Consider the following 72,089-nt stretch of genomic DNA (forward strand, 5'->3'; position numbering starts at 1 on the left):
GCAACCACCCTCCGAATGGTTCCCATGGCAACGCACCCACCTGTTACGACGACGGCTACGACATACTACAGCACAGTATGTATTCCTTCCTTTGACCGGATGAGAATATTTACCTCTTTCCCTGTTTTCTTTTCTCGTTCCACTTGCCCTGCAACCTGCAACATATAATTACCGGCAACATATAATCACCCCTATGAAACTATGTCGCCCATTTTATTTGATACATTTGTTGTTATTAAGCTTATCGATAATCTCAATCTTCATTCTGCTTCAGGTTGTGATCTTATTAATGCCAAGTTTTTGATAGACACTTCAGCCTATGTTTCTGTTATGCTAACAAAAATTGGCAGAGGCTCAGCTTGGTTAAGCCCGGAAACTGCGAATGCAACTTCATCCGTTCCTTCAGCCCGCATCCGCCGTGTCTACCGCCGCTCTGCGCCGACGGTTGGTTGGTTGCGACTGAGAGAAGAATGAAAAGGAAAGTGCACGGGCCTGCCTACTGGCTCCAGCCGAGCCACCACCGCTGCCACGTGCAGATAGAAGAGAGTTGAAAGATATGAGGAAAGATAAACACCACTCATTAAACTTGGCCCTCCACTTGTAGATGCACCCGCATCAAGCGATGTTGACCGGCGTACTCGCCAGGCTGCTGCATACGCACGTTGTTTAGCTAGCCGTTCTTCCCGTTCTTCGTCTGTTTCTTCGGCGCGGCGCCGTCGCTTGGCCGCAGCAGATCGTTCCAGCCTCGCCTTGTACACATCATCCGACATAGCGCACTGAGAGGAGCGCAGCTGCAGCCCCCCCCCCCCCCCCGTTTTATCCCGCTCTAGCGAGCGCCCTCTCTCGGCAGCGGCGCAGCCGGCGTGTAATGCTGTACCTCCACCATCGATGGCGCGAGCTGGGGCCCCGGCTCTCGGTCTGTCGTGACGTCACATGGTCACGTGACACACCGCTGTGTAAGGAGGCGCCACGAGCATCGATGGCAGAAAAGTTCAAGAAGTATTGCTTTCGATATAAAAACTCTCCAACAATCTTATGACCAATCTATCCTACCGAAACAGTGGAGAATTGGGAAGGTGATTCCAGTGCACAAGTCGGGCACCAAAACATCTCCCCTCAACTATCGCCCCATCTCCCTAACTAGTACATGCTGTAAAAAGTTCGAACACATAATTTGTACAAATCTTGTTAATTTTCTGGAATCAAACGCCTTCTTCTCATCAGCACAACATGTTTTTCGGAAATCTTATTCATGCGAGACTCAACTAATATGTTTTACACATGCATTACACTGTATCCTTGACCAATCATCAATAGCTGACTGTATATTCTTAGATTTTAGTAAAGCTTTTGACAAGGTATGTCACAGACTCCTATTATTAAAATTAAACAACCTTAATATTGACCCTAATCTACTGAAATGGATTGAGTGTTTTCTTCTTTATCGCTCACAGTTTGTAACCGCCAATGGTTTTAATTCCGGTTTTACAGGAGTACAATCAGGCGTTCCCCAAGGCTCAGTCCTTGGGCCTCTTTTATTCTTAATCTACATCAACGACCTTCCATCTCTTGCTAACTCTCATATCCTCCTTTTTGCGGACGATTGCGTTATTTTCAGAGAAATAACCGATACTAACGACAGCTGACTACTTCAGACTGACCTTACCACTGTAGATAACTGGTGCAGTAAATGGTCAATGCAACTAAACAATAATAAATGCAAAGTCATGAGTGTTTCAAGAAAATCTACTGCCTCGCTTTTGTATTATATTAATAACGTGCCTTTAGAGTCTGTAACATCATATAAATACCTTGGCGTTCATATCACTTCTAATCTAAGCTGGTCTCTTCATATCGAGCACATAATCAACAACGCTAATCGCATGCTAGGTTACTTACGTCGCCGCTTTTTCAACGTTCCTTCTTCTTTGAAATTTTGTTATATAAAACACTAATTCGTTCCAAACTGGAGTATGCATCATCAGTCTGGGACCCTCCTTATGACAGTCATATTACTGCTCTTGAGATGGTTCAGAATAACTCTGCGTGTTTCATCCTCACTTATTACAATCGCACTGCAAGCATAACTACTATGAAGTCTAGCCTTTCTCTCCCATCGCTGTCACTTCGCCGAAAAGTGTCTCGTATCGCTTTATTTCACAAGTTGTACCATCATCCTGTACTGCGCGACGGCCTTATTCCGCAGCCATTTTATGTATCCCATCGTACTGACCGGAATCATAAAGTCGGTTCAGTTTCTTCTAATACCAAATATTTTTCCCAGTAATTTTTGCTGCGTACCTCGCGTGACTGCAATAACTGTTAGAACGGACGGTGGTAGCCGCACAGGGCATTACCCCCTTACCTTGAGACCAGAGGGCGCCGAATGCGCCGAACCTCCCCGCACGACGACCTCGGAGGGGATTATATGCCCTTTCTGGGAAAGGGTTGGTACGGTCGCGGTGGGGACAGAGACGGGTGGTCAGTCACTGTGTGTGTTGGGAGTGTGTGCTGTGTTGTGGACTTGCCGTGGTCGATGGTGGAATGTGCCGCCTTTTCTCATCCATGTAAATAAATGGTGGTTGTTGTGTTGTAGAAAAAGAATGTGTGTGGTGGCGAGTGATTAAAACGCCGAACGGATCACTCCGTTGCTACAATAACCTTCCCATAGGTATTGCCGACATCAATAATCATGACATTCCGCGCAGCTATAACTACCATTGTATACTCAGGTGTTATTTAAATTTGTCTCTTTGCTCTATTTTCTAATCTTATTCTTGTGTTTTGCCACTCCCCCTCTGTAATGCCTCTGGCCCTGAGGGGTGCAATAAATTAAAAAAAAAATGAATCTGTACATCTTCACAGGGGGACCTAGTCCCTTGGGGTTCCGCGTACTGTTTTAAACACCACAACACAATACGTCGCACTTCTTCTCCTTCGGCAGGGCCGCATCTTCGACGAAAATGCCACCTACATGCATTCTGAATATACTTGCTGCGGACAGTACCATTTTCTTCATAACCTCGTGGAACTTCGAAAACGAGCAATCTTGTGCTGTATTCGGGTGAGGCGCCCAGCCATCGTGCCGGTGCGAAGGAATCGACGTTAAACACCAATGATATAGCGCGTTGCTTTTCATCCCCGGTGAGCATGCGAAGCAGTCGCAGCGTGTCGTCGCTTTTTGTGCCCTGCGAGCATTGCGCTCTCCGAGATGCGCCACGTTCGGAGGCCGTTCTTACTAGCTTGCTAGGCGGGCGGCGACATGTTGGGATTTGTGCAATTAGTACCAAGAACCTCATTAATATTAGACCGATAAAAGGGAAACTAAGACGAATTGAGGCTGGCCAGTAATGGCAGATTTCCACGTTCTAACGCCACAGTGGCTGCTCTCGCCCTCTACATCCCTTAACTTAGCAACACAAGAAGGCTCACTTCCACCTCCACCTTAGTCGATCCGAGAGCGGTTCCTCCTTTCGCTACGGACGAGGCGGCAGCGACGTCACCGGACCACCACCAGCTAGCCTGGCACTCTTCCAACCCGGTAATTGCCACTTCGCCCCGCCTCCACTGCCACTATAGTCTACCTGAAGCAGCGCTCGTCCTCCCATGGCTCCTGTGACAACACCGGGAAGCCGACCTCGAACAATCACCGCATCTCTTCGGTTGAGCCGTACAGGCACCAGTAGGAGTTCTATTCTTGTTATAAAGCCTTGTGTCTCTTTTCTCCTCACTCTGCATGAAACACTTTCATGTTTGGAAACTGTGATCTCAACCCGCACAATTCACGTCGCGCTCGTCCGCATGTAGAAAGCGTTTGTTTCGCCATTTCTGCTTGTACTAGCACAACAAATTTCATCTTGCCCGCTACTCCCTGTTTCTAGTAACGGTGGTTTGTAGAGCGCATGAAGTTTTTCCACTTAATTAGTTTAGTTGGGACTTCGAATGCGCTAATATCGGCGTCAAACCGATACATTTTTTTTTGCGACTTCTTGGTTCTATTTTTTAAGGCTAAAGTTGCGTGGTATATTTCCTCATTATGCTTATGTATATGGTTTCAACTCTGAACGCCAATATGCACAGTTAGCTTGCGCCATTTAAAAAAAAAAGAAAACTTTCCGTAATCTGTGTCTCTAGAACTTCGCCATGGCGGTCCGACGCATGGCCCGATGACGGACGGCTCAGCTACCTTCTAAGTGACAGCGTTTCAGAAAGGAGAATATTGGTTGCCTTAGGCTTGTGTGTACGGGAAAAACTAACGAATATAGTGCAGTGCAGCATAGCCTTTTCTTCGTATTTTTAAGGAGAAAGCCTTTATCGGCGAGGAAACCCATCGAACGCATCTGCATTGGTGTGTCGACATCCGGGACTTGAGAATCAGAGCAGCCTGAAGACCGGGGACTATCAGGACGCTTTGAGGAAAGGCGCAGTAGGCCTATTTGTCTCACCCTTAGTGGACACCTCAATCGCATCATGACAGAAATAAAAAAAGCTTCAGGTATGAGGAAATGCGCATTAACCTCCACACTTCTCGGTGGACACCTGGTGGTGGCAAGAACTTTTATTGTCATTGATATAAAAGGTGAGGGCGGAGCCTCCTACATGGCATTTAGGTGGCCTCTCATCGTGAGGAGGCACGCGTAGGATAGCCCTTGAAGCGCAATCTTTCTCATAACACTGGAGATAGCCCGGTAGACACCTTGACCGCGCCGTGAAAGAAGTTATGAAGGAGGAAGTGAAAGATGAAAGAGAGAAAGATGCGGCACAGTGTAGGGCTGCAGAATGGTTTCGACCACCTTGAGTTCTTTAACATACACCGCCTTTGGACAGGATACGGGAGTCTTTTTCACTCCGCCTCCATCGAAACGCGGCCGCCGCGTGTAGGATGTATCACTCATCCCCTGGTTCAGCAGTTCAGGAAGTACTGAAGCCGGGAGCGAAAAAAATAAGAAAGCTACTCCATTGCGGAGGGGTACTAATAATCGTAACCATCTGGGACCATTGAACGTTCACTGATGTCCCGAGCCAGACTTTTCATTCAAGCCAGATTTCGCCTCCGTGAAAACACGAAAGCCGGGGCTCCGAATATTTCCTTGTCTTTATGGTCAGCACGCGAGAGCCACAGAAGGCGGAAGGCCGAATTTCGTCCCGTGTTCTTGTCCGCAGCAGTGGTAGTGAGCTTAGAGTGCTCATGCCCAACGCTGCCCGACCACCAACCCCGACAAATCGCGCAATGTTGGATTGTGTATTTGGAAACGACCACCGTATGTCGGCTGTCTAAATTTAGCCGCACAATTCAGTTATAATGTGGCTATAAGTGCAGAGATAATTTTTGCTAGTCCAGAAGTATCTTCAGTAATACTTCCTGCTGGGCGAGTTGGTTCATTCTGTCATTGGGAATGCATGTAGCGCGATAGAAATGCCAAACACAGAAGATGTGGGAAAGTGTACATTGGTCAACGCGGGCGTTGTCTAACAGCGCTTCCGTGAGCATGAAAAATGCTTAGAGAAAGGAACTGGAACGAATTTAATAGTTCATTGCAATTTCTGTGAATGGCCTGGAGAATGCTCATCATTTATAAAAAAAGACATAGGCAAGTGGAGCAGGTGACTACGTTCTATCGCGTGAATTGGTACAGGCTTTCTACATCCAAAAGAAAGGGTCGGATGGCGTCACCACTCTTTCGGTGAAGCTTTAATCTATTGAGAATAATTTTTTAGATTGACTTAGGTGAGGCGGGTGTTTGGTGTTTGCTCTGTTATTTGCACGAGTGCCTAAGGCACATCTTCGTGAAAGAAAAGCTATAATTGTGCGGGTTTCATCAATCAATAAAACCACTCGAGAGTAGCGCTTGTCCCGTTCATCTCCATCGTTCGTCTTTTGTGCCGCGCTACATGCATTCCCTGTATCCAGGAGTATGTGCTTGAGTGGTGTGGCTCTGTACAGTATGCGAGCAGGTGACAGTGCACTGTCCGGGCTGTGTCCGCTGCTCCTCTGCAGGATACAGCAGGAAACCAGGAATATTTTTCCTTATAGCTGCCGCACAGAAATATTCCTTCGGGAGGCTCGTACTGGTACCTCACCTTTGATCCTTCCGCTGCCCTTCCCATGACATGCCCGCACGGACGCACGCACCCCCCCCCCCCACACACACACACACACACACACACACGCACACATACGCACACACGCGCACACACACACGCACGCACGCACGCACGCGCGCACGCACGCGCACATGCTAGAGCGACGTGCCGCTGTTCTTCACAGGCTTCAAGATAACTATAAAATCAAAATATACTACCTTCAGAACATTTCAAGCCTCGCACACAACATGCCAGAAAATTTCAATAGTTCGCACCCAGACTAGCATCAAACGCAAACTTCTCCCAGAAATATGTATTACGCGTTTGCAGTCAAAAAGTTAGATTTTGCTGAGTAGCTTAACATCAGGGAGGTGTTTTGCTATTAAATTAAACACTATACATGCAGTTTTTTGCCACGGGTGGTGTTGTGACAGAGCTTTTGTAATGAAAGCTTGTTCCACTGGCATCCTGTTGAAGCCATGAGGTGTCGTGTTCTGCGCAGTGCAAGCTCATCTCGCCGCCCTACGAGCATCGCCGATACGTCTGGACGTGCCCGCCGCGAAGGAGTCTGACAAGCCAACTTCACGGAGGGCGCCCCGCCGCAGCGGAGGAGCTGCGATGCAGCCATCGGTCATCGTTGTGTCAGAGGTTGCTGAGGTGCCGGTCAGAGCTGCAGCATCCTAGGGCACCACCGAGAGTATAAAGAGAGTCCGGAGATCGGTGGAGGTACAGAAAGTGAGACGCAGCGACCGGGTTTTCGCCGTTCGTCAGGAAATGAGGCCCGTCTCGAGAAGCCGTGTTGCTGTCAGACCGGTACAGAACCTCTGTACTGTTTCGTTACAAATACTGCATGCAAAAGCTGGTTCCGATTACCTCGCCGTTATCTTTATTCGGCTGGCCTGCCGCTGCGTGTGAGCCCCGTAGACCGTCAGGAAACTCGGTCGCACTACCCAGATGACCCCAGCATCGCAACATTGGTGGCAGCTGTGGGATGCCAAGTCGCAACAGTGGGTTTGCAGAGGGAGGGGTGCTTAATTGCCCACTGAGAGGCTGCTTAGAGGAAAGTGAAAATGACATGCGTTTTTGAAAAATCAGAAATTTATTGCGTTTATGGTGCAAAGATTTCCTTCCCTCCATTGCCCTTTCATCCCCCCTCCCCCCTCCCCCAATTTTTTTGCGTTGCAAGACTTGCTCAATACTCTGTACAATTTTCATACTTCAACAAAAAACATAACATTGCGGCGACGATTAAATTCATTCTTGCGGGTACTGCGGAGAGTTACATGGGCTGGGCGCCATCCCCTCGGCTGTACTGCCCTCATCTCAAGCACGGCGAGCTTCCCACTCGTGGAACTCATGCTTGACCTGCGCCAGCAGTGCGGGGTCAGTGAGCAAGTCGAGCGCTGTGAGCGCGAGCACTTTGGCCGCGCGGCGGGTGGGCGCCTGGGCTTCGGGCGAGTTGGCAGCCTGGGCGTAAGCCCGGGTGTGGTTGGCGCCGGTGCTCGGGATGGCGTACGACGGGTGCAAGGTGGGCAGATCGTGCGACACGTTCCCCGCGTCTGTGGCCGCGCCCAGGAAAGCCACTCTTCCCATGTCGTCGTCGGTAAACGTGAGACCTGGGAACGCGCATTGTATTCACAGTGGTGTGCATTACTGAGAATGAAGGGAGTGATTTGTTGAACTCTATGGCGACTGCGAACAGTGGTTTCATGTGAAATTATTTGTATCTACTGCTTTTTCGCAAATGTTTATTCTCCGGGCAAAAAGACTAATGTGTACAGGTGCTAACAGAAGTTTTGGGAACGCCAAAATCACGATAAACGTCAATTTCTTCGCTGACAACAAAGGCAGTCCGACGTTGATGGGTGCATTGTGCATGTCTCGCTGGGAACTACAAAGCACACACTTTAGTTCAGGTTGCCTAGTAATTAGGCATTGTTGTAATTTTAGTGTTCTGAAAATTTCTATGGGCACCTGTACGCTGTTTGGACCTGCGTAAAAGTCAAGTTTGAGGGCTGCGCAAAAATTAAAGTGTCACACTATTGCTTCCTCGGCATTCCTTGGAGAAGAAAGGTTTCAGCTGCTTTTACACAGGCAAATGAAGCAACGCAGCTACATCCAAACCACACAGAAACAAGCCCCATATATCTGATCGAAACAGAGACGTTTTTACGCGATACTTCAATTGATAAGCGCGGCAGCGCCCCACTCACGAGCTGTCGACAAGTCTGGCACTTAGTGTGCATCTTATTGCACTTCAGTGTTTCGAAAACCTCTGCCAATTTGACTTTCGGTTACCATGGGTGGTCTTGCGCCTTACTTGCTATGACTTTATTTCATCAACATTTTGAATAATGCAGATTTTAATTCACGAATCCTGCGGAAACGCCTCCTTCTCGGGCTGTCATTGCAAATGCAGTGCGGTGGGCAAATACTATGCATCGCTCTGTTTATGCTCTAAACAATGTTGGTAGCGAATCAAGTGCCGTAAAATCATCTTCTATATGATACATATCTTCCATATTCGCATAATGGTTTAGTTTATGCGCATTCACGTCACAAAACAACTCGGACTATGAGGGACGCCTTAGTGGAGGGCTGCGCACGATTTCTGAAGCCTGGGTTTCTCTAACGCGCACTGACAACGCACACTACACCGGTCTCTAGCATTTCGCAGCCATCGAAATGCGACCGCCGCTTCCGCGATCGAACCCGCGTCTTTTGTGTCAGCAGTCGAGCACCAGAACCTCTAAGCCACCTAACTTGTGAACAATACATCCCATATAACGAACAAGAGCGGACACAGAGAACGAAAGGAGAAGAAAGTGAGGGCACGATTTGGGTCTGTATTTTCGTTCCGCGTGTACCGTCTTGTTTTGGGCTGTATTTCATGGTGACCTATCAACAAGCCCTATGTTTCACGCTCGCAAATAGAAAACAAGAATGCATATGTTAGATTAGGAAAGGTGAGGTAACTTCCTCACACTGGCCTATGCACACCTCAACGATGCCGTGAGGCGGAAACTTTTTAAGTCCCTGGAAATCGGTAGATAGCGTAATAACACGTAACAAAGAATATTGCGAGGATCATATTTGGTCGGGTACAGCGTACACATCACGTTAATTTATATCTTGAGTAAGGCATTTTCCTTCTTCCAGCGGACACTCGGATTCATCAAAAGGTGGAACTGCTGCATTAACCAGGAATGAAGCACTCCATGATACTAGACACCACCTCTTCAGAAAAAAAAAGAGCGGTTCCTCAACCTAGTCCCTGAGTCGCTTCTTGAAACAAGTATTTTTCCGACTGATTCTTTTCACCCTTTATCAATAGATGCTATTGCCAGCGATAATTGCGCTAATTGCAAGCAAGCCACGGCATTCGGTGGCTCCGCTATCAGCGCGGGGGCTAGGCAATATGAAAAATGTGAATCAGTGAACACACACTGAATGAATGGCTGCACAACACGGTTCGCGCTTCCCTTCTAAGCACCCTCCTTTAGAGGGCGCCCAGTATTGAAGAAAAAGGAAATTAAATCCAGCATAACACAGTAGTTGAACCTTACAAAAGTGATAACTCAAGTGAGTGATTTACGTCACAGCTAGCTCGCAGAATTGTCTTATGAGGATGCACTCAAATGCAGCGTGGTCTGCCTTCCTATGAGAATGACTGGCTGCATCCATTGATCACCGCCACGCTAAAACTTGCGTTTCACGACTTAAAAGTCGTGGATTTTTTCTCGCCATAATTTCGTCGCCATTTCGTATTACATCAAACGAGTCACCAATTCCTTTTCTTACTGAAAGATTTTCCTGGCGGTCCGTTGCGTCCTAATTCACCAGGGATCCACGCCGATGAACGGACTCTGCTAACATTAGACTAATTATGCAGGAAAAACGGAAAATGTTGGGTTAAATCACGGGGCAGGAGTATTTTCCGAGAGCATTCGGTGACTACTTACCCAGAGTATGGCCGTGCTTCCTGTATAGCTTGGCCAGGACCGTGTTGTGGACGAGGTCTTTGTACTGCGTCCCGCTCTCTATCGTCATCGTGCATCCAGTCGCCTGCGCTGCTGCCCTGAAGCAGTTTTCAGCTTTGGCGACTAACTCGTTCAGTTCGCTGACTGTCTCCCCACGAATGTTGTACACGAGCATGCTGCTTTCCGGAATGATGTTGGGGTAACTGCCCGATTCCATTATAGTGCCTGCAAACGCAATGCATATACGTTCCAATGTGCAAGTGAGAAAGTTGAAGCACGGGTCTTAAAGATGTACTAGAAATGACTCTGAGCTCGTCTTTTTACCGCGGCAACTCGATGTTCACGCTCCGAACATTCTTGGGAACTTCTAATCATTGTCCTGTACGGCCGTTTTTTCCATTATATTGGATTAAAGGCCCTGGATCCCACCTTCTTTGTTACCTGACGTCTGAGAGCAGGATGAGCCAGGCAACGGGTGGAGTGCGTTTATATTCCACGAGAGATAACCATCCGGATAACGACCGTTGACAAGCTGCAGTTTATTTTTGCCACATTTCGAAAGCCACAAAAAAAAAACAGAGTCTAGTGTTTACTCTGTTCGAAATGAATACTGCTGCACGCAAACCGCGATGATGATGAGGACAACGGTGATTTGATTTTAATGACGCAAGGGCAATTGACCAAAGACCACCATGGTGAACGTGCTTTCGACCTGCAAGAGGTGGGGTCTATCAAAGCCGAGTACCAGACCAGGTGAAAGCTTTTAACTATTAGAAAACCCAGTGGGCGCCCGGCGGCACTGGCGATCCAACCACGCACCTCGCGCATAACAGGCGGACACGACCCGACCCGTAAAAGCTGGCAAGAAATACACTGCTGTGTTGCTACGGTTTTTCATTGCGATGCGTTTAGCCGGGCTGCTAAACTTTGTAACAAAGAAAAAGCGTGCACCGACGGCGTCCTCTAGCGTGGATTCTATACAATTGTGTATCGAAGTAATGCAACCTTCTATTTACTGGGCAGGTCCTCTATAACTCTCATAAACAACTTGGACACTGACCCTTTTTCCTATAGGGCGCACCTCGTGCACCCGCCAGACGCAACTACAAATTCACCTTGCGGAATAGGAATGCGTTGGGAAGTGGCCATTGTAGATCCCTTCACAATAGCCCCTTGGGTTCACTTTCGGAAATAGTAAGGAGCGGCTCTAGCTTCGCCTAGCCAGCGTATAGTGCGTGCGACCAATCTGCAAACACGCCTGTCGGGCAGTACTTTGCCAGCGCTACTCAAAGACGATTGAGAACCAGCCCGCGTGTTCTCGCTTCAGGCCGGTGCGTGCGGGTACCATGCGCGCCTCTGCCTGCCATAGGAGGTGCGAGCACTGCACTGAACTGTTGCCCCGCAGTCTCGCGTGCCGTTCATCGGGAGAACGCCGTCCGCGGAAGAACAGGTGCGAAGCGAGCTTATGCGCCATCCGGGAGGGAACGAGGATGTTATGCGCATGCACACAACTCTGCTGGAAAAAGGCCAATTTCACGCGAGGATGTCACGCGTTGTGCGAGCATTGCGCGGCTTGCGCACTTTATGTGAAGATGTCTAGCGATTGCGATCCTTGCTCGGCTTGCGCAAATTATGTGAGGATGTCTCCCGTTCTGCGACCTCGCTCAATCCTCGCATTTTGCGTTGAAATAAACACGCAAAGATAGCCACGCAGACTCCACGCTCAATATTTTCAATACGGTTATATGTTGGCGACGCCGGTAAGATAAAAAATGATATTGTTCAGCTTAGCTTCGTCATCCCATTTGTTATACAGGCTCACCCTTTAGTAAGATGCGAGCCAGTCTTCCACTTGATGTTCATATGTTCCGCTGAAGACAGCCTGGTCCCGCTGCCGAAGGGAGGCGGCAGAGATGACAAAGAATAGATTGGGGCCACCGAAAAGGAAATAAAAATAATAAGCCCCTGCCTGTACCACATATGTACAATAGGCTTAACCCATTTCGAAAATAAAAGAATAGGCCCGTAGGCAAATTGTAATTTCACCGCCCGTAGGTGGAAAAGTAAAAGAATAGGGAAAAGCTACTATAGCGACCCACAGCCGGGAGAGCGGGCCCGGGGAGACTCCCCTGATCTCCCCTGGGAAGTAGCTGAGGGATGGACAAATGGATGGGAAGAATGGTTATAAGGAATGGGTCGGTCGGTCGGTCGGTCGGTCGGTCGGTCGGTCGGTCGGTCGGTCGGTCGGTCGGTCGGTCGGTCGGTCGGTCGGTCGGTCGGTCGGTCGGTCGGTTGGTTGGTTGGTTGGTTGGTTGGTTTATGGGGTTTAACGTCCCAAAGCGACCAAGGCTATGAGAGACGCCGTAGTGGAGGGCTCCGGAAATTTCGACCACCTGGGGTTCTTTAACGTGCACTGACATCGCACAGTACACGGGCCTCTCGAATTTCTCCTCCAAAGAAATTCAACCGCCGCGGCCGGGATCGAACCCGCGACGTTCGGGTCAGCAGCTGAGCACCATAACCACTGAGCCACCGCAGCGGCGGAATGGGTTGGGACAAAGACTGGGAATGGGGACAGCGAGGTTTTTGTTCAGATTCTTCGATTATCTCGACTCCATTGCTGGCCTGCCTGGCCAGGGGAGGGAGAACATCGAGATTGCCCAATGGTGCGGCTCCACTCTCGGGATGCCCGACCGCCCACCATACGCAGCGGGCTCCGACCGTCGGAGACAGGAAAACCTAACACGGGGTCAGCAGCTACGTGGGGCCCCTCCACAACACTAGGGGACTTTTCCAACTAGCCGGCTACTTACCGGCGAGTGCTTTTCGCGGTTTTTCAGACACCCGAAGTATGTGTGATGTGATCGCCGGGGACCCGTCTGTGCTTCCAACCAACCAACCATGCGCTTATTTCCTCCCCTAGCTTGCTCTTCTCCTACAGAGGAGGGAGTGTTCAAGGCCGGGCGACCGGGCCACTGACCAAGAGCGTGGCTTAGGGTGAGATGGCCCGGGCCTACTCCACCGGTACTCCACCACATCGACGGTTTTTGCCAGGCTCTTAAGAGGTCGTACTAGGCCCCCATCTCCCGGCGTCCCGCAAAGGCCATTACAGCCCTGCGGCCGGCCGTAAGGCCGCTTACCCGAGGCGCCGTTTCAGAGGCTGGCTACTGTAAACACCCGCCCGGACCTGGTTTCTCCGAAAGCAGAAACCACCGACGCGTCGGTAGCCAGACTTGCACGCCCCTCCTACGGAGGGAAGTAGCATGTATTTGAAACCTTTCGCTCGTTGGACATGCCTTCCGGGCCGGATTTCGTGGGTCCAACCTGAGTATAAACCCAGGCCTGCCTCCGCTTAGGCATCGGACCTCACGCGCGCGACTGGCCTTCACAGTCGAATGGGAGTCGCTGCCACTCCCATGGGGTTTTGCATCCGCAGAGGATGGGTCCTGGCCGTCCCATCCCCACTGCTGGCGCTGCACCGAAACAAACCCTAGTAGCCGAAACTACACCGGCCCGTATCCGGTGGCGGGGGGGGGGGGGGGGGGGCGGCACGAGCAGGCCGCAGAGTCAGATTTCCCCCCCGGCAGAGATGACAGTCGGCGGGAGTGCTTTCACGGATTTGATGTTGGATGTCGACAGGCATCGCAGGCGTCGGAAGAGTGCGGCTACGGAGCTCCAGAGCCGATATCGTTACTCGGCGACTTCACCAATGTAAGACGGAGGTATATTGCATGCACTGGTACGTCAGGAGAGGGGCGGCAACAGTCCGTGGTCAACAAAGGCGAGCACACAGCACGCGCAGCGATGGCAATGCCGCCGCTAAACAGAGCGGTCGTCTTCGTCTTTACAACTCACATATAAAACCTGAGTCTTGAGCAGAAACGACGAAGAAGACTCCCGTATTTCGCCCAGAAGACGTGGCAACGTTCAAGCTAATCGGTCGTCTACCGCCTCAGCATGGATGACATACGGGACGAGATGGACGAAGATCCGCAATTCAAGAGGTTTCTGGTGTCACTCTGGTGTGGTACCCCATGGTACCCGAGGTCAAGGTCAAGTTCAAAAGACGGTCCTCGTGTCATATGTGACGTCATCGCATGCGTGATATCACGTGATACACCTGACTGATGACGTCCTAACTTGTGAATATCAGGAGGAGCGCGTAGAGCCCCCCTGCGATATGCAGCGCGATGGAAGACGACGAACACCCCGCTGTAGCAGCTTGTCAAGCTGCGAAGGTACAACGACATTATGAAGTACGGTGAATAAAGAGGTTCACCAAGCTTCAGAATTTGAATACAAAGAATGGTTTTCTCACCGGCGCGTCTGCTCTTCGAAATTTCAAGCGCAAACTAAAACTTCATGTGCTGCTCTTGTTACTGATATTGGTTTTCACGAGAGGCCTGTTTTTGATCTTTGTGAAAATACCGTATCCATTGCATTCTAGGCCGATATTTTCTTTTTAATTATGAGATATGTAACTCTTAGGTCGGCTTAGACTTGACGATTTTATCGTTGTACTTATAAAAAACGGCAACGCATAAAAAGGAAAAACAAAGAAGCACACAAGTGGCAACAGAAAATGGCAGTGTGGTTGTTGCTGTCCGTATCCGATGCCGATAAAAGTGCGCACTATCATTGGCTGTCATTCTTACCTCGTTCTCTGTTAGTGCGATGGCATGGGCACGTTTCAAGGCAGTTCAAGTTTTTCCCATGTGATTTGTCAAAGGCATCATGGCATGCGCAAGCAGACGGTGTCTATATAGTGCCACCTTTCAGCAAAAAGTTGCGCTCGCTGAAGAGCCCTTTTCAATCCTGCAGGCTGGTCGAGGGGGGCAGCGTGATGGACTTTTTCCTTGCGCCGCAACGAGGAGGGCCTTCACGGACCCGAAGAAAGGCCGCCATCCCGAAGTGGAATCTGCACTGGCAGACATCGCGAAATCGCGGAGGTCAGCGGATCTTCTAGTAACTACAGAAGTACTGCGCAGCGATGGCAATGCCGCCGCTAAACAGAGCGGTCGTCTTCGTCTTTACAACTCACATATAAAACCTGAGTCTTGAGCAGAAACGACGAAGAAGACTCCCGTATTTCGCCCAGAAGACGTGGCAACGTTCAAGCTAATCGGTCGTCTACCGCCTCAGCATGGATGACATACGGGACGAGATGGACGAAGACCCGCAATTCAAGAGGTTTCTGGTGGAGCTCTTCACCTTTCGTGGGGTATCGGCGCGGACAAAATGGCTCGCACTTTCACTGGGCCTCTTCCTCGGTTTTCTCATCTCGATAGTCTGGTTGAAGACTAAAGCAAGCACTTCGGGTCCCCATCTGAAGTAACCGGAGATCTTCATGGCTTCACTTGAGCGAAGTGGACAGACCTGCCGACCATGCGTCCTGCCTGTGCAGAGGGGTGCGTTTTTCGAGGCTCACAGTGGTCGTGATCTCTTGGCCGAGAGGTGTTACTGAGTGAAGTTGATTTTCATAGGGATTACCCGGTGACTAGTGACTCGTTCCACGTACGTCTATGCGGGACTCGAAGGGGCAGAGTGGTGCAGTGACTGCCAGCCTTCAGGCCTGAGTACCGCTGGCAGCTGCCGTTGGACATTTGCGCACCGTCATTCTGCTGCGGCTCGGGACACCCACTAAGGCACGCTGACGCATGCGAGTGTTTTTTCGCTCAGATGATGATGTTTTTTCGCTCAGGTGGCGAATGGCAGTGCACGCAATTCTGCCGTGGTTAGAAGTTATGCACAACGCTAACGCTGGGAAAAACAATCCAGGGGATCAGTGGCCTTGATTGAAGCGCACAGCCTGAGGGATTATTTCACGCATCCTGCAGTGGTGGACTTTTTTGACAGTGTTTTCATGGAGTTATCTTGGGCAATTTCCTTCCTTAAACAGCGCTCAGAAATGCACAAAACATTGAATAAAGCACAACGCAGTTTTTTCTCATGCAGTCAAGTGTCTCTTGTGCGATCCCGCATGGTGTTCTATCATCATCATCATCATCATCATTATCAGCCTGACTACACCCACTGCAGGGCAAAGGCCTCTCCCATGTATCTCCAATTAACCCTGCCCTTTGTCAGTTGCCGCCACTGTATACCCGCAAACTTCTTAATCTCATCCGCCCAGCTAACTTTCTGCCGTCCCCTGCTACGTTTGCTTTCTCTTGGTATCCACTCCGTTACCCTTAAGGACCAGCGGTTATCTTGCCTTCGCATTACATGCCCTGCCCAAGCCCATTTCTTGCTCTTGATTTCAGCTAAGATGTCATTAACCCGCGTTTGTTCCCTCACCCACTCCGCCCTCTTCCGATCTCTTAACGTTACACCTATTATTTTCCTTTCCATAGCTCTCCGCGTTCTTCTTAACTCAAGCTGTACCCTCAATCAAAGCATGATCAATCAGTTAGACAGGCAGAGCAGAACGGTGGGGCTAAGAATTAACATGCAGAAAACCAAAGTAATGATCAACAGCCTAGCAAGGGAACAGCAGTTCGCAATTGGTAGCGAGGTGCTGGTAGTAGTAAGAGAATATGTCTACTTAGGGCAGGTAGTGACCACTGATTCGGATCATGAGAGGGAAATAACTAGAAGAATAAGAATGGGGTGGAGCGCATGTGGCAGGTTCTCTCAGATCATGAATGGTAGCTTACCAATATCCCTGAAGAGAAAAGTATACAACAGCTGTATCCTACCGGTACTCACCTATGGGGCAGAAACGTGGAGGCTAACAAAGAGGGTGTTCTATAGCACCGCCCAAACAGCCATGGCCTCGGTGACTGCCGAAGGCCAATTAGGTTTCAGTTACAACGTGCTTGAAAAGTAGCTTCAAAGATGGAGGGCAAAATGCTTCAGGGTTCTACAGATATGCTGGCTGGTCTGTGTTGCCAAGGATGACGCGATGGAGATAAGGAAAGAAAGAATGCCCCAGACATGGGCGTCGGGGGGTAGATACAGGACCGCACTGACCCCATGCATATACCTATATTTTGTGTGAACAGATTGCGTTGCAAAAATTTCGCAAACCACCTGAGTACTGCAATGTAACTATCGAAAAAATTACGGAGCGCAGGTAAGACTACTGAGTGCTTTGAATTCCTTTCCTTTCCGTTTTGTTTTGATTGATTTATAATTTTCCTCTTCCTTTCTAATGACACACCTACACATTATCATAGAGTCGTAAGGGAACGCATATACTAGGTTCGCCTTTGTTCACCGAGAAAGAACGCGGTTTTGTATCCTGTAGTTTGCGTGCTCTCCTCTGCAGCTTACAGTCCAGGGTTGAATTCCATGTTTCTTCAGAAGAAAGCTCATTTAACGCACTAACTTCTTTGACGTCAGCAATTACTGCGGTCTTCGATTAATTGGCTTTCGATAAGCAAACAGACTGTAGTCCAGCTTCAGAATTTTCGCTTGGGAGACACCTTCCATGCTTTTTACACTGTGATAGATTGCCTGTACATTGACTAACTTCGAAATCTCTTAGAATAGGCTAATTAGAGGATCATCTCGCCTGGTCTACTTAATAGCGGTCACGAACAGAGTTGAGAGGATAGTCAAACGCAGCAAACTTTGAAAATTCGTCCGAAGCGTTTGGAATGAGGTTCTGATCTGCAGATAATTTCATTACAAATTTTTAAAATATGGATAAGCCATTAATTAAGAACACACTGTGGTGCTTTCACGCCAGTATTTCCCAGCATCCACTCGTTGCCGTGGCTGAGTGGCTTTTGCGTTCGGCTACTGATCCGATGGTCGCAGTATCGGATCTCGGCCGCGGCGGTCGCCTTTCGATGGAGGCGAAATGTAAGAATGGCCGTGTGCTGTGCGATATCAGTGAAGGTTAAAGAACCTCAAGAGGTCGAATTTGTTCCGGAGCCCTCCACTATGCGTCGTCACTAATAGCGCATATGAGGCTTTAAAGGCCGGGATACATAGGGCGATTTTCCCCCAACGGCGTGCACTCGATGCCCTACGTCGAAGACAACGCCCGCCTCCGCCGGCCAGGGCCCGCCAGATATTACAGATTTTTAGTAGTGCATGAGCAGACGCGAAGAGTAGCGAACGCTACAAAATACCAACCTTCCCACCTAGCCTTGAGGTACTTTTACGTAGGCACGCTGTTACTCGAATTTAGCGTCCGTGCTCTTACTTTAGGAAAAGTAGCGTTGCAAACATGGAGGCACCCAAGTCAGACGCTGCGTAGTGAATTCATCAATGTTATTGAGTTTTTTAGCATATTCATTGTCTTTAAATGGTACACGTGATATTCGCTTTGCCTCCCCTCGCCGGCAAAAGAACGAATGAGGGATAAACTAGCCCTGTTTTTTATTCTGCTTGACGATTGCACCTTTACTAACCCTAAAAAGACACCACTGCATGTGTGTTGGCTTGATTTGGATTCTTATGCCAAAGTATTCACAGCCTTTCCAAAAGTAGCTGTGCCGGTGGTGGGCAGTAGTTCTCCGAAAGATCTCACCATGACGTTATTAAAAACTTTGCTTGGTTCAGTTGCCTAAAAACACCACATTGCGCAACAATGGTCTATGCTATCGTCGCGTTGGGTGGCCTACCATAAACTAAATGTGCTCATGCGATTTCCACCGTAACCTCCCCCTAAATGCTTGCTTACAAGTTATAACGTACGCAAGGGTTCATACTCAGTACTAAACGGCTTTTGGTGTATAGTATGAGCGCATAGAGAGTTCTGTTATAGCCTACAGATGAGACCGGAAGCGGCGGCTGACGCCAGCCAATGGGTGGGGTGCGTCTCCAGAGTCAACGCAAAGGGCAATTCAAATGTCGTCTGCTACCGCTGCTTCCCGTTCCATATTTCTCCCCCTGCACGACTGCTCCATGGCAGTCGCTGTATTAATATCGCTTATTATACTAATTTATTATACGACAACATCGCTCATTGTACTGATTCATAGGAAGCGCGATGTCGGCCCCGCCTTGCTTTGTGGCGTGTTTTCGTTCGCTATGAAACCAGAGTAATGAAAATGGTGCGAAAATTTCTAAGAGAATGAAGAAAGATGTGTTAAAACACGCGACGCTCACAGTGCCATGTATGGGTCGTTTGGTTGCCCACTGACAGCCTTTACACGCTGTGAGGAGAATAAATCGCCTGCTCAAGTGTACTATCGCGCCCAATATGAGTTGCAACGCGCGGTCATCGACCGGGGTTCGTTCCGTGGTGTGCCTCCTCCAAACAGTCGCTCGGAATTGTGGGAGAAACTGCTGTTCCAGGAAACAACAGCACCCCCGCTCAGGAAATAGTTTTTCCCAGAATTCCGAGCGGCTGTTTGGAGGAGGCACACCACGGAACGAACCCCGGTCGATGACCGCGCGTTGCAACTCATATTGAGCGCGATAGTACAGGTTTCAGCATTTCACGCTGCGGGGAAAGAAAAATTATAATGGAACGAGTTCAAATGGTTCAAATGTGTGTGAAACCGACTGAAACGATACAATGAAAAGCCAGCCTATACGCCAGCACACTAACCACGACAGAACATGCTTACCTTTCAGGATTGTGTTTCTCCTCTCCCGATACACACATACGCAGTCTACGCTGACATTACGAGGACGATATACAATTTGTGAATACACTATGCTGGCATGGACGGTAACCGCAATGAAAGAGGCAAAGAAATTGAGAGAACTGGAACCAGAAGTAGTTGAGAGACGATTTTGCCACGATTCTTTGCGTTTGTTTCGGAAACGCTCCTTACCGCGGCGCAGAAAGCCTGCTGTTCCATTTTGACTGCTTGCGCCGGCCGCCGCCAACGTGGCCGCCATGGACAGCGAACTACCTTGTGGTTTGGGCACGGAAATGTGATTATTGTGAAAGTAAACGCCGCATAAAGCATGAAATCTCACTTTTTTGACCGAAATGCCTTTTTTTTCCTCCCTGAAGCGGCAAGCCTGCATCCCAAGGTACGCGACTTGATGTATTCGAGAACGCAAATCCTTATAGATACCTGTGCACGCGCGCTCAAATTAGTACTGTCGAAATTAGCATTTCCACGGTCTTCAGAGCGAAGGGCAGCGTCGCTGCTGTCACAGACCTCTTCGCTCGGTGGTATTTCCCACTTGTTGAACACATTTGCTTGCCTGTCGAGGGGTACGCGGCGGCGCCCGCCACTTCTTTGTTGCACGCATCTTCAGCCGGGCGTCGCACCTCCGCGGCGCTTTATGGCGCGCGAACTTCGTCGAAAAAAACGCTACAGCTATCCCGGCCGTACAGCGTGTTTCACATGCAAGCGAAACTCTAGCGATTCCTGCCGCCGCACCGTAGAAAGCTTGTTTTTAGTCTTCGTTGCGGCTCGAGCAGCCAAAGCTGTGAGGTTCTAACATTTGGAAATTCTTCGCTGCGACGCGCTGCCCAATCGCTCATTTCGCGCAGTCACGTGCACGTGAACCAGTGCGCCGAACACACCACTCTGTGACGATTCCTAATTTCCTACTGTACAACTCATACCGTGGCCAGTTATGGTGGCGCCTTCTGGCTATACGCTAGCCAACTAGACACGGAGTAGTACATTCATTCTATAGTAGATGGCAGACATGTGCACTCCGTCAATCTATGCAGGTACTGCGTGTTAGTAAGCCTTTCCGTTTACTGTCGTGCCCGCCGGGCGCATCCTGTATGCATCATTTAACAGTTACCGATCGCTTCACCTCTGCCCTCCTGAGACATCAACCGTGCATCACATACACCTCAATATACCACTTCCCAACAGCAGCTTGTTCCTCTGCCCTAATGAGCATGCCATTAAAATGGAACTGCAACACAGTTAAGACGCGTGCGCAGTGTGAAGGATTTTGCAAATGCTGCTGCATTTAAAACATGTATTGGAGGTGTTGCTGCCGTCGCCCGGCGCAACTTCTGTGGGCTAGCTTTGAGGCGGTTTTTTTATTTGCGTCGCGAAGTGGTCTGGGCTTTGTGGCATGGCGCCCCTCGTACACTGCTCATAGAGTGGTAACATTGGCGGAGGCCAGAATAGTTCCCGACAAAGGAAAAGTGCAAAGGAAGAGCGCTGCCGAAGGAAAATGCCAAACGTTTCGTTCACATTACCAAAGCCGTGCACGCGCCTTTGGTGCACGCGCCAAACAGAAACCGCAACTCTTACAGAGCAAGGCACAGTTACTTAAGATACTTCACACAAGATGGCGCCAAAGGTCCGCTTCCTTCTAAAGGTCGGTGAACACGGGGAGCCCGTGGGAATAAAAAAAATATATTGGGAGTTTACGTGCTGCTTAAAATAGTGTGCGCAGATGTCACTACGGAAAAATATTAAAGAAGGAAATGAGCTGGTGTACGAGTGTAGTGTAATATATTTGTTGATAATAAAGGTTTGGTTTATGGGGTTTAACGTCCCGAAGCGACTGAGGCTATGAGAGACGCCGTAGTGAAGGGCTCCGGAAATTTCGACCACCTGGGGTTCTTTAACGTGCACTGACATCGCACAGTACACGCGCCTCTAAAATTTCTCCTCCATAGAAATTCCAGCCGCCGCGGCCGGGATCGAACCCGCGTCTTTCGGGTCAGCAGCCGAGCACCATAGCCACTGAGCCACCGCGGCGGCGATAATAAGGGTGTATCGTATACTATCGTTTATGAATGTCACAAGAGAAAAACTTTCGGAAGTCATGCTCTCTTAGAAGAAGTGTTCTCCTGCAGAAAATGAACAAGATGTGTAAATGTATGCACCATTATTTTGCATGCTATGAACCTCGAAATATGGTTCAGTGTTCAGATGGATTCTGTTCATCTCCGGCGTTCGTGCTGGTATGAACATAGCCGTCTTTCAGTCTTCTGTAGTGCACCATGATGACGAAGTGCTAGGCATACTCTGGCATCTCAGCGTGCGGAATCGCTCTCTGGGTACATGTACCAGTATTGTGACGCGGGGTAGATGGTTCCACGGCGTTCGGAAATCGGGGATTGGTGGGAGGTGCGACGTGCTGTGTCCATGTGTTTCCAGTATAGCGCGGTCTTCAGAGGATGCGGTAAAGTGGTGATGCTGAGGTTCGTGATGAGCGGCAGTTTTCTCTTCCAGCGTGTTGCGTAGGGTGTTTGGTTGAATGAGACAGCTGCGTATTGCGGGACACCTAGCTCCGTGTGTAATCATTTGTGGATGCAGTTTCAATTTTTTTTCGAGTTGAGGTTTCGTTAGGTGGAGGTATGGGTAAGCATATCTGCCCCGCGAGAACGCGGTTCTCTCGACAGTCTTGTGTAGCTCGTGTTCATTAAGTCCATGGCTGGTGCGGGTGATGCATTTGAGCATGTGCTCGAGGTTATATGTTCGCCGTAGGATTGTTGATTTTCACACCGCGCTGATGAAATCTTGCTTCCAGATGGAGCGAATGATGTGAATATGTGCCTGACGTCGAATAGCGAGGTTCAAAGTAATGGCAGAGCGGTAGGCATGCGGCCCTCCTCTTGTTGTTGAGAACAACAGTGTAGGCTGATTTTCCTGGTGAGCAATCCAGCCATACGCTGGCAGCGTAGCCTCGAATAATACCTGTCCAGACCTTGTTGAACGGCAGCTTCTTTACATCCTGGGTTACTAAGTGCACACCGCAGCGTGACGTCATCCCCTTAGATCGCATGTTGGAGACGGAGAACAGAAGTAAGTTTAACCGCAAGATTTTTCATTACCAAGTTGAACGTCGGGGATAGAATCGAGCCTTGGGGTGTGCCCCATTTGATTGGGACAGGTGGTGAAGGCTGCTTTTCTGGCCAGTGAGTCTTCCTACCAGATCGGTCAGGAAGTTTTGGTTATCTACAGTTGAAAAGGCGGACTGCTGGATCAGTTTCCCGAAGGTTTGCTAGGATTGCGGTGTGGGAGACATTGTCGAAAGCCCCCTTGATGTCAACACGAACAATAGTGCGTAGTTGGATAGCAGTATGGACTGCATATACGTCCAGCGCACCAGCACTCGGCAGATTACATCATAACAAGGCAGGGAATCTGGGATAGCTAGATTAAAGACGATTTCCGGTCTTCTGAAGAGCTCAAAGGGGTGAATATTGTCCTCTTTACTATGATCCATACTGCTCAACTCCGACTGCAGTTGATCGTCTCTGACAGGAACATTTGCTCCCTCTGCTATTACTACCACTACTACGCACCAGTACCCCCAGAGTGGTTTGGTCACATTCTACGTTTTTGCACTGATAACTGTTCAAGAGAAGACACTGTCACATGTCGCAAGATAAAATTTTAACCTCGCCTTGCCCATCAAGGGGCTTGTTAAATGGGGGACTTGGGAGCGAGAGACCTCAAAAATGCTCTGAGAGACCTCGAAATGTGTGATCCTAGTTGGCTTGGCGCATGCTGGCCTTTGTGTGAACGCTGTCACAGATCCCTGAGGAGTGGCCGGTCCCGCTTTTGTGCTCGGTTTAGTCTTGTGATATTGGCACCAACCCATTAGGCTGCGGGGACGACTGGCTGAACTGGCTATACCGGGTGTTTCTTTTTTAGAAGGTCCAAAATTTTAAAATATACGGTTTTTTATGTAAAGACAAGGCTTTCGCGCCATAGAAATACCAGTGTTAGCTGGCATAAAAAAAAAAACAGGTGAATCATGGTAACTATAGTAAAGAGATTAACTAAATTCTGATAATTACCTTTTTAATTGTTAATGATAGGCACCTGATTCCAATTAGAGATTTTTAGCCGGCTGTTAGTAATAGCCATATCAATTTTTAGAACCTTGAAAACAGGGCTGCCCTCGTTGCTGTGGCTCGACTAATTTGGGCCATTTCTTGCGCCACTCCGGAACCGCGCGCTTGCGGGAGGCCTCAGAGCGACGTCACTGAAATCGCGACGCTCCGCGACGCACATAAAGCGCGACTTCATCAGCCCCATCCGCGCTGGAGTAGCGAAGTGGCGAGGAGTGGCGAGTACTGAAGCACGGGCGAGACTGATATATTGTCTTTTGGTAAGTGCGTCACGTCGTGTCGCGATTTGATTCGCGTCGCTTTGCGCCCTCCCGCAAGCGCGAGGTTTCCTAATGGCGCGAGAAATACCCCCAATTAATCCAGCCACAACAGCGAGGGTAATCCGGTTTTTAATATACAGGGTGTTTCACCTAAGACTTTCTGCAATTTTTAAAAATAAGCTATTTGAATTAGATGCGCGCTTTTCCTGGCATAGCATTGCCAGTGGTGTAGTACATCATAATGCAGCTAAGACGTGCTAACTAACAGGCTTGTTAACCATTATTTAATAGTTAACTTTTCAACTATTACCGTTGGGCTCCTTAATAATTGAGAGGCATGTAGCCTACCGTAAGTAATGTCCATATCCGTTTTTACAATTTCGAGAACGCGATTATCCTCGGCACTGTGGCCCAACAAATTTCGCCTACATCGCGCCAAAATACATGCGGTTTGAGAAGCTTGCAGGCAAAGCAACCTCTCCAGTGAACCTAATTCGTCGAGATAGCCAAAATTTGTTGGGCCATAGCGCCGAGGATAATTGCGTTCTCCAAATTCTGAAAACGGATATGGACATTACTTACGGTGTGCTACATGCCTCTCAATAATTAAGGAGCCCAACGGTAATAGTTTAAAAGTTAACTATTAAATATTGGTTAACAAGCCTGCTAGTTAGCACGTCTTAGCTGCATTATGATGCACTACACCACTGACAATGCTATGCCAGAAAAAGCGCGCATCTAATTCAAATAGGTTATTTTTTTAAAAATTGCAGAAAGTCTTAGGTGAAACACCCTGTATATATATATATATATATAGCACAAGAAGATAAACGTACTTGATTGCTAGCGGTAAAAAGCGAAATAGAGAAACTCTTCATTTAGATGAACATTTATTGCGAGTCGACGTTTTGGACAGAGCCTGTCCTTTTCAAAAAAGACCGGCTCTGTCCGAAACGTCGACTCGCAATATATGTTTACCTAAATAAAGCGTTTCTCAATTTCGCATATATTGGTTATTGGGTTTTAACGTCCCAAAGCAACTCAGGCTATGAGGGACGCCGTAGTTAAGGGCTCCAGAAATTTCGACTACCTGGGGTTCTTTAACGTGCACTGACATCGCACAGCACACAGGCCTCTAGAATTTCGCCTCTATCGAAATTCAGCCGCTGCGGCCGGGATCGCACCCGCGTCTTTTGGGTCAGCAGCCGAGTGTCGTAACCACTGAACCACCGCGGCGGGAAATTTCCTATATACATATATATATATATATATATATATATATATATATATATATATATATATATATATATATATATATATATATATATATATATATATATATAGCCGCCGCGGTGGCTCAGTGGTTATGGTGCTCGGCTGCTGACCCGAAAGACGCGGGTTCGATCCCGGCCGCGGCGGCTGGAATTTCTTTGGAGGAGAAATTCTAGAGGCCCGTGTACTGTGCGATGTCAGTGCACGTTAAAGAACCCCAGGTGGTCGAAATTTCCGGAGCCCTCCACTACGGCGTCTCTCATAGCCTTAGTTGCTTTGGGACGTTAAACCCCATAAACTAAACTAAACTAAACTATATATATATATATATATATATATATATAGCCCCACCGATGGCAGCGCTTGACATAGCAGCGCAGTGGCGCATCGATTAACCGTTGCGGCAGGAGTGGTATGATGATGTAAAATAGAGTACGACCAATTCAGCATACGCGCGCATTAGCATCGCTATCCGAACAACTCCCATCCGTGTACATCAGACATAACTTCACCAGCGAAAGGACGAGACACGAGGGGAAGAAGAACACAGGACAACGCTGGACTAACAACTGAAGTTTACTCGAGAAACGGCCAACCTAGGTCACCAGAAGACGCATGCGTATCAGACACACCAAACAAAACAAACAGATACATAAGTGGCAGATCACCGAGGAGTAGATACACGCTCCAACACTGGCAAACAACAAAATACAGATAATATGTCTATCAATCTTGCACGCGCACACTTCTGCTAAGGAAATTAACTTCCTTGCTAGTGAGATGCAAGGACGGTGCACTGATGCATGTGTCACCGCCTTGCAGCCTAATATGAAAGGCCTCAAGGATTTCCCTCTCCTCCCTGTTTTTCCCTTTTCCGATAACAGAAATGTTGTTAAAACCTGGAGCACATTCTTTACAACTCCTGCAGTGACGTGGGAGAGTATTTTGATCTGACGAATTTTTCAGAGAGTTATTATGTTCGCGTGCCCGGTCATTCCCACATCTGCCAGTTTGGCTCGTGTACACTCTACCACATGACAGGGGTATCTTGTAAACGACCCGAGTCGAACAAGCAACGAACTTGTTAGCATGCTTAACAGTGCAGCTCTTGGGCACCATAACCGAAGTGAAAACCGAAGTGCTAGCTCACCTAATTCGTATTTCTCAGAGCTACGAAAATCGATTGTAATTTTTTTTACAACGCTAGCTGTTCATGCGAATATTCGTAGGCAGAACACGTTTGTTTTCGTCGTCATCGTCATCAAAAAGCGTCCGTGCAGCCAATTTTGCCCAGAAGGAGGGAGGGAGGCGGGGGGGAAGGACGGGGTGCCACACCGGAGGGGCATGGTCACGTGATCACCCGGCTGCAACCCACTCCTCGCGCTAACAGTCCTCAAGAAACAGAACTGAAGTTCCCAGTAATGGCGTTTTCGTTACCGCACACATTTCGCCTCTGTTCACCCGAACGCGACCGTCTAAATAGGGGGCAGGGGCACAATGCGGGTATCCAGCATGACCTGCATCTTTCTGTGCGCTATCATTATCGCATACCAGCTATACCGCTGATTTTCCGGATGACTGGCTGCGCGATCGCCATTCAATATTTCCCTCTCTGAAGTCATGCGTGTCACCCGTTTTCATCAAATGGGCAATTGGCGTTATCTGATACCTGTAGCGATAACTTGTGCGCCTGCCAACTGTTTCGTCCGGCACGCTCACGGGAGATCTTGGTTTATGGGGGTTTAACGTCCCAAAGCGAATGAGGCTATGAGGGATACCGTAGTGAAGGACTCCGGTAATTCAATCACCTGTGGTTCTTGAACGTGCGCTGACATCGCAAGGCACACGGGCCTATAACATTTTGCCTTGATCGAAATGCTACCGCCGCGGCCGTGATCGAACCCGCGCCTTTACGGTCAGCAACTAAGCGCCATAACCCCTGAGCCACCGCGGCGGCGTTCACTGGAGATCTCTTCGACATGCGTCGTTATCTAATCAATCAGTTTTACTGAATGTTTGGTCTAATAGGCTTCTGCTTTCAAAATTATGCTTTTAGCGGTAGGAGTATATGCGCGCTGCGGACGCCATCGCGTTTCATGTGCGTAATGGCGTCTATTTGACAGTCATTATGCTGTTTACGTGCTCATCCCCATGCCTAGAGTTGCACAGAGTTTCTCACCCTGCACTCATGAAATATGAACTGGACCTTCCGCCTCCTCTATATTTAGGATTTCATACCTGGCTACAGGTTTGAAATCTAGAGAAGAGAACAGGAAAGCATTATTAGACGATATTCGCGAACGTTGCCGCTGTGGAACGCGGCTGATGTGGAATGTGATGCGGTAAACCATGCGCAGCCGGATTTCAAACCTGTAGCGAGGTTTGAAATCATAACCTAACTTAACGTAATCTAAATCAGGGAAAAAACGGGGCTGCGAGACGTTTTCAAGATCCTTGTCTTCGGCTGTCATGCAAGAAAACGATGCTCATTGGCTTTGCCAGTCGGAGAGTCGCCGGGCGTAATGTTTCCGATGCTCAAGCGGGAGAACACTGGAAGAGCGCGCCGTCTTCTTGCATTCTTTAGATCATTGCCGCGCCCATGTTCTGTGCGATGTGTGTGTGTGTGTGTGTGTGTGTGTGTGTGCGCGTGTGTGTGTGTGTGTGTGTGTGTGTGTGTGTGCGTGTGCGTGTGTGTGTGTGTGCGCGCGCGCGCGCGTGTGTGTGTGTGTGTGTGTGTGTGCGTGTGCGTGCGTGTGTGTGAGAGAGAGAGAGAGAGAGAGAGAAAAAGAGAAAGTGTCAGGGGAAAGACATTGAAGGAGGTTAACCAAAAGGATGATCAAGTCGGCTACTTTGTACTGTGGGAGAGGGATGAAGGGGCGTAAAAGGAAAGAAAGGAGTAGAGAAATGCGGTCTCTTGCAAGCACAGCAAGCAATGACACACGCGCTGAAAGCCACAGGCAGCCGCAGCTGTAGCCTGTACACCTTGAGGGCTGCCGAGCGCTGCGACCTCATTAGGACACATCGGCCGTCCTTTATCGCTAAACACAGGGCAGTCACGCCGCGCAGACATTCCACCGTGTAGAAAGGCTGCTTGCCGTTGCGGTTCATAATGTGGACGACAACATGAGAGATCCCGACTTCTCGGAACGATTAGGCTGGAGGAGCCATTGTGCCAGCTACTGCAGAGCTACAAAGAGTGGATTGAACTTAAACAGCACCTGAATTGCATTCTGTGCGGCTGGCGTGTGCAGGCTGGAAAACAGCACACGCATGGTGTTTACCTAATGTCTTCAGCACTGCAATTACTTGCTCGTCTTCGACATTGACCGCTTACTGGTCTAGTGCCGGACCGGCAGTAGGCCCGTCACACTGGCTGCGCGATGACTGTTCCATCACTGAGGGCACGCAGTGCTTCGGGAGTGATGACCAAGTCACTTGCCGGTCCCGGCCTTGGACTACCGGTGTTGGGCCTTGTGCTGGATTAGCAATAAGCTCGGGACTTTGGTTGTCCAGTAACTGCATTTGATCACTGCGGGTGTGTTTAGCTCCGGCAGGGATGGACGAGGCCTGTCTGCGACAACCGTCCTTGCTTCACCAGCTATACGGCTTCTTTTCATTAGCATGGTATGTGGAGGGGAGGAAAAATTGCAGAAATACCTGGACCATCCCTCCCAATGGTGACGTTAAAGATCCCCAGGTGGTTTTTATTAATTTAGAGCCCTCCGCTACGGCGTCCCTCGTAGCCAGAGCAGCTTCAGGACATTAAACCTCCGCAAACCATAGGTTACCATACCATACCATACCATACCATACCATACCATACCATACCATACCATACCATACCATACCATACCATACCATACCATACCATACCATACCATACCATACCATACCATACCATACCATACCATTCTTTTCTGCGCTAGACTTCTTTCTTTCTCACGGTGTTATCTTGTTCTTATACGTATTTCATTTATGGGCATTTTTAACTATGAAAATCGGCCATACTTCTCCTCTGTTTCCATTTATCACTCTTGTGCAGTGTGCTGCGTGCTCATGGTATGAGCCGCTTGTTGGAACTGTTACGAGGTGTTGACAGTATAGGCACAACACAACGTAGATGAAAAGGCACGCCAGCAAGCGTAGGCGGACGTTGCCATTCAGCTGCGGACCTCGGCCGCGCACGGTTTCAGCACGGCAACGAACATCCCACATAAGCCGCATTCCACTGCAGGAAAATTCGCCAGCGTCCTCTAATAACGCATTCCTGGTCGCTTCCCTATATATATGCGAGCAAATGCCGTCTCGCGACATACATAACATAAATCTCCATGCGTGGAGAAACAGAACATGGGGCTGAATTCTATAAGTGCCCACTAAATAGGAGCGGCCTAAACTGGGCACGTTTCCTTGCAGCAAAAAAGGCAAACGCCGCCGCTGGCGTCCAGGAACGCTTCAGTTGCGCAGAAGTTCGCAGCACCTTTAGATCAACCACAGGCACTTGTTGCTGCTTTCCAAAGCGTTAATATAAATTGGAAGTGCATAGCAATCGGAGTATTTCATAGCAATATCAAGTTTTGCATTAATATGACATGCTATGACAACTGCAGCAGCCGGGACGACGGAACAGGAAGCACGTCATTTGTCCCCACGCAGCCATCATCTCCGCATTCAGGGAGAGGACAGAAACGGACATACTCACGTAGTCGACACTTCCAGAATAAGAAAACTGACGCAACCGTGCAGCGACAGCAGGAATAATGGTGGCGCAAGAAATCGTGTATATGCTCTATTACAGTGTACTGTGAGCGCAGTGCGCAAGTGGTCGGTAATGTGTGCCCTTTGAAGTTTTTAGTTTTTCTACGTTGAGTTTTTTTTTTGTTACATGCAGATAAAAAGTTTAGTTAGCCCATGTCTGTTTCCTGCGTCGCACTCCTGACCCGCTTGGGCCAGAACGTTGGTAAAAAAAAAACCTTTTTTTGCCTTTATGCCGGATAGGACTCATCTAACGGCAGATGCCTCATTCCTGTGATGCCCGCCAACTCCCCAACTCCGAAACATAAGCTAAACTCCCAAGGCGAACTTCTGCACGAGACAGAGACCCATAACGGATAAAATGAACAGGTGGCCTTGCAGGGTTGTACGCGCTTCGCAACGCCGTCACATCGATGAGGCACACCGCACGTGCCCTTTCTCATGCAGAAAGCGGAAGATTCGCCGATGAGGCTATCAAATGAATTGAACAACAATAAAAAAAACTGGAGGGGACACTTAAGATTCGCCTTAAGGATACGATGCGATAGCGTAGTGGGTTAATTCCCGTATATGCAGAAGGTCATTCTCTACTTTAAATTCATAGATCCCTGGCAGTCCTCATACCCCTCCTGGCGCAGCGGTGCAGCGGTTAAGCGATGTGCCCCTGCCCTGCGATGGCAGGTGCTCCCAGCGGAGGGCGTTGTGCGGCCCAGGTTGCTCTTCCCGAGCCATCAATCATTAATACAACTGTTCCCTGCTGCAGTTGGTAGCTTGCTCACTATCCGGTGAGCAGGTTGTGATGACGCCGCGAGGTTACGATACCTAGGCCCACCTGCCTCCTAGGTTGCTCTCTGGGGACAACCTTCCAGAGCCACGCTCGTGATTTTTCGCTCACAACAGCGACAACGCCGACGCCCGATTTTCTGGAGAACGGGGCCTTTAACGCCATCGGGTTAAAATGAACTTCAGTTTTGCGCGAGTGAGTGGCGCCCGCAGGGCCTTCTAGACACAATGCCACACAAGCAATAAACCGTACGGTCTGTGATGTTTTAAATTTTGCTCAAAACTACACGAACCATTGCTGCCACAGCAGAACGTAGTCAGTGCGCACTCACCATGTATTCTGCTGCTGGGCTTTAGCTGCTGTCTGAGCAGAGAAATGTTGACGTACGAGGCCACGGCTGCATCCAGCGCGTTTACACCTTCCCAGGGACGCACAGCGGCGTGAGCAGTCTTCCCTCGGAAATGCACAGTTGCCTGCAATGGCGACAAAAGGTACCCATCACTGGAAACGGTGAAACGTTCTACAACATTCTCTTAGTTCCTTCAGGGCGCTACCATAAACGTGCTGGAAGCGCTATATGCATCGAGACTACGGGTTTGTAGTACAAAGTTCGCACATGAAACTGCAAATTGATGTGTGCGTATACCACCTCAAGTACCACCTCACCGTATACCACCTCAAGCCTTACACCCGCATCTTATTGGACTCGGACGCGACATGGTGGAAATTAATACGAGATGAGCTCGGTACTCAAGTGCGACGTCGTCATTCTCACGCGCACGCTTCAGCCCAGCTCGTATGCGCCTAGATGCCCAACATCCCTGAGATATCCAATGCTCCAAGCTTTGTATCTACTGTTTGGGAGCAAACCGTGACTATGGGTACTGGAAGCACGTGGTGATGACAGGAGCCCTACAACGTGGGATACTTTCGAGTTACAACCGACCTATATTGTATAAACATATCTTAAATGCACGCTCATTAAACGCTGTCAAATGCTTATTGCACCCTGGAGGTTGCTAACGCCCCCCCCCCTCCCCCTCTTCGTCCCAGAGGGCTTACCGAGAATTAAATAAAACAAACTAGCACAGTCACTTAACACCTTAAAGGGATGCGAAAGGTTTCCCAGAAAAATTGAGTGGAGAGATGCACTTTACGGTGTTCCACCCTCGGAATTCGAATTTCTCGTCGAAATTAGGCAAAGGAAAGCGCAAACCTATTTTCTTTTGGCGAGAAGTGCAGCAGCAGCCTCGGGCGAGCTCGCGCGCCTCGTTGCCGCCTGTGATTGCTTGGGCGACTCGTGACGTCATCAATGGCGCTGGCTCGGTCGGCTCGGCCGCCGCCGCTGCACATGAACCGTGGCGCTCGGCGGTTCTAAGTTGTTATTTTGCTTATACGACTATGGAACACATGGAAGATTACCCGGAGTATCTTGGCCTCATCCCCTACGTGTTAGAACCGATTGCAAAGAGCAAACCTCTCCAAGAAAGAAACGATGCTGGCGCAAGCCGTGATTTTGACTCAAACGAAAGCGAAGTGTCAGCATCTCCACGTGTTGGAAATGACTTTGGTAAGTATACTTTTCTTGCCAAACTACATTCAGAGATACAATACATGAATTTTGAGGCGAGCAAATGCAGTATATCACTGCCCGACGTAATTTTCCTAATACAATGTAAGCGGGATGCGATCGTCGGCATTTTTGTCTTGCCGCTTGTCAGTGCTGCCGCAAATCTGCTTGTAATCCACAAAGATAATTGGCGTGCGCAAGAAGTTATCAGGCTCTTTTTGCATGCAAACTTTATGCTTGCACCACTTCATAGTAGCTGCATGCCAGCTCGATTCATAAATACAAGTTCGCAGCGCTTTGCGACAAAACTCGTCTAGGTGACAAACGTGCGCCTTCCGTTTTTGCGTGCCAAGATGGGAGCTAGCAGTAAATTAAAATCCTTGTTTAGGCGAGTTGGTTCATGCTACAAGTCCTTGTAAGAATACTTTCTTCCGTTTGCGCCACCTTTATCGTGCTTGTTCACAGATCTAGCGGCAAGGGATTTTTTCACTAACTAGATGGACTCGTGCTGCAACCGAGCAGGACGAATCGCATGGCTGGCTGTAACACACTTGGCGCACAATTATATAGTATTATTATTAATGTATGAATACACAACTTGTATAAATATCGCTTGAGTGTCCGGTTTAAACTCGAAACACGTAGAAATGTAAACCACATACGTAAACTTGCTGAAATACATACCCGAGATGCAAGCTACACAACAAGGTATGCGGAGACATGGATAGTCCCGACCCCACGGTTAAACTCGGGTAGAGAACGCCTGCAGTTCACTCTTCCTTCCCTGCTAAACGCGTATATATAATAATAATTTTGACCTTTTCAGTTCGTCAAACAGGTCTTTGCGTGCTTTGTATGCTAGCATGTAGGATTTTTGCTTTGTGTTTTTTTTTCTTCTTTCTCTTTTTTTTTCTTTGCTGCCATTACCTGTGTCTACCCAATGTGAATATTGTGTCAATATTGTATAATGTTCTTTCGTTTTCTCTTGTACCTGCTCATTATTGTATACTTGTTATCACGCTTTGCAACTGCCTTTTGTATTAAAAGCCTTGCTGTCAAGCTGCTGCCAAGCGAAAGGGGGCTGCGACTTAGTCAAGCTGTTTCTCAGCTTTTTCTGCGCCTCCGCTGTCTGTATCTTTACAAGGCAGAAATAAAGAATTTGAATTTGAATTTGAATTTGAAGCCATGCGGCAGTCGGCAATTCTTTACGACTACATGCGTTATTAGAAATGTATCCCTGGCAGTTGAGTGATGTCATTGTAGACACTCTACCTTCAAAATAGGTGTTCCGCCGTCCGCTGCATTCCAGAGGGGAATGAAGAAGACTGCTAATGCTGCCAAGAAATTAATGAAATTGTCAGAAAACAGGCGGTATTGCACCGGGCTTCAGTCGAGCTGACTGTTGATAGGTCCAGTGAATGCATTATTGACAGGCTCTGGTGATAGTTCTAATCACGAATGTGGCCAGAGCATAGCACTGTTGCCTTTGACGACTTGAAATCCCTTCGCTTCACAGCAGCGACTCACTTCGCGGACAGCTTCTTTTTTTGAGGGAAATAATGAAAGACCACATCGCCGCGGCCGCGGATGTTCGTGCAGCCGAGGGCTGCGCAGAACGCCGGCATGATGGGTCCACCGCTTCATTCGATGCTGCACACCTTTCTGTACCTCACCACAAACATAAAAACGCACAAATAAAGAAACACACGGCAGCTCGAAGCAGCTTATGATGGCACGCACGCAGAAACAAGCACGGCCGCGGAGGCTGTGAGGCGACGGATCACCGGTGTTTACGTCACCACTGCGCGGTTTCCGGTTTTCGCTCGCATCGTCAGGGTCATCAGCAGCGCTCGGCGGACCGCGGGGGGCGGAGCTACCGCGTAATTTTAAACGCCGATTACGTCGCTCCTAAGTTATGAATCTGTAAAAAAATTTCACCCTCATCATTTATAAAGTTCCCACATCCACACGTGAGCATTTTAATGAATTCGAATAACTCTTCAGCTTCCCTTTAAGCACAGTCACTTAGAAACAAGATGAAGCAGAGGGGACGTTTCGGCAGCAACGGCCTTAAATTTTGAACAGAGGAGACGCGCCGTAATGTGTTAAAATATGTAGCATGCAATAAGCAAGCTTCTGGAATAAAGGTGAAAAAGCCAAATTTTTGCAAAGTATTTCTGACAGCATGCATTTTTGGAGAGAAGCGACGTACAGTATCACTTGTAGAAACGTAGCTTGCTGGGCCAGTTGGTGCATGGTACTGGGGAGAGAGAACGAGTGTGTGCACGCGTCCTGTCCTGCTGGTTTCTCTCCCCAGTACAGTAGCACATACCGGAACCGGAAAAGTAAGAACATCAGGTATAAACATGAAATTATTCCTACCGATGCAGTGATTTTTTGTAAATTTGAATTACCTTAAATGGTTGGATTAAAAAAAATAAACTCCCTGTCTCCGCACCCTCGATGAAGTAAGCTGTAAGTGTTGGGGTCTAACATATCGAAGAGAGATAAGGGCAATTACAGACGCCGTAGTGGAGGGCTCCAGATTAATTTCGACCACTTTGGTTTCTTTAACGTGCGTTGACATCACACAGTGGTTGCATATGTGAACACCAAGCAACCCTCTTGTATAACGCTCTCGGCCACGCGTGCTACGTGTTCGACCGATTGAGGTCCCCGGCCCTCTCGTCAGTAAATATGCTTTCACAACGCGTTCAGCTGCTTTTTTTTTGAGTAGTCCGTCTTACTACGTCCTAGAAAAGAAAAAAATCTCCGGTTTCTGCGAAAAAGAAGACCGATAATTTATACGCTGCCTCCTGACTCCTCTTTCCTGCCGTTGTCTTCGTTCCACAGTGAGAGAAATTATTTCCCGTGCATTCAACCGAGTGACGCATCCGAGACCACGGGTTGTGCTCATGGAATCCCATGAGGTAGCGCAGACTCGTACCTTTTGTCTCGCAACGACATTCGGTCGGAGCGTGTCTTCGATTGAAGGATGTGCCATCATAGCCACGTCAATGTCCTTGAAGGCTCCCTTCTGCAGAAGCATCGCCTTGCCGCCACAGTTCTCCTCCGCCGGCGTCCCCAAGACGACCAGCTGCACGTTGACATGATCGCGATATGTTTTAGGATTGCTTCTGATTGCTTAGTGATTTGCTTAGTGAACGACACCGTGAAATACGCCGTGCAGGATTATGACCTAGAAGAATGCTGCAAAGAACGCGTCTCATGTGAGCAGCAATGAAGTATAGTACGGAAAATGTGTAATTATATACACCCAAGTTCGCGCGAGAGCACCTCTGGGGGTGAATTTCTGCGCGGAAAAACGCAGAGAATACCTTGCAAAGTTGTCACCTAGTTTCTACAGCTGTGTTTTTTTGAACTTCTTGTCAACGACGAAAAAGATGCATGGTATCTTGTGATCCTTACTATGAGGTCATTTCTCTTTTGAATGAGATTTTATTATTTAAGGATTTACTTTTAAATTCAGGACAGTTGTACTTTTACAGAAAAGCTGATTATTGAAATCAAGATTGTGAGATAGCGATGGCCATTGGCTGCTACTTGTAATTTGGCAATCGTAGCCAAATAGAATCTGTTGCTTGCTCCCCTGTCTGCACCTTTCAAAGTGTTCGGGGAAACGGCCTTCTTATTATTATCGAAACGTGCGTCTATTTTCAGCCGCATATTTTATCACTGTACTACACTCATATACATAGTCATCTCTCATACTGCTTGTCAACATGCGCTAATACATGCTATGCCCATTTAGATCACATTCAGCGCGTTCAAAACCAAGTTTTTAGGCTGACGACATTTAAGAACTTACCCTCTCCCTCAGCCCCACTTTATCATCTAAATATTTTGCCTTTTTGCCCACTTTTTTCCTTTGAAGCTATCGCTCATCATGTACAGGTTAATAAACCTCAGCATTCCGGTTGAAACATTTTTCATTGGTGACATAAATAATAGAAATAACACAACAGTTTTTGATTGCTACATTTTTATTTTCCTCATGTTAGAACTAACCATAGAAAAATTTACCACTAAATTTGCTGGTACTGTGGAACGCTTTGCCCATTGAAATTAAATCACATGCTTTACATTCATTTCAGACTCTCTTTAAAAACATTTCATGATGATATTCAATGATGCCTAATGACCTAATGGAAGTGTTGTTTTCTTCACAGGCAATTTGCTTGCTACCTTTAGTTTTAAATTTGTATCAACCTACTAAGGTTATTACTATTTGCTTCATTTTGTTTAACCTCGTAAGGTGCTTGCAGTTAGAAGCCCCCCCCCCCCCCCCACCGGGCGGCAGTTTTTACCTTGGGGGTCTTGTAACAGTGTAACATGTACTGTTTAAGCAGCGTCATATTGTGTTTTGTGAATAAAAAAAACATGAAACATGAAAAAAAATGGCTGTAAAACGAGTACTAATCACAATATCACGAAGAAAAATCAGAGCACTCATGTCCGTCGAAATGAAACTTCAACCCTACCCAGTTTTCGAGAGAGAGTTGTAGTCCGCTAAATCACAAATTAAAAATTAAAACAATATTGCGTACCCTCCTCCCCACGTTGCAACACAATCGCGGCAATTTTCGCTGGTCATTGCGGGATTAGTTCTGCCGCAATTCCACTTGTCCTTACCACGTCAGTTTCGCTCTTGTAATTGCGCAGTGCGCGACGTGCTTCAGGCGCAAATTAATCTGTCAGAAGCAATGCCTAGTTGCGGCCCTTTCATTACTCTCTTTGAGTGATTCTTGCAACACGAGCGGAGAAAAGACGGTTCGCATATTGTCGTACTGCTCGCGGGCTTGCTGTAGATATATATACTTTTAATGGGGACCATTTCGAAAATGATGTAAGTGCTGGACTAGATGTCTCGGTTGTTTAGGAAATAAAATACGTTTTTGCAAAGGCTTCCCCGATATAGGCTGGAAGACTCATCCCAGAAGAGCTGGCCTAGTCTGGCATAGTACATTCTACACGCTTAGTGCTACGACAAAATTAAACTTGTACAGCCGGCCAAATCTTTAGCTGGCGTGCGCGACGGCCGCGTTTTTGCGCTTCTGCGCTTTGTGACAAATCAAAGTTGGGGAAAGCTCAATATTAAGCAGGGATTTAGTGAGCCTGTACTTAGCTTTGATATCTTAGCAAGTTTGCGCCGTCATAAGCTGCAGGAGCACGGAAAACGCGGCCGTCGCGCACGCCAGCTAAAGATTTGGCCGGCTGTACTCTCGCTCTAAGCAATGTTGCTACAAGGCAAGAGGCCGATTACAGGGCAGCATTCAGTATATTACTGTATTTTTATGACGATTATCATGTATTTGTACCTTATTTGTTCTTCCTTGCAGGTGCAAGGCAAAACCGGTCACTTGTGTCAGCTTTTCTCAGCAACAAGAAGGAGCATACTCTCAACGAAGCGCGGAGAAAACTATAACCGTTGGTATTTATTTGATAATCAGATAACTGGGTCCGATAGGAGGCGTTACTCTTTCTACCAATTCTCTGTTGTGTGAACACTAACACAAAGATCTTGCGCAAGCTTAAGTTATACCCCCGCATCAAATAAGATTCAAGTGCCTTTACCAGAACGGCTGACATCGAATGTAAGTGTAAAGAACTCGGCTTACGCACCGAGTTAACAATAGTAATCTGCAAATTGATTGCTTTTTCCGCAAGATACATACAAGAAAGAAGACCTTGAAATAATCTAAAATGAATGTATCCTTAAAAGAAAGGACCCACGACTCTGAAATCGCGGCCAGCAGTGACCGTATGGAGTACGAGAATACACGGTAAGAATTGATACCGGTCAGAATTATGAACCGTTCGTTCAGCACCTTGCCACGGACAGCATCTGTGTTCTGCATGGCCTCCATGACAGCGAGTGCGGCGCCGACCGTGCTCTCGGCGATCAAGTTGTGGCCGCAGGCGTGGCCGATACTTGGCAGGGCGTCGTACTCCGCCATAATAGCCACCGTGGGTCCTAGAGAAACGAGCAACATATTTCCGGTGAGACTACAGCCCACAAGTCAAGTTCTGTGTGATAAAAAAAAGAAAGGTCTGTAGCCTGCTCAAGGCGCCAACACAGCGTTTGTCGCCAGCTGCCTCCATAAACGCGCAGTCAGCTTGTAAAGGCGTAACGTGACTAATTTGTGCTCTGATTTAATCTGCCACTGAAGGCAGAGACCCGCACAGGTTCAGAGATAATTGCGGAAGTGCGCAGCCTCGCGGGGAACGTGACACTGTCATGTATTAAACCTTTCAGTTGTCGAGACAGCGTCGTGCTAGTCCTCTAGTGTTTCGGTCCGTGTTTTTTTTTGGCACTGGTTTTTTCAATATGAAACGTAACAGGCTCTGGGGAAAAGCTTGCACAGAGTAGCTACACGACTAGATGGTGGGAAATTCCACGCAAAACGTCCCAGACGTCGCGATGCACGATCTCCGATTTGCTAAGAAAAAAAATGGCTGAGGCTTAGCTAAGGTTAAGCCTAGTCAGATGCGAAGCATATTGATGGCTAGGCTTGGTAATACATGGCTTTCCTTTTGTAGAACGTTGTCGCCGAGCCGCATATTGAGCACGCCGCTTAGCCAGACGTTCATCCCGCTCTTCATCGGTCTCTGTGGCACGCTGAAGCTTTCGCTTCTCGTTCAAATCAGCCCTGCTTCTAGGCGGCATCCCAACACCTGGCCGCCTCGTAAGTGCCCGGAGAGCGAGGCAAGCTCAGCTTTATACCGCTGCTGTAGCGTCACGTGGTCAGCTGCAGCGCCTCTGATGTGGAGCCTCCACCGCCGCGGCCGACCGCGCGAGCCGGCAGCCCATCTCTCCTCTGCTGTGACGTCATGTTGTCACGTGGTGTCACGTGGTCACGCTAAAGGTCAATGGTAGCTCCACCGCCGCGCTCGACGGGCTGTAGTGTAGCTCTAGTAATATGCTTCGCATAAAAATCGTGGAAACTTTTCGCAACTTGCGCAATCTAAGATTAAAATATTTATGCTGAAAAAATTTATGCGTGAGGTGAGCTTAGTTTGAACGTTTGGTTTGGGTTGGTTTATGGGGTGCTAAGTCCCAAATCGGCTCAGGCTATGAGGGACGCCGTAGTGGAGGGCTGCGGAAATTTTGACCAGCTGGGGTTCTTTAATGTGCACTGACATCGCACACTGCACGGGCCTCTAGCATTTCGCGTCCATCGAAATTCGACCTTCGCGGCCGGGATCGAACCAGCATCTTTCGGGTCACCAGGCGAGCGCCATAACCAGTGAGACACCGTTACGAACGTTTCCAAAACGTGTGGAACCAGGCACTGCTCAACAAGCGATAAAAATCGAAATTTCTGGAAAATACTCCACAATTTTTTTTTGACATTTCAACAGATGCTGGCTTTTGATGTAATTCAGATCATGTATTTTTGATGGTACAAATATTTTGAATTCAAATAATGCGTAAAAGGTTTACCGTTTTGACATCTAAAAATTACGAACTTCCTCTCGCAAGTTAAGAAATGGCCATCTTGCTTCCCTAGATAACCTATAAGCAATGTCACAGCTGATGAAGTTGCAGAAAAGTGTATTTTTAACCATAAACGCCTGTTTATTTCACCTTGAGGTGTTGCAAGCTAAAGTACAAACGGTGGCGGGTTTTGTAGGACAGTTCGAAGCCTTTAATTTCTGAAGTTTTAGCAAAGTTGATTTAAAAAAAAAAAACTAAACTTGAGCTCCTGCGCCGTAAGTTGTGTCGTCTCTTTGTCCCTCTTTTTCGCAGAGCTCAGCACCGTCTACACTGTAGCCAGGCGAAATGTGCAGTTCTCGTTTCGAAGTGATACTTCCACCACTGGCAGGCATCAGAACAATGCGCAGTCGAGCAGGTATTCGTGGGAAAAGATTTTCTTAGCGCTGCCGGGGTGGTACATGCACCAGTGACTTTGTTATTCAGTGTTTTCGTGCCGCACTCAGTCACTGTTGTCAGAGCCACCACAGACGTGCAGAGTACGCGAGGAGGAGGCGACGCCAGCGACGCTGCAAGCCTGTGCTGCGGTCACGGTATATGTTCGGTCACTCGAGAGCGAGGCGTCTCCATGCGATCGGACCGCGCACACCGCCAGCGTGTCTCGCGTTACCCGGAGCTGTAATGAGAACTTCGTTCCGTTACGTGTGCTTTGAGGCGCGTTCTCCTCGATCTTATCCGGACATAAATAAAGGATTGATGTTACGCGTGCCTGCCGGCTGGTCGTTCCTCCCTTGTGGTCCACGCGCGACAGCACATTCAATTCAGGAGAGCAAGCTGCCGGGCTAGTCCGTGATGCATTTTCTGAATACGTTAGCGAAGAAAACGTACAAGGGACCGAAAGAAAGGACACATAAGACATTCGCGAGCGCACATGAATGTCTTATGTGTCCTTTCTTTCTGTCCCTTGTCCGTGTTTTGTGCTAACGTATTCAGAAAAAAAGCACATTCAATACCCTTGTATGTTTGTATGTTTATGTTTACTGTGGCCACCTCAAGGCGATTTAAACGGGTGTTTATAGTCCAAAATCCACTTTTCTTCAACTTAAATATTTTATTTAACTTCTACGTACTCAGTTTCGTCAACTGTAACATTCTTTATGGGTAATAGACATCTAGGGAGAAAGAGGGTCCTTTCTTAATTTCCGGGAGGATGTCGATATAGTTTTTAAATGCAAAAACAGTATGCATGTTACTTTTTATTTCAATTCTAAATATATTTATGCCGTCTAAAAATAAGTGATCTGAATCATATCGGAAGCCAGAATCTGTGCAAATCTCATTAAAAAATTTGGGGAGTGTTTTCTAAAATTTGTTTTTTCACGATTATTGAGCGGTGCCTGGTTTCGCTCCTTTTCGAAACGTTAAACTGAGCTCAGCTAACGAATAAAGTTTTTGCGGCAAAAATATGTCATGCTGAGATTACGCTTGCTGTGATACGTTTCCATGAATGTGTTTGAAGAAATCGGCGTTAGTCGAGCGCAAGGTATTCGACGTTTCACTTCGTATGACCCTTGTCGAACTCACGTGTCGTGCCATGGCCATAGTACCAGCACTCTTATTTCAATACGACAGCATTAAAAGCCTCAGCGGAGCAAATAAAACCTGACGGCAACCGGGGGCATCCAGCGCTATCTGTCATAAAAATCACTGATTGGACGGAGGGGGGGGGGTGCTTGACGTCATGAAACCACGTGACATGGCCGAACGCTGATTAGTCGACCGGGTGTATGACGTCATGAGACTACGTGACATGCCCGAGTTGGCAGGTGATAGTTGGCAGCTATGCTTGGTTGTGTGGAGACACGCCTATACACCTGCGCGTATTAGGCTGGCGCGGAGCCAAAACCAACGCTACTCGTGTCTGACGCCGTGGCAAATCCCCGCAAGCAGAAGCCTACCACACAGGCTGAACGCATGCATGAGCAGCCATAACAGAGGAGGGGAAGGAGCCCGAGCGGACTTCAGAACTTAATGCTACCGCATTCTAGACACGTAATCAGGTCTCTTTTACATTTTTTTTACCATGACTTCACTGGTATTGGCGCAAAAGCTGGCCTGTTAGATAAGAAGAATAGATACTTGATTGGGTTGATTGCAGTTTTAGTTGGGAGCCCACAACACCTTTGGCCCTGAATATTAACTTATTCTGGCAAAAGAAGTCTGAACAAGTGGTTTGTGGTTGAAAAAGAAGCCTTATATTTATACTTCGAGCATATAATGAAAAAGGTTATAAAATGGACGCAATAAACTTGACAGTATACCCAGCTATGTTGGCTCGAAACTCGCTCTCGTTACGCATCGGGTTTTCTCGTAAAGGTCTGAAGAAAGGCGCGAACTCCACTAGCTAAGAAGAACTTCTTGTTGGGCGAGTTGGTGCATACTGTTGTAGGTACGAATTGCGCACAAAAGACACACACAGGAAAAAACACGAGGGAGACTGAAAGAGCGCAAACTATCAACTGGTGTTTATTCGATTCAGTGCCGCTTTATAGGCAGTGTGTACACGTGCCTACAAAGAGGGGAAGGAAAGGATAAGGAGGCAAATCAACCCTGCGCGACAATCCATCAAAACCGCTCCAAAAAATTCTTTTCCGCGTTGTACAATGAAACGGAGGTGTCACTCACACAGTTATCACCTCTTGCCTTGATGTGGTATGCCTCTAGAAGTTCACGGGAAACTTTGTCATTACTCCTGCCCAGAATTCTGATATTATTCAGCAGTGGCTCACAACCGGTGCATGCAATGCAATGAGCCGGCAAATTTGCTCCTTCTCTATTCCTAATTGAACGCTGATGCTCCCCTGCGCGTTCATTCACGCAGCGTCCTGTCTGGCCCACATACACGCGACCACACTTGAGCGGGATGAGATACACAACGCCCGTGGCGCATTTTACGAATTGTGCCGCATGCTTTATCACGCATGCTCTTCGTCGAGCGCCTTCCGCGCTGATCCTTGGGCACAACCCGGCGAGCTTGCGTGGCGCCGAAAACACCACAGGGACGCCATGCCTATTTGCCACTTTTTTCATGTTGTGGGCCACCTTGTGCATATACGGGATGACCGTAGTCTTTCTTCGCGGCAATCGCTCCTCGTTGTTGGCGCGGTTTCCTTTCTTTACCTTCCGAAGAAGGTTCTCGGCCACAGCGGAGATGACCTCGCAGGGGAAACCGGCTGAAAGCAGCCTGTTTATCTGATTGTGAAAGCTGGTGCGCATTGCATGCGGGCATGATTTCGTCAAAGAAGATTGTTTTATCTAAACAATTGTTTTATCTAATTGTTTTATCTAAACAAAAAACCTTGACCCCCACTCATTCAGTGGATAGCATTTTAACTCTTTTTAAACGCTATGGGAAGGGTTTAAATTTTACGCACGAACTTCCGAACCATGGTTCGTTGCAATTTTTAGATCTGAACCTAGAGATTGGTTTGCATCACATCTGCTGGCACTACGCACCGAGAGCGCAGAAAGGGCTTCTTCCCTATGATTCTGCCCACTCGAAGATAGTTAAGAGAGCCATAGTTAGCTCGTGCCTGGAATCTTCTTTGACGAAATCATGCCCGCATGCAATGCGCACCAGCTTTCACAATCAGATAAACAGGCTGCTTTCAGCCGGTTTCCCCTGCGAGGTCATCTCCGCTGTGGCCGAGAACCTTCTTCGGAAGGTAAAGAAAGGAAACCGCGCCAACAACGAGGAGCGATTGCCGCGAAGAAAGACTACGGTCATCCCGTATATGCACAAGGTGGCCCACAACATGAAAAAAGTGGCAAATAGGCATGGCGTCCCTGTGGTGTTTTCGGCGCCACGCAAGCTCGCCGGGTTGTGCCCAAGGATCAGCGCGGAAGGCGCTCGACGAAGAGCATGCGTGATAAAGCATGCGGCACAATTCGTAAAATGCGCCACGGGCGTTGTGTATCTCATCCCGCTCAAGTGTGGTCGCGTGTATGTGGGCCAGACAGGACGCTGCGTGAATGAACGCGCAGGGGAGCATCAGCGTTCAATTAGGAATAGAGAAGGAGCAAATTTGCCGGCTCATTGCATTGCATGCACCGGTTGTGAGCCACTGCTGAATAATATCAGAATTCTGGGCAGGAGTAATGACAAAGTTTCCCGTGAACTTCTAGAGGCATACCACATCAAGGCAAGAGGTGATAACTGTGTGAGTGACACCTCCGTTTCATTGTACAACGCGGAAAAGAATTTTTTGGAGCGGTTTTGATGGATTGTCGCGCAGGGTTGATTTGCCTCCTTATCCTTTCCTTCCCCTCTTTGTAGGCACGTGTACACACTGCCTATAAAGCGGCACTGAATCGAATAAACACCAGTTGATAGTTTGCGCTCTTTCAGTCTCCCTCGTGTTTTTTCCTGTGTGTGTCTTTTGTGCGCAATTCGTACCTACAACTCCACTAGCAAACAAATTTTCTGCGCTGTCAACATATATATATATATGATCGGTTCAGGAGTGGCAGCACGGTCTAGAAACGCTTCCATATCGTATATGCGACAAGCAGTACAATGCCATGGTTTTAAATGTGGAAGTGTTTCTGAGTCAACGCTGCTAGCTTCTCGTGTCATTATAAAGCTAGAAACTATTTCGTTTTTCTCAGAAAAGCAGCAGGAGGACATTAGAGAGGGCAAAAGAGAAAGGAAGAATGTCCAATCGATTGAAAGGACTTTAGAAACATACCTTGGAGCAAGTTCAAGAGCGGATAACCGGAAAGAAGAGAAAAAAAATCCTCCAGTTGTTCTTTGCTCAGCACTAGAATCACTGCATGTGCAAGTGCTCCGCTCCGCGAATGTACACTCCCCCTGCCTTCCAGACCACTACACGAGCAGACAGGATAATGCAATACCACCAAACCAAGAGCCCCTTTTCAATTTTTCAAGGCTGTCCACAAGACACGGTGCGTCCAGGAGAACAAGACGGTCATGCGAAACTAATTGACGGATGAGAACTTGAGCGCAGGCTTAAGGATACTGAGGGGCAAAGCAAGGACGTACTATTGGCCATTTTAGAATTATCTGATCCAGTGCCGTCCGCGCAGGCAAACGTCGGCATTCACCAGTAAATAACGGTTAAGGTGAGTATATAATGTTCGTAAGCGACTCAAGTTAAGAGGGACTCCGTAGTGCATAATTTCGACATCTTGGGGTTCTTCAACGCGCACCGACATCGCACAATACACAGGCCTCCAGCATTTCGTCTCCATCGAAATGCGATCGCCGAGGCCGGGATGGAACCAGCGTCTTTTGGGTCAGCAGCCGAGCACCATAACAACATAGCCACCGCGGCGGCTCCAATGAATAATACAAAAAATTGGAGGTTTATCAAGGTTAAGCCCAGTGGATGTGAAGCATGTCCTTAGCGTTTGGAGGCATCTTGACCGCATACACGCCCGGCGCAAAGACGCTGGCGCGGTTGCGGGCACAGAGACTGACGCGACGGCGGGCGCGCGCCGCTTCATCCCTGGCGTGACGTCACATATCACGTGATGCAGCGATGGTGGCGCCGCCGCCGCGTCGCGCGCGACGGCGCGAACTGAAGCGTGGAGGCCTCCGCCGGGCGACGTCCGACGGCGCGATACGAGGCCCCATCTGCAGGCGGTGTGACGTCATCACGTGACGTCACATCATGTGATCTCACTTCAAGGTCAATGGTGGCCACCGCCGGGCGACGTCCGACGGCGCGATATGAGGCCCCATCTGCAGCCGGTGTGACGTCATCACATGACGTCACATCATGTGATCTCACTTCAAGGTCAATGGTGGCCACCGCCGGGCGTCGCGCGAAGGCCCGAAACCTACGTTAATATGCTTCGCATAAAAACTTCGTGAACCGTGCACTTGGCATGTCATGCAATAGACCGAGCCGGTTGTGGTTCGAGAAGGGTGTGAGCGCTACGAGCGAGCGCTATGAAGCACTGCTGACATGGGCGCTTCTCGGTTTCTGCTTTCGGCTGGTGTAATAACTGCGACGAGCAGTGATCTTGGTGCCATATAACAAATTGGCAGTGGCTTAGCTCTGGTTAAGCCTGGATATACAAGCGAAAAGCTGCAGTTATGCTTTGTTTGACCTCACGGCTGTCGCAGTTCGCGCAAAATGCACTGGGAGCACCACGATAACGGTGCAGGCAAGCGCGTTATAAGCCCCCCTTGCGCATGCGTAGTAACTGTGGTAAACACGCAGCTGCAGCGAGCCCGCAGTAGTAGCGGCGGTGGATAGGCGACTCACATGCGCAGTAGCGCGCGGCTGCGCCGAAAGGTCAGGCGGCGGAGTCGGCGCGGCGGCGGCTGCGGCCACCTGCGCCGCGCGTGATGTCGCTCGGTTTCGCGCATGCGCAGCTGTGGCAAATCTTGGCTCCGATGGCTCATGCGAAGCGCGGCTGTGGTACGAGTAGTGAAGCTTTTCGCTTCAAAAGCGCTTTATTTTCCTGAGCATCGTGTTCTTATAGCCCAGGCGCATTCTGCACGGCAACAGCCGACGTGGGTGGGGCAGCACTTTTAACTAATCAAATGAGTGCTGTTTGTTGGTAAAAAAAATTATCCAGAGTTGCTGCCACACTGCCAGAAAGAAGTTGGTGCTGGCTGGGAAAGCAAGCAGAACCGTGTTGGAAACCTATCGCTGCGCTGCACAACGACAGGGCCTAGATAAACAACCGAGAGGGTTGGCATGCTAGATCAAGGTAGACGTTATCGCCAGAAGCAGTCATTAGGTATATGCTGCCCTTCTAATCTCCCGGAATCGAGGCACAGCTTCCATACACTTATTGCTTCAACTTTCCTTTGGAACTTTTATTTTCAGAGTGATAGAAACGCGTATTGACTGGACCTTAAGTTGACTGTTGTTCTGGCGCAAGAATTCGCGACGTCACGTGTCGGGGGTGTCACGTGAGTCATTCGGGATGTAATCACTCACGCAGCCTCATCTCCAGCGGTATATAAGACGGCGCTGGCCTCCGCGTCACCCGTGCAATTTTGTTGCCATTCTTCCTTCAGTCCCGACAACAACCACAACCGCGTCGCCAATTCGCTCCTGCCAGAGCCACGAAGCCGCTCGCAGCTGCGAGTCTCTGGAGCTGCAGCCAAAAGCGCCGCCCTCGATGAAGCTGAGCACATGCACCGCCCAGACCCAGCTGCGAAACCTGCCGAGTTATGAATACAAGCACCCGCCCGAGCCAGGTAGGAGCCTGCAGAAGGATTGTCCTTTCTGCAGATATAGCTCGGAGAAAATCAACGAGTGAACTTTCATAGAAAACCGCCGATGTTCACGCGCGCCGTGAGCGAGATTCGCAGATTAGAGTGACTGAGAGCCACGTTGCAGCATGTCGTCTACAGAGCTGTTAAAACGATTCATTGTCGAAAAAAATTACAGTGATTCTTACCTCCCCATCGCTTAAATCATCCAAAACAGCTGCGCTGTAATAACTCATAAACCACAATCGCGCTCATCCTGCAAGTTTTTTTTATTAAGCAGTTATTTGTCTTTTGTGGCTGCTGTACGGGGCGCAGCATTTTATGCCGGAAAGAGCGGGTATTAAATGCAAACTGAGTGCTGTTTTATCTCTAGTGTGGCAGCGTAAACGATTTCTTGGGTGAACTACGCGGTCTCTGCAGCGTGTTATATACTCTAAGCGATTTTTCGCCCTTTAGGACGGAAAGTTCGTCCCTTCTTGAGACTAAATTTAGAGATATTATCCGTTAGAACTGAACAAATGGTCTCCTACGGTGCAGCAGTTCGTCAGAAGCAAGCAGCCTAGGGGTGCAACCGTTCATGCAAAAAGAACAACAGCTGAAAAAAAAAATGTGTTGAAATGTTGGGAATGCAACCACTGTCCCGTTGGTTGGGAGCGGGCCGCCATCCACTAGGTTACCGCTATGAGCCCAGCAACGTATAACGCTAGAACGTTATCCAGTGATGCTAGCCTTGCAGTGTTGTTTCACAAACTAGAGGGCGCTAAATAGGATGTCATATATGTCTTAGCGAGGTTAAAAGGATAGATGAAACAAATACAGCGAAAAAAAGCGGGCCGCAGATACTATGCTATAATAGTTTAGCATGCAGGCGAGAACGAGATGTGAGATTCTCGGTCAATAAGGACATGGGAGGGTGACAGTTATCGTAGTTAAGCTTGATAAGAGGTACAAAGTAAAGGTGCTACAGGCCTAACCGCCTACATTTAGCCATGGTAGCCAGATAGCCGAAAGCTTTTATGAAGACGCGAAATCGGCAATGAGTGAAGTAAAAGCATAGTATAGAGTACTGATGGGCGACTTCAGTGCCATGGTGGGCAAGAAACGGGCTGGAGACCAACCAGCTGGACACTGTGGCATATGTTTTAGGAAAAGCATGGGAGAGTTATTAGTTGAGTTTGCAGAACGAAATAATTTACGGATAATGAATACCTTCTTCGCAAAAGAAGTGGAAATGGAAAAGCCCGAATGGGCATACCAGAAATCAAATAGACCTGGTATTGTTTTGTTACCTTGATATTGTGCAGGATGTAGCGGTGCTTGGCAAGGTGCAATGCAGTGATCAAACAGTAGTGAGGTCTCGAATTTGCCTAGACCTAAACAGGGAACGGAACAGACTAGTAAGAAAGGAGCCCATCAATGATTTAGCGGTAAAAGGAAAAGTACAGGCCTTCAGGATCTCGCTGAAGAACAAATATTTGGCTGCAACCGAAGAAGACCGCCTTAGTGTTCAAGCAATGAACGGTAATCTGAGAGATGTCATTGCAGAGAGCGCAAGAGAAGTAGGCGGTAAGATAGTACGACACGATGCCTTAAGTTTTCTCGGGAGACGAAACATGTGATCAAGAAACGTCAAAGCATAAAAGCTTCTCACTCAACAGACCGAATGGGACTGACAGAGCAATCGTAGTTCATCATTGAGCGCAAGGTAACTGACATAAGGAAGTATAATATGGAGAGAATTGAACATGCTATAAAAGACGGAGGTAGCCTGAAAGACGTCGCAAGGAAAATAGGTGCAGGCAAAAATCAGAAGGGTGGTCTAAGAGAGAAGCATGCTGGCCAATATAATTACCAATATCGATCAGATAGCTAATGTTACTGAGAATATTTGCAATGGTCTATACAGAAGCCGAAGTAATCAGGATAATAGTGAGAGAAGTAGTTGGGCAGAGAAATTGAGCATTCTGCCGGTAAGGAAGGAGAAAGTAAAGAAAGCCTTAGGAGCAGTGCAAAAAGGGAAAGCAGATGGTGAGAATAGGGTAACAGCAGGTCTTTTGATGGACGATGCGGAGATTGTGATTGAAAAACTGTCAGCCCTGTATACGCATTGCGTTATATATTCGAGCGTACTGGAATCTTGAAAAAACACGAACATTATCTTAATCCATAAGAAATGGGACGGCAAGGACTTGAAGAACTAGAGACCGATCAGGTTTCTGTCCTTTTCCTACAACGTATCTAAGGAAGTGAATAGATAATCGATGTCTCAAAAGTTCGAACAGATATATCAAGAACGATTGGGCTCACCTATAAACTAAAGGATTTGCTACCGCCATGGTTAAAAAAGCAATTGTATTATGCTCTAATACACTCCCGTCTGCACTACTGTCTTCTTGTATGGGGTACGACCACAAAAACAAATTTAGAGAACCTACATGTACTACAAAAACATTTTCTGCGCCAAATAGAAAATGTCCCACGCCGAACTCATTCAGCACCGTTATTCCAAAAACACCGAATCCTGACTATCACAAACATCCTATGTAAAAAACTAGCACTAGCTATATACACTCAAATCAAACAGAATGCATCATCATTCACTGAGAAATATCTTCATAAAGAACATATGTACAATCTCCGGCATACCATTTATAACAGAGACAGGATTCGTACAAACTACGGAACACAAAAGTTAACATATCAGATTCCTGACTTCTTGAATAAGCACGCCATGGTTATGAATATCATTACTGACAGTTCTTCAGCTCTAGCCTTTAAAAGAAACATTAACACATTTTTTTTAGCACACAATTTTGACTATTTCCTTTTTTTTTTCTGGGTTCCAAGTAGACACCAGATGGTTTTTGTTGTGAATGTTTTATTGTTCCCGCTTGTTTATTTTCTCTGCCTATTACTGCATGCGATTTATTTTGGCTGTTTGTTTCCTCGCAGTATGACTTAGCCCTGTATGCTATGCTGTATTAATGTGTTCCTTTTATGTTGATCGAAACTTTGTTTAACGATCTGATTGTACCTGCTGTTGAGTGATGTGTTTGGGAAGGGGGGAAGGGGGCCGACACTGAGTCAGGCATTAATTTGCCTTTATGTCTGCCTCCTAGGCACCTATTACTGCTGCCTGAATAAAATGACTTTGACTTTGACTTTGACTAATAGAATCAGGGCAACCAAAGATTACAATAAACCAAAGGAGTAGGCAGGCTTTCGTAAGGGGTACTGAATAAAAGACCATACTCACACTATTAATCAGGTCACTGAGAAATGCTCAGAATATAAACGAGACGTATACATAGCCTTCATAAATTACGAGAAAGCTTTTGACTTAGTTTAAATCTCAGCAGTCATGCAGACATTGCGGAACCACGCTGAGGAAAAGCGATATCGTTTTCTCTCGATCGTTTTCCCGCACGAATCATGGTCAGAACAGACTACAATATATTATGCACACTTTACTTAACAACTATATAAGTAAAACACGGACATCCACACACTATCGAAACAACACCTTAAGCGTTTGTTCACTTACAGTTTAGGGAGGTAACGTCAATGCTTTGACATCTTTTTTTATTGTTGGAGCCTTTTGTGCATGTATTTTCAATGATGGCTGCATTACAGCTGTGTGTGGTAAAACTGTGGTCTGTGCTTCTATGCCTGCAAATGTAGCAGGAAATGTTTTTAGTCCTGTATAGCTATATGTCAATTTCGCCCTTAGATGTTCTTCAGTGTGCAAAATATTGGTGATTAAGTATTAGTATTCGTCTTATTGAATTCATGTCTATCAGTTACATTGGACCTGTATTATTACTTTTTACTAATATGCGGCATTTGGTGTTTGGAATTACTATGTATACTGCATGCTCTTATCTTCGTACAATTTTAATCGCAGCTTTGTTTTATTTCTGCTGTTATCCGTTGTCAAGAGGAAAAAAGGGGTAAGAACCGTTGTCAGGCTGCTCGAGAAGCAGCTTTTTGTTCTTATCCTTGCATTTATTTCTGTATTGAAAGAAATGCTAAATAAATTAATTGATTGATTGATTCATTGATTGATATGTAAAAATACTAGAAGATATCTATAGCGGCTGCACAGCTACCATAGTCCCCTATAAAGACAATAATAAAGTCCCAATAAGGAAGGGTGTTAGGCAGACAGACACAACCTCCGCGCTGTTATTCACCGCGTGTCTGCAGGAGGTATTCAGAGCACTGCATGGGAAGGAGTTGGGGATTAGGGTTAATGGATAATAACGTAGTAATCTGAGATTCGTTGATGGCATTGCCTTGCTCAGTCAATCAGTAGACGAATTACAAAGCGTGATCAGCGACCTACATCTGGCCTGTTTAGCTCTAAAACGACGTGGCACGCCGAGTTAAGCACGAATACGTGCGTTTTACGCAGATCGGGAGATATTACGTTTTGCGAAGGAAAACGGCGGGTATAAAAATAATATGTTGGAAACTAAATAATGTTAAACAGCGTCGGAGGAGAACCACAGTTCACGATCGGTAGCGAGGCGCCCGAAGTGTAAAAGAATACATCTACTTGTAAGCAAGGCTGCCGTAGCACTCCCGAAACGTAATTTGTTTTTTGACCATGATCAGTGACGAGTAAACTTCCTCAGCCATGTCTCTTGACCAGATGGTATGCCGTCAAGCCATCTTCTAGTACAACTACATAGGGCAGGTATGGACCATAGATGTGGATCATGAGAGGGAAATAACTAGAAGAATAAGAATGGGGTGGAGCGCATATGGCAGGTTATCTCAGATCATGAAGAGCAGTTTACCAATACCCCTCAACAGAAAAGTATACAACAGCTGAATCTCACCGGTACTCACCTAAGGCCAGAAACGTGGAGACTAACGTAAAGGGTTCAACTTCAGTTAAGCAGAGCCCAGCGAGTTATGCAAAGAAAGGTAACAGGTGTAACTATAAGAGACGAGAAGAGCAGAGCAGGATATAAACGCGAGTTAATGACACCCCAATCAAAATCAAGAAGAAGAAATGGGCAGGGCATGTAATGAGAAGGGGAGATAACCAATGGTTGTTAGTAGTAACGGACTGGATTCCAAGAGAAGGCAAGCATAACGGGACGGAGGGGAACGGAGGGAAGGGGGGGGGGGCAGTAGGTTAGGTGAGCCGATGAGATTAGGAAGCTTGCGGAGATAAGATGGCCGCAGGTGGCACAGGTATTGGTTAATTGGAGAGGTATGGAAGAGGATATTCCCCTGCAGTGGACGTAGCTGATGATGAGGATGATGAGTAATAAAGGGGAGCCAGGAAAAACAGCACATCAACATTGCGTACCAGTCTGGTTGAACGTCACTTTCATCAAAAATGTTCTTCAGATAGACCATACCCAGTTATTTTCTTCTTCAATCCATTAACATGATACAATGGACATTTTTAGCATACCCAGACCTATTAGCGTCGACGCATACCAGTTTATCGGACGCCTGGTGCTCACGTGCAGTGGCTCCGCCTGGCCGCAGCCAAGTCTCTGCGCGTGCGCAGGAGAAGTCCGGTAAACCGTTATACGTCCTACTAATACGTCTCGGTATGCTAAAAACGGCTAGTATGTACGCAAGGACCGTCAGCCGCACGGCGAGTAACGTACAAAGCTTATCACAGGTCATGGCCAGAAGCTCTGCTGCTCGAGAACGGAGAACGAAGAGGTCTTTCTGGCTGCCTGTTGTGGCCTTGGCTGTGTGGGTATTCTCGTCATGGCAACAGTGAAACACGAACCAGCATACCGGCTACGAGGGACCCGCTACTCGTGCCAGTTGCAAGAGGTTCTCGAAAATTTTGACGTGCATCTGCAGAGCTCGGACTGATTTCGGTGTCTGTGGTAACCACGCACAGACACTGCGGTCTGCTTCCATCTGTCAAGAACAAAGGAGGAGGTTAAGAGACCATCGTTACTTGAGAGCGTCTATCTTTGGATTGTGGAATACGCTTTTGGCTACTCTGGCATGGAGTTCCTACTCTACCTGAGCATCTGGTTTCCCTCTTGGGATCCGTGGATGGATGGGCTGTTCCTGCGTGTGTTACTTGTACCACATCGTCAGAGGCTGGACGTGAATTACCGAATGTTCAACTAAGAGTGCCGGTTCAAGCAGCACGTCGATGAATGGTCCATCCCGAGGGAGAACACAGCTCTAGCCTTGTGGAAGCTCAAGGAATGGACTGACAGCACTCTTGGTGTATGTCCACATACCCGTGGAGATACGTTTAGCCCAAGCGGACGAGATCAATCTCGGCTCTCCTTGTGGACGTGACAGCTGCTACATCAATGTCATCATGTACAGGCGCTCTGAGAAAAGCGTCGTATACATATCGTCGCATTCTAAGGTGCCGATCGCTCCGATGACGCTTAGCCTACCTTGAAGCAGCAGTGCCACCTCACATTTTTTTTTTCAATTGTCGCATAGGCTCGCGGACTTAGATTACAAAAGGCCATAATTTCATAAGCAGCAAAGATACCAGCAAAGTAGGTGACTTACTGCGGAGCAGAGAAAGAAATCGGGAACTAAAAATGATGTCGTATGGCCCTTCGCTGTTTCTCTCTTTGCTCCCGTGGGCTAAAAATTTATTCGTTGAAATCTGCGAAGGGCTGGCCCGGCCTCCAGTTCGTCTTTTTGGAAACCAAACGTCTTCACAAGGGACTAGCGGTCGTCGTTACGCGTCACTGCCCAAGTTGCAAAACTTTTATGAAATGGAAACGAGGCAGCATACTGTTCGACGAGAGCCAGTAAGCCCACCGACTTTCGCCTGATCCCTGTATCCATGTGGTTCGGCTGTGCACGAACGAGTGCCTTACTAGGATGTTCTCCACAGATTCGAAACCAAAGACTTCATCAATTTTTGTGCCGCGAATATAGCTCATTCCTGCTTTGTTCGAAAGAAGAAGAATCGCGTTTTGCGCTGTCAGCTGCTAAATGCACGCCGTGCACTGATCGCATCGTACGCCTTTCGTACGAAACCTTCCCTATAGCTTGAGCAGCGGCTGCCTCCATGAATGATATGGCGTTACTTCTTCCTAGCTTCAGATCGGCTCTTTGAAGCTAGTACGAACACCGGACAAAAGAGCTTGGTTGTCCTCTCTGAGCCCAAGGAGGCTAACGGCTCTGTCTTTATTTAGCGCAGACGTTTCTTACCACCTGTTCAAGCGACCGCAAGCTGTACCCCACAGCATGGCACGCCCACTGAAATTTCTAAGCGTACACAATTGTAAACTCTAACTACCTGGGTAAACACTAGAGCAGTTTTTTTTATTAAGCATTAGCTCAAATAATTTCGCATGTTCGAGGCCTATGTGAAGTTTTAAGTCTCAGTTTTGCTACTTTGTGCCTAAATTTCGGTTGTAATACATAGAGAACACCAGAAATGTGCAGCGAATGACGAATATACAGACATCGATCAACAAATTTTCAAATGCAATAAAACAAATAACTTTTTGTTTGATGCAACAAGTATTTACGTACAGTAGCTAATCTGCAGTCGCTCATTTCTACACAAGGCCTAGGCTGAGATCAACTAGCTTCATATACATAATGCTATTCAAGTGCCGACCCTACCTATTCAACTTTGCAGTTCGTCATTCAAATGCCAGAATGGTAGCTCTGCAAGCCTGAGCGGATATTTGCGCACGGAAAAAGATGGAGAATGAGAGCGTGCTTACCTTCTGTCCCACCAGGAGCGTTGAACTCAGCCCTGAATGCAGTCTCCAAAAAGTGCCTCCTGTAGACCACAAAGCCATGGCGTTCTAAAAGTCCGCAGAGCTCATCATGAGCCTTGAACTCTTCAAGGGCTAACTCGGGATTAGCCCACAAAAAACGACTGAGCGCCCATAAATTTTCGCCCTGGCTTTCCACCGCATGGTCCACTAAAGAGGAGAAGTCCATGATTGTTATGTTCTAGCCTTTGTTGCTGGCAAAGAAATATGGACAAAGAATGATGCAAAGCTGTGCGTAGGCGTTTCAGGCAAGTTGTCCAGCTTTCAGTGCTGCAAAATTGCGTTCAGGTTTTATATGACCAACTTATATGATCAAAAAGTTGGCACTACGTACGGCTCTGCGGTACGAGAAATAAAGCGGAGTGGAGGGTACGCGGTCAGTGCGTTTATGACGATAAAAAAAAAATATAAGGATCGCATCCGGGACAAAACGGCAGCATTTGTTTTCTTTTCCATTCTCTGTTCCCGTTCGCAAGCAACGTTCCAACCAAGCCGGCTGACGCAGCTGTTCCGCGCGGTGGAAACGTGCTGACTTTCAGAAGGTTGTTGAAATCGGCCATTCGCTGCATTTGTGCCGTGGATGTAGTTCAATTCTCTACTGCGCTACTATACGATGTGTTTTGGTATGATGGTAAGGTCGTGATCAACGGCAGTATTAAAACAAACGCTGCTTTGCGCGCTTAAAATCAGGTAGCTGAAAGCAGAAACTTCGAATATATTTTTCAAGCTCTGCAATTTTATATGCGCCTGGAAGAAGAAAAAAGTTGCGTTATTATTGCGCTCTAGATCTACCAAGGACGCGTGGCTCGTTGTATCAGGGCGGACTCGCATCTTCAAGCTGAATGCAGCCGCTTCTGTTTGCCAGATGGACCACGCTTGACTCCGCTAGCTTTCACTTTCAATCTCATGGAGCAAATGAAGTAGGGAAGCCAGTCACCTTCTGTTTGGCGCTCTTTGACCACAAATGCATTGTGCCATGAAAGCCCATTATCATCATAAGAGGCACATTAGCCGCAGCCGCTGCTTTACCCTTGTCGTATATCTGTGCCATATCAATCCTCTTTGTCGATATGGCAGCAACATAAGTATAGTTAGCCATCTCCACCGCGAATATTTCAGCGCTGTTTTTAATTTTGCATTGATATGCCGAAAAAAAAGAAATATCGGCAGTATGCAGCATCTGCGCTACTATAACTGGCTAGCGACTAAAATAATCCCCCCCCCTCTTCCTCCCCTGGCACAAAACTTTTTCTCGTATTCATTTGTATCAAAAACAACAAATTCTTGCGCACTAACATTAAATTGTTTTCTACACTGAATTTCTTTGATTAGGCTTATTTTAATGACATCAGTCTTGACGAAAGGCCTACGTAATTAGGAGCCGCGGCCAATGGCAGAGGACCAAATGTGAGAAAAATGAAATGGGTCGTTAGAAAATATGGACCCCGGTTTTACGGCATGCACGCAACCGGAGTGCGAAACTGAGTGCGAGCTTTCTCTATTGGATTTGAATACATTCATTAAATGCTCGTTATATGCAGTGTCTACAGCCGTACAGGGTTTTACCACTTTTCTCTAGTTACTGCTAATACCTGCTAAAATATGCACGCCTTTTGTTAACCAAGCCCTGCATATTTCACATAACATGTCTAATTAACCGTCTAGCTTGTCCTGTTTCTCGGGGATTCCGAATTCGATCTCCGCCTTTCGTTTCGCTCGAAAGCATTCGAGTGTGATTCTCTTCATACGTCTTTGCATCGAAAATTCCGCTGCAGGGCACAGCGCCCCCTCAGTGGAATTAAACATCTCCTAATAACTTCTAGCACGAGCACGCTACGCTGGTTTCCGAATGCAGCTCTCGTTGCTTCACTACGTATGCGTTCTTTCCATTTCTTGGGAAATATGCGCTGGTCTATTTTCTTACAGAGTAGCTTTGTTACACTCATCTACTATCTTTTAATCGCTTTCTCATTATCTACCTTACTTTACAGGCCTCGCTATTCGACGTTCTTTCAAATTATGAGGTTCTTGACAGCCTTTTTAGCCTCCGCGGAGGTTCTTTCAGCGCTGGGAAAATAAAAAGTTGGTAGTTGAGACGGATAAGTGAGATGAGCACAAAGCGTGAAGAAGCACTGCAAGGTTTTTTTCACGAAGAAATTTTTGAAAGCTAGCGGCCATGAGCGGCAGCGTCTGCTGCATGAAAACGACAGTGCTCTTGTCGCCATTTTTTCTTGAAATTCTGGCGAAAACTTGATTCGCAGAGAGCCATCACGGCCTTGGGCCTTTACTGCTCAGCCCTTATGCATGTAATGAGTACTTATGGTACTCCTCCGCTTTGCTCTCAAAAAAAAAAAAGCTTCCGTCACTTTCGCAATACTGGAGGTAACGCCGAATTTTTTCGGCGGCGATGAGCGTGTGCTTCCATGTACTTGATCATGGCTTAGTTACCGCACTGAAAAACAAAATGATGCCTCATGAATTATGAGATTCAATGGAAAGAAAGTACCGTTCATACTGCTGTCAACATTTCTTGCGTTCTTCGGTCAGCCTTCGGAGAACCCAACTCGAATGAACTCCGCTGGTTCACTTCTTCCACTTGAGGAATGATTGCGCGACTGGTGCCTTGGAACTCCTTTGGTTAGCTCTGACTTTAAATTCGAGTTTGAACTTCCACAGGCGCAAGCGAAGATTTTTTAGCGTCCATGGCGCTATCAGCGTATGTCTCATTCAAGCGGCCATTGATTTTGAGTGTTGTCATTTCATGAGAGTACGATAACGCTTGCGATTTCTATAAGCGGCACGAATCTAGTTGACCGAAATGTAATCAGTGGCCGCATCTTTGAAAATAAACTAGAAGATAGCACATGGTTTCAGTCTAGAGAGAAAGAAGTCGGGCCTGAGATATTTAATGCATCTCATAACTTGCGCGAAAGGAACTTCCAGGTACAATAGCACAGTTCTGTGATAGATTAATAATAAAGACTTCAACGGTGTTCTAACACATAGTACAAACTGACGCAAGCATACTCATTAACTATATCCTGTTGACCGAATCTCGTAATATTTACCTTTGCTGACCTGACTGCAAACGGCCAATAGGTAGAAATAAGAATAGCAAGCAGGTTCCTTAGAATAACCATCAGAGGGATATTAAGGACATCTTCGTGAATTTTTTTCCTCAGTAAAAACGAATTCCATTGGTAGGTTGATGCTTGTTCGGCAGCAAAATATTCATTTGTCACCGAGAAAATTGGATTTCAAATGAAACATTTATTTCGTCGGTACTGGATGGAACCTTGTGACGTCAAGATCGAAAAGTACTCCGTGATCACCGTTTGGAACGTGATGGTAGGGTTGCCTGGCTCCAGGGATCTGCGCAAAAAAATGCCGTGCTGCCATGGCAATTTGTTTGCAAAAACGGCCGACTGGTGGCGATATCTCTCATCGTTCGACGTTTTCTAGCTTATAAAAGCGCGTTTGCACTTAAAGCAGTCTGTGATTAGAGCCTGGCAGTTCTGAGTGAGGCTAGTTGGTTCCTGACGGACTCATCGAAACAGCGTGAAAAAACCTGTCGTCTACTGCTTTTTTACCTTCGATTTCACTTTTTATAAGTTAGTGTGGCACTGCTTGCGACATTTTGTTTTTAACTGCCTGACGCTGCCCACCTAAGATGATCTTGAGATTTTCCGTGTTGTTCGTCAACACAGGCTCTCCGTTTCTCGTCATCGCAGAGTTTATCGGTAGATTTTTTTTTTACCTGAACATAAAAGGAGACTTTGGAGCCTGAAAACGGCGCCGGCTGCTCTTTTTCTGAGAGGGAACAAATTATTAGAACTGACGACATATCACTCCAGAAAACACCACACACAATACATTACATAACCAAGAGAACTCTGCGCGCACGTCAGAAATATTAACACTAACGGTAGACGGGAAAGGATTGCCAAGTACTCAATAAACACACTACATAAACGACATACTACAGGGACGGACATGAGAATGTAACAATAGCACAATAGTAAACATAATAAATTAAAAGATACATAGTGGGTAGGGACATAAGAACGTAGCAGTAAGCAAGGACGTCAGAGCGTTCCAAGCAGCATATGTATTAACATAAGAAGTATGTACGTACCGTTTTTGTCAAAAGTAACCAGGCTGCATGGTTTGCTTCTAGCTTGTATAGTGGAGCCCTTGTGGCTTTCCTAAAGATCAAAAGGTGTTGGAAGGTAAGAAGACCCCACGTCCTTACCTTAACGACCATTTCAGCTTCAGGGAAGGTGTAAGGGTTCCACTGTATGAGCTAGAAGCAAACCATGCAGCCTGGTTATTTTTGACAAAGACTGTACATACGGGTGCAGGAATACGGTCGTGATCGCAGTCGCACACAAAGGTGAAACTCCCTACTGGCTGTTAGTGCCTCTTTCTTTCTCGCTATCGCTCTTTCGGTCTTAGTGGCATGTCCTGTGCACGAGTCAGTTTATTTAAAAATGCCTCTTTATTCGGCGATTCCTTCAGTCGCTTGTTCTTCGAGATAGCTTCCTCTCGGGTACGGAGTGATGGCTGGGCCTATAAAAAATTCAGGCGACACTCAAGCTCCGCCTTCAAGTATGGTGCGATAACGTTAATGGCTCCTTTCAGTGGTCATGGGGTCCCCCTTTGCATGTCACTTCGCAGACACGTGCACGGTCACTGTTCTTTAAAGTATTTTTTAATGCTTAAATTTAAACTTTATTTCTTTTATTTATTGATTTGGTTACCGCAAGGCACACAGCGCGTCTCTTTAACCAAGTTTAAAGAACGTTATTCAGTGGTCGAGGGGTAGCGCCCGGGTGACGACTCAAGGGGCAGGGGTTCAAGTCTCGGCGGGCTATTTTTCATTTCAGTGCAATTGTTTTCTTTCTTCATAGGGCCTACGTAGTGGGGCAGGAATGACGTCATAACCGTGCAGGCCACTGAGGAATTGTGTAGTGACGTCATCACTCTTGTACTGTGTGGTCGTTGTGTGGTGTTTGAGTCAGCCGCGCTAGGTCACGTGGCTGTGACGTTACGACCTTCTCGGCCAATCTGATTCTCAACGGTAAACGTGATCCTTAAGCTATAGCGTGAATATATGCCCTCTTGGCTGAATAAATGTTTTCATAAGCAGCGTCTGTCTTGTCCGTAGGTGTGCATTTTCGTCGTCCGCGTTTTTTTTTTGTCGCACTGTTTCTACCTGCCCAACAGAACGTGGTAGAGAGAGGTTGGTTAGATAGTTCATGATAATCACAAAGTGAACAAGGGAAGGAAAACCCCAGGGTGCTTGCCATCCTTTCGACAAGAGCAGTTGTCTTGGTCTGGGCGAACAGAACGTGGTGTTCTGCCTATACGCTTCGAAAGCACCGCCGAGCGGGGAGAGATCTGCCTATACGCTTCGAAAGCACCGCCGAGCGGCGCTACTGCTCCTGACGGGAAGCGCCATCTCTGGCAGAAAAAAAAAAAATAGAAATTGCGCGTTTTCTCCCTTCTCCGCCGCATTCCCTGCAACTAAAGTTAATTTCCTCTCTTTTCCGTGCACATGGAGGGCTCTAGCGATCTGCGCGTGGCGGCGGCGCGTGGCGGCGGCGCGTGCGCCGATGCCGGTGCCTGCACGGTCCTTTGACCGCGCTTAACTCGCCCTCCTATTTCGCCTGCGCATGGGGTGCGTGTGGACGGCGGAAAGACGCCACCGACTGCTCAACGAGCCTGATCCACGTCGTGCCCGCTGTGACGCGTGGATACACTACGACAAATCTCCACAGAGGGCCCTGTTTTCAGTGCCGAACGCGCGACCTTGTGCCAAGGGTGTCGCGACCTCAAAATTCCATCCGGCTCCCCCAAGGAACTTTTATTCCCACCTGCCCCAGATACGGGAATTCGCCGCGGCCTCATTATACTGGTAGCTTACGCTGTGGCAGTGAATGTGAGCGTTTCTCTGACTGAGCGCACTTCACTGCTCTGCGCTCTAGCGTCAGTGAACACCTACCTCGCTCCTGCCCTTTGCCTCTTACTCGCTCCTCTACTCTGTCCTTTTTAAATCTATTCCTACGCACAGCGCCATTGAGGTGATCCCTTCAATGGAGAAAGTTACAGCGCTGCTCACCCCTCTCTATGTTCGCCAACCAATCCCACCCCCTCCAATAATAATAATCGCTCCACGCAAGCTGTATCTGCGGAGCGTCGAAATGTACCGTGTGCAGTATGGCTTCAAAAAGATCTGCTAGCTTAAACGCTATTTTGGAAAGTGAACTTGATTAAAGGTGGAAATCTCGTTAATCACGCGTGCTCTGTGAAGCAGACGATTCACAACGACAAAGCATTACTTAGCGGAAAATGCATTTCACATGTATAGAGAGAGATAAAGAAGAAAAGGGAAGGCAGGGATGTTAACCAGAAGGGTGTTCTGGTCGGCTATCCAGCATTGAGGAAGAAGGATGAGGGGATTGAAGAGGGAAGGAGAGGGGGAGGGGGCCGAGGGTCATAGTCACAACTGGTCCCTCAAGCCAGTCGCTCTTATGAAGCTAAACAAAGCATCGTAGGTCTTAAGGGCAGTCGATTCCTATAGCCACGGCCCCAGGATCTTATATTATGGTAATGGGCGAGGGTCCAGGTGGTCCAAGGCACAGCGCAGCGTCCGTCTTTCGGTCGTCAAAGCCGGGCACTCACACAGGAGATGTGAAATTGTCTCTTCGCAGCCACATCTTCCACAAGCAGGGCTACCGGCCATCCCAAACCGGGACGTGTATTCCTTTGTAAAGGCAACACCGAGCCAAAGGCGGCAATGCAATGTTGTTTCATGACGCTCTATATTGTAGGCAAGACGAAGGCGCAGTCCTGGATCCAGTGCCCTGAGGCGATGGTTGAAAAACGGGCCGGTGTTCCACGCAGAAAGTGTGAGCTCCAGCGCCAACCTGAGTAGTTAGCACGCGGCGTCAACTCTTCATATCGGAATACAGACTTGGAGTCCGTCATTGTGGGCAGACCGGGCGGCCTCGTCCGCATGGTTGTTTCTTTTGATACCGCAGTGTCCTGGCAGCCATTGAAAATTGATGCGAGGATCTTTCGATATGGCGCAGTGGTATTTCTATGGCCAGTTTTTCATGCGACTCAGGCCTTGAAGGGTGGCTTGCAAGCCATGAAGGGTGGCTTTAGAATTAGGGACAACTGATCATTCATGTAGAGGGTTTGGCTGATGAGCTCAACTGCAGCCCGAAGGGCAGCTAGTTCCGCACCAGTTGTGGAAGTGCGGTAAGTCGTCTTCACATGTTAGCAGCGATCACTTCGATTACGACGTGTAGCTCAGAGGTAAATCTGTCATTTGGTTGCATGCTCAATATACCGAACATTCTATAGCACTGCGATACGAAGCGGCCCACTCGATCGACGTTCTCTGTTCTCGAGTATGAGGCTTATGCCTTGGTTGTTTTGATATGGCATCCTTGCAAGAGCAATCGTGTACTGTCAGGGACGAAACTTTTCTGCGTGAAAGAAAAAATTCTCCATGGCCATGGTACATTAGTCCCTGAAGCTTCTGGGAAGGTACGCGACACACGTGCTTCATCTATTGGAACATCAACCGCTAACTTGGCCGCGAGGCAGCTGAACTTTAAGCGCTGCGAGGCTAGGCGCAATGCTCGTTTCGTTATTTCTGTTCTTAAGACATGCTTGGACCTGAGTTTTGCGAAAATATCGGGTTTACAGACTTGAAGCTTGCGGCGCGAACACTGTGTTCAGTTTAAGTGGAGACGAACTACAGGTTCGCCGTGTGGTATCGTGCTCGCCACACGCTGGCGTAAATAGCGGGAGTGTAAACACACATGCCGTACTTCGTACTGAGTGTTTTATATTAGGACACTTTCAAGCAAATGTTTTCGTTTCAAATTTCGCTTCGTACGCGCTCCGGGAGTACTGTCACAGAGGGGAAAATTTGAATTTACCTGCAAAAACATACACCGTGCCGTGTGAAATGCTGCTGAATATTTGTAGAGTCAAGTTTGGAAAGGCAGTTGACCATCAAAAACGTCGGAAAATGTCTCTTATTCCTTGCACTCAGAGCTGGCGTGGCTATGCCAGCGAAAGCGCGATCTTTTCTTTCGAGAAGAAAAATGCACCTGTAAAGCTGCCACTAAAACTTACTGCAACCATACAGCTGAGTTATACTTTCATGTAAATTATCGCGAAGTAAATTCATGCACCAGCCAGCCCCTGAAACGGGGCCAGCCAAGTGGGAAGATAATAGGCGTCTGTAACAGGATGTTTTGAATCATGGTGCAGTCTAACAGGTGTATCGCGTCCCTTGATGTTGTCTGCTCTGTTGTGGCAGCGCACGACGTAGCCTGCTTTTGCCATTGCGAAAATGCTGCTTCACTCCACACGCCTGTCGAGTGAGCGCACCAAACTTGCGGTGCAACGTCCCATGCTGAGCCTTGGCTGAACTGAAGAGCGCGTGCGCGTGCGCTGCCGCCGCCGTAAACCCGGCAGCGTGCATTCCCAGTCGGCTACGGCTCGCCGCCAGGGGAGGAGCGTGGCGCTGCCGTCGCGCGACCAAGCGTGAGCCTGGGTTCCCTATATAGGGAAACTTCAAAATCTCCTCGGAATGCCTTTAAGTGTGCGAATTGAATTAGCGCACGCAGAGCGAGGGGAGTCGCATAAAGCTGCCATTTAAAGACGCAGAGTAGGCTAAAATTCTGTAAGATTCGTGAATATTATTCAGTGACTTTCACGCTTTACAACTTTTACTAGAACCAGAATACCCAGAATTCGAAACTAAATGATGCGTGGGCACGACTGATGTCATCACTGTTTGCAATCACACGAAACTTTGCTATAAAAATGACGTCGAAAGCAAAACTGGCAATTTTTCTAAGCGCGACTGATTCTTCAACACAACCAGGCAAAGCGAAAGTAGCACAGGGTATGTTTTACTACAGCTGGCACGTTTCACACAGTGCTCTTCTTAACTCGCGTGAGGCGCGCGATTTCATCACTTTTGAGCGAATATTCTGAAAATTTTATTTCGATTTCGTATGGAGCGTTTACTAGGAGGGGATAGTTTACTGAGAATTAAATAGAACAAATCACAAAGAAGGCCATGGCGCAAAGCGGGGAGCAAGGAAGCCTAAACTTCGCACGGGTGCTGGCTACAAGACTAGTGGCTAATAAAATATATTTCAGTGGAAGTTGTTTTTGCCGAAAAGCGCAAATCAATGGATATTTTGCCTATCGCCTCAAATATCTTACCAGCTATGAGAAAAACGAAAAATATAGAAGGGTGATCTTTTCCTTAAGTTTAGTCTACACAGAGATGAAAAAATACTGTACTAGATTGGTACACGTCTACGCATGAGGTTTTTCCCAGGACAGTTTTATTCTTCTAAAAGAGCAAAAACAGCTATTGTTTCGGATAAAAAATCGCGAAACTGCTAATGCTCGCCAAAAAAAAAAATACTGCGCGAAGACGACGGGGCAAGAAGAGGCACAAAGACGCACACACAAATGTCCACTACGAAACAATAACTATAGTTCCAGGAAAACAAAAGGTCACGAGAAATACAATGAAACAAACTCCAATGAGCTATATGCATAATAGATGATAAGAGACTTTTCCTAAATACACCTCAAAATACAGTCTCGCGCCATTTAAAGGTTATCGTGTTCGTTTCAGCCAAAACAGACTAATGGTTTTTGTTGCGAAAGCAACACTCCGACAGCCAAAGCGAGACCTCAGATGGCCGCCGTAGCTACGCTTACCTTGTTTCAGTTGGTCGAAATGGTGGTGACGTCATAGTGCGCGAATTTCAAACGGAGCCAATTGTGCTTTAGCTAGTAACCATGCAACCAACTAAAATGATCGTATAGTGATGCTTCAAGTAAGTGGGTCTGAGTTTAGTAAATTGATTAATTAACCAATTAGCCTAATTAACCTTTCTAGTCAGACCAGATAAATAAATAAAACCAAGTAGAAAATTGGTCGAGTTGAGGAACCGAACCAGGGTCTCCGGAGTGCGAAATGAGCACGCTATAACCACTCCGCCATGCCAGCTCGATGGTTTGGAATGAACAAAGCGCGTCTAGTGAATACGGTGTCTTCGTTCACTCCCATCTTCCACCCTTCCTGTTACGGCGAGGTTCAGGTGTCCACCGAGATACGCGAGACAGATACATTTCCTTTCCTCAAAAACCAATTTACCGACGAGCAAGGCGTGCAACTGAACGGGCGATGACGTTGTGTGGACTCCCTGGCAGCGTTACAAGACGCTGTCGCGTTCCACTCAAAGAAGCGGAGCTTAACATCTTAACCACCCATCAGTGACACAAGCAGCAACACCGCGCTTAAGGCTTTCGCCTCAACGCACTTTAGGTCAACAAAGTGCCCCCCCCCCCCCCCCCCCCCTGTATATTTTTTTATATAGCGTGACGTCGGCTAATATCCCTGTCATACGGTTACTGCAGAAATCCTTTCAACTCCCTTGAACCAAGGTAGTCTTTATCTGAGAGGTACGCGCCTTTTCACATCGCAGTCCTTAAGAGCAGGAAGTTTAAAGAAGCTCGCAACTAAGAGAGATCGATCATCTCCCTCGAATGGCGAAGAGAGTACTGTTGTTTCCAATGTGCTTTACTTGCGAGTTAGTAAATCAACTTTTTCTTCAATAACACTATATATAAGAGTAAGTACTTTTGTCGCATAAAATTTCTAGCGAGTGCACTATACTCTCAGTCTAAAGATTTGATGGCTTTCCTTGGCGGCGCCATTTTTTGCTTGTTTTGATCTGTCACACGCTTGCTGGCGCCGCGTGCGTGTAGCCATGTCGAGGCGACGCATTCGGGCAACCCGCACAGCCTCCGCTATAGCGAAGGGTCCGCCGCCTTTCTAGCCACGAACGACTTGGAACAAGGTGGCGACGTGGGCTCTGATACGAATAAAGGAAGACAGTTTGGACCTACACAGGCGCAGAGCGCAGCGCAGAGGTGTATGAGGCAAGTGTGCAGGCACACTACGTGCAAAATGCATAGTCACGTCGTGGATGCAGTTGAAGTGAAAATTGATAGCCACACCCAAAAGTGCAGGTGAGCATCGTCTTTCTAAGCATGCATACACTACAGTTCAGAGAGTGCAGTTGACAATGATGAATGAGAAGGGGAGATAGTTTACCGTCATTTTTAGTTGCCGATGGCAAACGTGCAAGTAGTTTTCTATTGCTTGCACGCAGCGTTCAGTTTGTCAACCATATTAACCGTGATTATGGACACTAGAGACAGTCTGCTCGTGCAAACCAAGTAGGTTGACAGAAATGAAACGCTAGTGATTTTGTCATAACGGTGTAATGGGAACTATTGAGCTCGTGCGTTAAGAACGCAGGTTTTTTCGTTCTTGCTGCGCTCTCAGGAAAGAAGCACGTGGAGACACGGCGGGCTCGGGAGCAACAACATGGATCTGTTTCCGAGAGTTGCACAGATTTTTGGCAGCCTGCCTGTGAGAGGCAGCTCACTCATCCAAAATAGTGTGCACTTCCCGGATGACACGGTGGAAAAGATGGAACAAATTTTATTTTGCTGCTTTCGCAGGATTATTGCACAGAAAAAAAATCTTCACAGTGGTAGCTCCGCGCCCGTTTCTACCCGCCCTTTATGATGTGATCTATTTCGAAAACCCGCAAATTGAAATGGTTCATTCTGTTTTGTGTAGTCAGGCATCTGACACCATATGCAGTGCTGTTACAGCCAATTAGAGTGTTGTGAATACAAATGTGTTCCGAGCCCATGCAAGTGTTTCTATCTAAAATCAAGATTTGTGTATAACTGAACCTTTGTCCTTTGGGTCACGTTTTTTGTCGTCTATAAAATTATACTTTTGCACAATTTTGCTCGCCACTATAAGCAGCAATATGCGTTGTGGGGCTAGGTTCATACTCAGATTTCTTTTATGCGCACAAAAAGACGACACAATAAGACAAGGTAGACAGGACGGAGCGCAACAATACGCGTTGTGGGGCTAGTTGGTTCATACTCAGATTTCTTTTATGCGCACAGAAAGACGACACAATAGGACAAGGTAAACAGGACGGTAGGAAGGTCTACCTTGTCTTATTGTGTCGTCTTTCTGTGCGCATAAAAGAAATCTAACTATAAGCAGCCCTTTCATGTATACTAAAGTGAAATGACCAAATAGTTCTTTCAGATCTTTATTTCAGATCATTTTCAACATGAGGTCGGCCGGCCAGCCATCACCATCGCACGATGATCTGGCCAGCCTTTCGGAAGACTCCTCTTCATACCGAAGGCATGTCATCTCCTGCAGCAGGTTCCTCACAGTCAGAAGACAGTGGAAGCTGTACTTGGCAAGAAGTTCATTCAAGAGAAAGAAGAATGGCCTTCCAGCAGTGAAAATTGCAAAGAAGCACTTCTGACAAAACCAAAGGCAGCCCAGCGCTGCCTTTGATCAAGCATCAATACATCAACGCACGCTTCTAGAGTGGCAAGTGGAAGCACAAGAAAAACTAATATACCTACTGACAGAGGTTTTAAATAAATATTTATCGTCTGCTCTTATTATGCAGTATTTGATTCATTTAGTGCTCTCCAGCCTGTTGCAAACAGTGAATAACAGAAGCTTGGACCTCTTTCCTGCTTACAACTTGCATGTCCTCAGAATTTGATGGTTGCTCATACACCCGGTCATGTAGCTCAGCTTTGTTTACCCGCTACTGCGATATTGAGTCATTGCAGTATTCAGTTATATTTTCAAGCTCACAACATGCACGCAGAAGAACTGTCACGCTTTCAATGTTACACTCAGTGCGCTTAATAAGATATGTGAAACGTGCTTTTAGTCTTCTCAAAGCCATTTCAACGACCCTTCTCGATTTTCGCGGTTCATAATTAAATGTTCGCTCTGCTTCAGCGTGCCCAGCGACTATTTTATTCATTAAGTTGGGTGTTAAGGGAAAAGTTTTGTCGCACAAGATCAGTGCAAGTACATCAGTTTCACGATTAGTGAAGCTTGGGTGGCCAAATGTGGGCCTTTCAATAACTCTTGCCAGTGCTGAACTTTGGAGCACATGGGAGCCCACTCGGACGTATCGAAATCGGTACTTGTTGTCAAGTAAAACAAGTAATATTACACTATACCTGAAAGAGAGTTTGGGTTTGAAAGTCAGCGACCAATAAAACAAGCGCAGGAGCTTCATAAAGGCAGCAAGCACTTTCAAACAATCCATAGACTTGCCATTTGCGAAGTTTACGATGAAGAACTCACAGTTTACTGGCATATGTCACGGAAGGCACTATTTTTTTGAGCTGTCATTCCAGGCTGCCTTTTATAACTGGTATGTGTTTCTGATATGAAAGTTTATGCGATGCACGAAAGAGCTGGCAAAGCCATTCCACAGGAGCTTAATTATTTCATACAGGCCTGTGGAAGTAAATCACCGATGATGACAACAATTAAAACGCATCATCGTGAAACATGCCGGGCCTTGCTTGATTTGTTGCAGGGTATGCACGAGCACCGAACAGAAACAAGAATTCCGTAAACGAACAGTTAAGCAATTCATAATCTATTGCTGTGCATGGTCTTTTATGATGGCTGCAAACTCTAGGCACAGCCATCATTTAACAGACTGCTGGCGTGAGTTAACGAAGTCACGAAGTCATACTCATCCCATGCTCTTACTTGGCTGTACCTCAACTTGTGCAAAGTGAAAAAGAAGAAAATTATAAAGCTATTGTTCACATTAACCACCAACGTAATCTAGCTGCAGTTGTGACGGTTTTGTCGTAGCAACCCTGTTTAAATACGACGAATGACAACAAAGATTTCAATTTATAATCCAAGCAAATATACTTCCATTTTAGATATGGCCCTAAAGAATATGTGCATAGGTATCCTTTATGGCTTAGTGTGACTAGAAAGCAAATTTTCTTTCAAACTAGACTTCCATTGCTGTAGTGCGCAATACAGCTTGTGCATGTACTGCCCACTTCGTGTAGGCGCAAACTGTGCATTCAGCTTACCATATTAGCAAGCATTAACACTTGTCTGTTTATTTACGTACTCACCAGCTCTTGTAATAATCGCTGGCGTGCTTCTTTGGCGCAGAAACCGGAATATGGCAGCGGTACAGTGCGCCTACTGCTTGCGGGAAACGGCAAGCAGCATGCAACTCCCTGATGTATTTTGGTGTTCTGTGATGTCACTTGCAGACATGATTTGCACCCGCTGTTCTTCCAATACTTCGAAAACGGTCTGACAGAAATTTTTGTTTACCAGGTGTTTCAGGAAAAACTTAAGACATTTTAAAATAGGCTTTTTGAGGTTAAAATATGGCTTTTGGGGAATAGTATTGCCAGTGTTGGCGGACACGGGAAAGCCTCGGTGAACTGTGTAAGCAGTAAGCTGGTTAAATAATTTCCGATTATTAACTTTTTAAATATTACAGCTAGGCGACTGGTTGCAGTTAGAGATCTGTAACCGGTCGTTAGTAATTTAGCCATATCAGTTTTTATAATTTCGAAAACGCGATTTACCTCGCCGCTGTGGCTCGACAAAATCTGGCTACATAGTACCGAAGTACATGCGCTTTCGAAAAGCATGCAGACAAAAGCAACGTTTACAGTGCGTGTAACTATTCTAAAAAGCGAAATTTTGTACAGCCACAGCGCCAAGGGTGATCACATTTTCTAAATTCTAAAATCTTATATGGTTATTATTAACGACCAGCTAAAAATCTCTAATTTCAACGAGGTGCCTAACTGTAATAGTTAAAAAGTTAATTATTTAAAGTTATAGTTAACCAGATTACTACTTAAAACGATTCACCGGTTTAATGGTTTCCGCCAACACTGGCCATACTACGCTAAAAAAGCCATGTCTAACTCAGACAACCTATTTTTGAGAATTACTTAAAGTATTTACTGAAACACCTTATACGGTGTATAATGCTGCCCTTCCAAACTCAAACGAATGGGCAATTGTTCGGTCCTCAGCAGACGAGCTAAGTTTGTAAAGGTCCACGGCGACACGCTTCTCGATTGTCCCGCATGCTCGTCTCACTTCGCGCCATTAAGGGTGGCCTCAATCCACTATACAGGGAGTGTTCGGAAAGTAATGCTATTAATCCGTATACAAAATTTATTCTAGACATCGTTACAAACGTTTGGAACCGTTTGAAGTAGTCCCCTATGGAATCTACGCATTTTTATCAGCTACTCTGCCATGCACTGTACGCGTTTTGGATGGCGTCAAAGGGAACCTCGTTCAGAGCTTTTGTCTCTCACGCTTGGATCGCTTCGATGGTCCCGAAACACGACTTCTTTCAGGGTGGACTTGATTATAGAGAAAAGCAAAAAGTTTTCCGGAGCAAAGTCAGGACTTTAAGGGGGCTGGAGGAGAGTTTCAACTTTTGCATAGCCAGGAATTCCCGGACGCACAGAGGGATGTGGCTGGGAGCGCTTTGTCGTGGTGCAACTGCCAGGTATCGGCGATACTTTTTTTTCGTTCGGACGACCCTTTTTCTTAATCCATCGAGCACATTCACGTAGTAGGCAGCGTTGACTGTCTGCCCTATGGGTACGAATGCTTTGTGAACCATATCCTTGGCGTCGAAGAACACAATTATCACGGCTTTCACTTTCAACTTGCTCACTCTTGCCTTCTTGGGGTGAGAGGATTCCGAAGTGCGCCATTCGGAACAATGGCGCTTCGTCTCAGGGTCGTACTCAAATACCAGTGTTTCGTGGACGGTAAAGACACTGTGCAAAAAATAACGTTCAGTTTGTACACATTTCAGTAATTCACTCGCGATCACCACACGGTTGTTGTTGTCGTTGCCAGTCAACAAATGTGAGACCAGGTTGACACACACTTTCCGCTTGTTCAAACTGTCACGGACGATGTCCTGCAAAGTGATTTTTGGAATATTGAGAGTCTCTGCTATTATCCGGACACTGATTTGACGGTCGGTGTTTAAATGATCACGAACGCGATACGCATTTTCGTCACTTGCTGGCTGACGGCCGTCCAGAGGGGGATTCATCATCCAACTATTACCGGCTCTGCATAAAAGACTTCAACCACCTTGAAACTTGAGAATTCGACAAAGCAGACTTCACGTATTCCTACTGTGGGTTCCTAAGTGGACACAGGCCACCACCCACCGCGGGTTCGAGCTTCGCGCGAGCCAAGGGCCCCGATCAGCCGTCACCACACACACACTGGGACACCGATGCGGTGCACTCAACCTCCGCTGGGAGGAGAGCGATTCGCCGCAAAGAAATAGGCCTCCAAGTTCACCAAGGAGACGTTTATTCACGTCGTCCTTCAGCAGTACACACGCACTCAATCGTCACCCCGTCCCGGGGGCGCGCGAGGAGCAAGGCTCCGCTGCGCGCACGAAGCGACTCGAGAAATGTGCGCCGCTAGCATGCCGCTGCAGGGGAATGTCCCCGCGGCAGTGCTGTGATCTCTCTCTCGTGTCGACCGTTGGGCCGGTTGCGAGAGAGAGTGGGCAATCAACGCAAGGTACGCTTGTCAGAGGTCGCTGGACCCCGCTGGACAGGCTCGAGCCGCTGCAGGTCAGAGGACACGTGCGGGCGAGCTCGAGTATACACTGGTCCGAACGGCAAAGGCCGGCACGGACAAACAGTTGCGTACGCACCTTTCGCTGTCTCGGAGGGATCCCTCTCTCTCTGGGCCCCGTTCGGACGGTCGCGGGGTGCGCGGCCGCCAAAGCGGGTCCCAAATTCCCGCCAAAAGGCGCCAATGGCAAAGGCCCTTGGGGAGCCGGGGCGGAGCTGTGGCTAAATGACAGTGATTAGTCACCCAGCCGCCTCTCCACCGCCTGAGGCGGGAGCAAGGGAAAGAGGAGAAACAACGCGGGAGGCCGGCTAGCCGCGCAAAGGCGACGGCGGAAAGCCAGGATTCCCACACTACTGATCGGTTGGTAGGTGTCGGGAAGACTTTTGTCGAGTTAATCATAGAACTTAATCCCGTGTCTTTGTTCTAATGTTGACTTCATTGCGCGTCGTGGATCAGCACAATCAGGAGGTTCACGGAAACAGTGATCCTGATGCTACCTGAATTTATAGTGGACTGAGATAGGTAACATGGAAGAGCAACCAGAAACCCCTACCCTCCCCGCCCCCCCCCCCCCCCCTCCCCTTCCTCTTCCTAACCCGACCGGCCTGAACACACTGGAACTAATAAAAGAG

At 47.5% G+C, this 72,089-nt stretch overlaps 1 protein-coding gene and 2 pseudogenes across 1 annotated transcript; 1 reads left to right on the forward strand and 2 right to left on the reverse strand.

The window, feature by feature from the left end:
- Window positions 1-7,407: 7,407 nt before the first annotated feature.
- On the reverse strand, window positions 7,408-55,035 carry LOC149357681 (xaa-Arg dipeptidase-like). Its single transcript, XM_089576651.1, has 6 exons — window positions 54,810-55,035; window positions 38,251-38,396; window positions 35,349-35,498; window positions 31,163-31,304; window positions 10,047-10,289; window positions 7,408-7,700 (listed from the first exon to the last, which is right to left on the reverse strand). Exons 1-6 carry the CDS (start codon window positions 55,030-55,032, stop codon window positions 7,408-7,410), a joined length of 1,197 nt encoding a protein of 398 aa, XP_089432777.1. The 5' UTR covers window positions 55,033-55,035.
- Window positions 51,752-53,515, forward strand: LOC149357682 (L-gulonolactone oxidase pseudogene; annotated as a pseudogene).
- A 12,033-nt stretch (window positions 55,036-67,068) lies between the features above and the next one.
- Window positions 67,069-72,089, reverse strand: part of LOC149357683 (protein GVQW3-like) — a 13,474-nt pseudogene continuing 8,453 nt past the window's right edge.

Source organism: Amblyomma mixtum, chromosome 3 (assembly GCF_055824585.1).
Source record: "Amblyomma mixtum isolate Tamu chromosome 3, ASM5582458v1, whole genome shotgun sequence".
NCBI classification, from domain to species: domain Eukaryota; kingdom Metazoa; phylum Arthropoda; class Arachnida; order Ixodida; family Ixodidae; genus Amblyomma; species Amblyomma mixtum.

What these genes read in the sequence shown, in the direction of transcription:
- LOC149357681 (XM_089576651.1), bottom strand. Translation starts at nt 55,032, where the DNA reads ATGGACTTCTCCTCTTTAGTGGACCATGCGGTGGAAAGCCAGGGCGAA. An exon ending in CGCTCCTGGTGGGACAGAAG is followed by an intron (nt 38,397 to 54,809) that starts GTAAGCACGCTC and finishes TCGTTTCTCTAG; the next exon opens with GACCCACGGTGGCTATTATG. An exon ending in CAGATGCTGTCCGTGGCAAG is followed by an intron (nt 35,499 to 38,250) that starts GTGCTGAACGAA and finishes GTCAACGTGCAG; the next exon opens with CTGGTCGTCTTGGGGACGCC.